The sequence below is a fragment of the Thunnus thynnus genome, chromosome 7 (assembly GCF_963924715.1).
Source record: "Thunnus thynnus chromosome 7, fThuThy2.1, whole genome shotgun sequence".
Lineage (NCBI taxonomy): Eukaryota > Metazoa > Chordata > Actinopteri > Scombriformes > Scombridae > Thunnus > Thunnus thynnus.
Window position 1 is genome coordinate 12,459,432 of NC_089523.1, and position 63,218 is coordinate 12,522,649.

Below are 63,218 nucleotides of genomic sequence, written 5' to 3' on the forward strand. Positions count from 1 at the left end.
ACAACAAACAAAACCCTGCAGTCCGTTTCACTCGGTGATTGATAGTATTCATGTTGTTCGCCACCAGCCAACTCCACCAATCCAATCGTCTCCACATCTAAACCAGAAGGCCAGTAAAGGTCACCATCATAGAGAGCTCCCTTGTTCGCGCTCTGCCGATGCACTTAAACCACACCTTAAGGGAAATGTTTCCTCGGTCTTCGGGGAAACCCTCAGACTGTAAATGTTCATTCCCATGCTCGATGAGGTTTGAACGAGATAAAGGCGGGTGTAAAATGAATCAGTGAGTGGATGTGTGTTTGGGAGCTCTTGGGAATGTTTTTAGGAACAGTAGTGAGTACTACGTAACTCATTTTACAGTGAGAGCATTCATTAATGACTGGTGCACCCTGAAACACCAGCGAGTAGCGGTTAACTTCTGAATATTTGTAGTATATCGATTTGATTCAACTCTAAGCTCATTTTTGAGGTTGTGGTTTGTGATGTTTCATTGGAATGCTTTGAAATGCAAAGAAAATCAGTCAATTTTCACTCAATTTATTCTCTTTTAATCTTTAACCATGTCTTGTTATGTTTTATAAATAGTATTATTTAGTCTAGTGGCGCTATTACTGGTTTGGAGTTCAAACGCACATTCGAACAGCATCCTTTTTTAGACTGTAACTTCTTTGTAGCTGCTGCCCTGCTCGTCTACGTTCTGTCCCCCGGAGAGAGGGTGTGTGTGTGTGGGTGTGTGTGTTTGTTTGTGTGTGTGTGTGGTGTGGCCTGAATTGAGCTGTGCTAAGAGTAACATGGCCTCATCTTTGGCACTACTGAGAAGGTACAGAGTCTCCAATGAGTAGAATAACGACTCCTTAATCTCATGTAGCCAAACATCCATCTGATCAAGCTCAGAGAGGCCAGGAGGAATTCAAGCAGTCATCTTAAATATCAAGCTTTGTGATGATATTTAATGACTTTAGAAATACATACACACATCAGCAGTCTTATGATGTGAAATACTGAGCATTAAACATCATCTTGTAAAGAACCGGCCAGGGTAATGTCTGTTAATAGCTCACTGATTGCAGTGTGTAATAGCTGATAGTGACACATTTTTTGAGTTGAACACGTTAATTTCCAACCTTTGACTGGTTGACAACTGGGAAAACCAGTTTAGCATGGATCAGATGACATTACTTCTACTTCGCTACGCAGCACATTGTGCAAAAACAGCAGATTGTGCAACAGGAACTTCAGCAAATTAAGTCGCAACTAACTATGTAAGATGCCACTGAATGGAATAAAGTGTTGCAGCACCTAACCCGTGTATAGCAGGACAGACATTGACATAAAACACATACACATCTTGCAAATACAAGACAACTTAAAGAGCAGTAAATTGGAAAAAGCTCTGTATAGCAAAGATAGAAGAACTGTGCAAACAGTTAGAGCAGTTATTTGTTTAACAAAACCTATTTATTAGAAGGTCCGACTGTAGAACAGAGCTTGTAGTTTTCTATCAAATGAAAAGAGAAAGAAATTTTCTACCTTTTCAGCTAAAAATGGATCTTTTTTAAGTGACAGCCAAGCTATTTAGTAAATATGTTTGAATTGAATACTTCACCAACACATCTCTGTAACATAGTAAGTGAATATAATCTTACCATATGCCACAGCTTCAGTTATCCATTACGTTTTTACACTTTTATACCAAGTCTCTGTCTCACTCTTGTTTTCTTGACTGTCTTTGTCCCTGCAGTCTCTCTCGGTGTGTCCGTCTATCTTCGCCCTATTTGTGCTCATCTTCGCTCTCTTTGTTTTGCTGATTCTCTGTGCCTACTCCTGCTTCTCTCTCATATCCTGCTCTCCTTTTCACTTTTGTTGTTCTCATGACATTAGTTAAAGATTGTATAGCTAAAAAATGTATCCTGGAATCTGTTGAGTTGGCGCTGAACAAAAATAGCCACATCATCAGTTTGACTGCCCAGTGCCCCGAAGGCAGGAGAGTAAAGAAAGAACTAGTTAGAGAGTGGAGGAAGAGATGACTTGTTATTCACAGACCTGGTTGTTCTTTATTTTATAAAGAACTGAGTCAGAGGCTCACCAGGACGACGGCAGGTTAGGTTGAATTTGTCCATATCCTCATTTTGAAGTATTGAATAAAAGTAAAAGATTTGTTGAAAAAAATGAAATAAGGTTGATGGCAAAGAGCATGTTTATTGCCAAAGTGTTGACAGGATGGAGTTTTATTGCTGTCACTTCTTTATATGTGAAGAATTATTATCAAAACAATAAAATAATAAAAAAACAAAAGTTATTAGTCAATTAACTCATAAATCATGTGGCCATAAAACTTAATTCTCCCTAATTAGTGCATAAATTGCCTACAATACTGAGCTATATAAAGCTTGACAGCTTGAACAGAGCTCACACTGTTGAGAAGATGTCCAGCATATTGCATTGTAGTAAGACTATTTGTAGAGGTTATATTTTAATTAGACCCTAACTGCTTCCCCCTACCATAGATCAAGCATATTTGAGATCTCACGCATTTGGTAACTATAATAGTTCACAAGTGTCTGTTTAAATGTGAATAACTATATTATGTACATTTTTTAAGTACTTGATAATTGTACAAAGTAGATTTACGCCTTTTGATGTTTATGAAAACCCTGTTATCACTCAAAAGCATTCAAAGATCCACAAGGATAAACATAAATCAAGATTATGAGGAAATAACTGCTAGAGCTTGTGAAAGTCAAAAGCCAGGGCATCCGTCTGCTCTCAACACTTTTTTTGCAATATAACCTCTTCCTTCCCCTTGTGATGACATCAGATCGTTCTCGCATGCCCACAAACAGCTGTCTGTTGGTAGCCTTTGATGCTAAGTTTGTTCATGTCGTCCGCTCGCATATTTTGGATCTCCCAGAAGCTGACCAATCAGAACAGAGTGGGCTCATCAGGAGGGGGGCCTTAAAGAGACAGGAGATAAAACAACCTGTTTCAGACAAACTAAAGGGTTGCATAAAGGGCCAGTATAAGATTTTTTTTTTTTTTAGTTTTTGAACTGTAAATCATGAAAAGATATTCCAGCAGAGCCCCAGAATATAAATTTAGACCTGGAAATGTGCATGACATGTCCCCATAGGTACTGAATGAAGTGGGCGATCAAAATGTAGCTGTATCAATACATTGGTCTTTATATTGGACATTGACTTTACCTGGACAGAACAAAACAGGGCATAACACGACAGAGGTGGTCACATATGCCAGTGTCTCCACTACCATTGCCTCGGAGGGGCGGCCCAACCCACCAACGGGACCCCCTGCCCCTCCTGAAAGAAACAAAGAAAAACAAATGTAACTTATACTACACACGCATAGCATTCAAGTACCATGATTTTGCGTACAAGCTGCAGTCGGGTTGTTCACACCAAAAGCGTATTTCTCCACACTGACCAGCGGCTCTCCTGCTCTACAAGAGAACCCTGTGGAAACAGCTGAAGACTGCTTGTGCTCCAATAGCTACCAGTTTCCTGTAGAAACAATGTTGACAGCTCGCTGTATCTTTCTCCATCAGGGATAAACATAACATCTTCCATTTTCTTCATTTCTCCCTTTCTTCACAAACTCTCATATCAAAGCAGTCACATTTATTTGTTTGTTTTCTCTGCAAGAGTCATGACTTGTGATCAGGCAATAATTAGGAAAGCCTATGGGACCTAATTGTCTCTTTCTCTGTCTCTCTCTGTGTCTCTCTCTCTCTCTTTAAATAATGACAGGCCTAAATCTTAATAGCCTATAAATAAACAAATCTAAACACGTGTCCTAGTTTACTTTTGTGACAATAAACCCTATTTCCAAAAGGCAAGTATTCAACACCAGCTAGGTCATCATCACAATGTGTTGTTGTTAAAACTTGCACCAGTGTAGCTGACCATAATCACCAACAACAGTGAAGACCCTCTGGCATTTAAAGTAATGCTTCTGTTTTGATATAATGGAGATATGACCATCTGCAGTGTGTTCCTGTGGTGTTTCCTGTGAAATGTGCTACCCCTACCAGGAGGCCCTTGAAATGTTTTACAGGAAAACTAGATATATCAAGTGCAATGTGCGATGTGCCATTGAACCATTGGCTTTGTCAGAGGGGAAAGTTCATGTAAACAGTTATATGAGGGTTGTATTTTTTATTCGGATCCCCATCAGTTGTTAACAAGGCAACAGCTACTCTTCCTGGGGTCCTGTGTAGTTTGCATGTGCCTCCAAGTATTGTAAATAGTTCATATTAAATTCTCGTATCTCGTATCATTTCAGGTCTTACTGTGTGCGTCCTAGGAGAAACACTGGATGCATATCTACAACAGAGCTGTGTCGTAATCCTGTATAGTGATCAGATTAAAATGAAGATGTGTCTGTTTTGAGTAGAAACAGCTAAAATGCAAATCTGGGGTAGTAGTTAGTTGTGGCCTGATGTGCGTCTCAGAAAAGTCAAACCCACTGAAGAAAAGTAAATCTGAATCAGTAAAAAGTTATTTGAATGAAAGTTCATGTTTAAGTTAATTCAATATTATTTTAAACAGTGATTGTGATCAAACAGTGATTCAGGTTTTAATTTTGTTGAGTTTGAGGAAGTCATATTTAGATGTTTAAATGTGATGTCATCCAAAGTGCTTTTGCTCTTCTTCTTTCTTTTCTTCCTCTTTTGGCATTTTTTGGTGGTTGTTACTTGCTCTTGCTTCCATTCTGACAGAATGTGTACACACACACACACACACACACACACACACACACACACACACACACACACACACACAGCCTCAACAGTCTATTTTTACTGATTGCTCAAGCTCACGGGTCTCTCTGGATACCTCAAGATCATCAGGGCTTCATGGGAACCAACGATGGGTAGAGCACGTGACAGAAAAGAACAAAAACAACGTGTATCTTGCAAACCTGCCATTTCTTACTCATTATCTCAATTTTGTTTTAATCTTCAATCTAATGAAGGTGAAAGATGGAAAGAGGAGTCTGAGAAAGAGAGAGAGAGAGTGTGTGGAGTTTAGAGGAGGGCAGCTAGAGAGATTAGAAGTGAATCTCAGAGCTAAAGCAGGATCTCAATAGTGCCCATAAAGAGATATACAAGAACTTTTGAAGGAGCTTCAGGGACTATTTTACTAAGAATTATGTTCAAATAATTTACCATACACAGAAAGTTGTTAATAAAGGTGAAGCATACTTGTTCTACATTTCAAAAACTCTCCTGTAATCATCACCTATACTTCCTCATGCCTCTATCTTTCTATTGCTTTTGGCACACACCACCCACTAGGAACATACAGTAAGCAGCCTGAACTAGAAGTATTTGTAAATACCTTCGGACCACCAGTCTTGTGAGGAATGCTGCAGCTGTCTGCTGATTGAGGAGCTGTCATTTCCCGAGATCACAGCCTACCGTAGTTGAATAAATATCATGTTTAGCTTATATGTCGGCTATAAAAATGCACATCCTCTCTGTCTGCCTTTTATAAAAAATGAATGTTGAAGCGTTTGTGAGTTCATGTTTTCTGCAGCGTACATATTTATATTACAGCAGTCTTTCTGTTTAGTTTACCTTCCACCTGGTCCCAAGAGAGTTCAAACCGCTCACTAACCCTCTGTGTTCTCTCTCTCTCTCTCTGTCACCATCCCTCAATTTATCCCCTCTCCTTCCCTCTTTCCATCTGCGCTTTATATGTTCAGTGGTGTATGAGCATCGCTCCAGGTTGGAGAAGTCTCTTCAGAAGGAGAGGTTAGAGCACAAAAAGGCCAAAGAAGGTGAGAAAACTAACATGTACGTTCAATTTCTGCATTCAGAGGAGCTTCGGGAAATTTTGTATCTCATACTGACACAGGGACCCCAATGTCTGGGGGGAAAAGAAAATATTAGTTATGCAACAACAGATGTACTGTACATCTGAGTTAAAGGGACATCTGTATGAACCCTAAGTTATTGTCATGGTGTTGCACTTTTTCTTAATAAAAAACAATACATTTCCTAAGTTTACTATAATTTTCATTTATTTAATTTGGGGAATTATCTTCATTTTGTAAAAAAAATAAATAAGATTTATCTGTGTGGTCTCTGTTTTATAGATTATCTGGTTTATAAACTGGAAGCACAACAGTCACTGAACAAGGAGAAGGTATGTTTGTTTCACATAACTCACTATGACTCTACTGTGATTAAGAATCATCTTTCAAATATGTACTTTATATAACATTATTTTATAGATTGTTTAATCTGTCCCTTATCAAATTATCTGTTTGCATTACTTTTTTAAATGTTTGAGAAGTACTTTGTGGCGTTACCTTTGTTGAGTTCTGGAAAGTACTGTGCAAATACTGCTGCTACCAGCTGTAATTAATCTGTTCACTAGTATCTGTTGTCACAATAACAGTAAGCCTGGACAACAAAGACATCAGCTTTTAGGTGCCTTTGTAACCTTTGTTTTTATGCCCACACAGCAAGACTCCAACAGCAGATTCAACTCTTTACAAGTGCAGCATCAGATGCTAAAGGTATGAATCAGTTTAATCCCGACACATGCAGACACACACTCGAGCTTATCCTGTAGGTTTTTAGTTGTTGTTTGATAATCATTTTTATACAAAGACAAAACAAAGCAAACCATACGATGGCAGCAGTCTTTCTTCTCTTTCAGAACCAGCATGAGGACCTGAAGAAGCAGTATTACGAGTTGCACGAACAGCATCAAGCCCAGGGCGAGGATCACAACCGGCTCCTGAATGAACACAGAGATCGCTTCGATAAAATGCAGCGAGCCAAAGACGTGGAAGTCTCCCAGCTCAAAGGTACGAACACATTTACATTTATGACGAGTATTTATTTTGCAGCAGATATCTTTTTCAGCTTTTTCCACTCTATGGATAAATGAAGACATGCATACATGCACAGTTTGTACTGTGTTTAAGCACCACTCGATTACACACATATACATAGTATATTAATACAGTTTATAGCTTTATGTAGTGTGAACACTGTTACTTTGTCTCCATCTTCTGACTTCATAAAATACTGCATGTCTGAAGGCTAAGAACTTTATGTGCAGATTTTTACATCTACTAGAAAATAGTTTTGTTATATTTCATCATTCATTATGTGGTTGAAACTGACCTGTAATACAAGCATTTTGTCTTAATTTTGCTGATTCAAGACCTACACATCAAAATCAACTTTACAGAAATGAACAGACATCATAAAATGAGAAAAAGGAAAAAGTCTAAGGTGTAAAAAAATTAAATAATGGTTGTCCATTCAACATTAAGACAAAGAAAGGAATTCATTGAATGTTCCTGCCTGACCCACATCCTCTGGTATTCACCTAACCTGTTGTCTAAGCTATGTGCCATTTTTTCCATCTTAATTTGCTTTATAGCCTCATTAACCCGATTCTGAATGGATGGCACATTACTTTCAACTCATGTTTTGAGTCTTACTTTTTCTGTAATAAAACTCAAAATGAGAAACAACAGCCGGAGAGATCTAACCTGATGCACCAGATGGTTTGTTACACAGCACCATCTGAGAAGTCGTCCTTGGAGAGTGTTTGGAAAAGGGCAGGCACTTTCAAAAAAAAATACTTGGCAGGTGATTGAATGAACCATCTGTCCATCACCGTCTATCACCGCCGTACCTTGTGAGGCAGTTTGGATTCACAAGATCACACGAGAATCCTCATTGGACGACACAAGTGCATAACTTGAAGCCTGTCAAGATGAATCTCGTCGCGTGGTCTTGTGATGGCGTGATCTTGCGAATCCAGCTGCCTCGCAAGGTAAAGAGAGATCATAATTATAATAATAATAATAAGATCTCCCAGGATGCATGTAACCGGGTTTGAGGGCACTTTATACTCAGATAATTAAGAATATCCTGTAATACTAAATTCCAAAGCCTACGTATCTTCTCACAATCCCACACTAAGTGAACAGTGTTCCTATTTTCTTCAAGCATGTTTGTTCATCTTCAGTATTTTTTCAGGTGTACAATACAGTCTAGTAAGGATTTTATATTGCGTCAACTTATTATCTACTGATCTGAATGGACCTTTTCTATTGTACCAAATAGAATTCCAGTCCAGTTCATCTGCACATACCTGTTAATCCAATACCCACTGATCTGCATGTTTGTTAAAAGCATTATGTTTTTCTTTTTTTATTCTTTTCCTTATTATCATTCATATCGCACCACATTCAAATATTTGTTTTCTAAGATTATTAAAAGGAGTAGATTTCTTAATGTTTTGAAGACTTGCATAATTCAGGAATTCCTTTTTAGACAAATCTCCTGCCGTATATCCTCCCATCCTTCATTATGTCTTTTATATGTTCAATTTCCGCTTGTTTCCATATCTCCCAATTTAATGTTTTGTCATTTACTTTGTATGTGGGATTAAGCCACATAGGCAAAGGTTTAAAAGAGAGTAACTTATCATATATTTGTATGATTTTAAATGAAGTTATCACTGGTGATTCCAGATCCATCTTTGGACATGAGACAGTATGAAGTCATTTTTTTAGGGACACGCCTAGACTACTCATTATATCCTGTTCAAAGACAACCCGATCTTTTTTCTTCATGCTAAACTAATCAATAATTTGAAGTGACCCAAATAGTAAATAATGAAAGTAGAAATTTAGCATATTAAAGCCCCCATTATTTACAAGCGCTTTAAGACTTTTAAAGGAACAGCGTGCTTTCTTCCCACCTCAGACAAATGCAGAAATCATTTTATGAAGCTTTTCAAAGCAACTCTTTGATATAGTTGCAGGTATCATTCTAAGCATGTAATTAACTTTTCATAAAATCATCATTTTTTACAATATTCATTCTCCCCCAAAGTGTTATCAGCAATTGATTCCACCTTGTAATATTAACCTCAAGCTGATTAATTAAATCTTTAAGATCGATGATGTCACGTTCAGTATTTTGAACAGAACCGACAAGTGGAACCACATAAAACATCATAAGGATAAAAAAGTAACTTAAAAATATTCATTACATTTAAAAACACTTAACAGAAGAGTAATCTTCTTGATTGATCTGGTTTCTGTTAATGTTCATGCTTTGTGTTAACCTGTATGCTGTTTGTAACTGCAGACAGTGTATATAACCTAAGAGAGGAGAACAAACAACTGAGGAAAGCCCACCATGACATTCACACACAGCTACAGGATGCACGGGTGAGAAGAGACCTTTTCTTTTCAATTATTTTTTCATTTCTGTGTCACACATGTCAGCCAAAAATTATGAGCTATCTAACAAGTGCATGCAAAAAAAAACCTGTCAGCAATGAATTTTTTAAATTGATCTTTTTATTGCGAATATATTTATATTGAAATATTTCTTATTATTGATTGATTGAATGATGAATGGCACTTTTTGTACAGTGGTCATTATCGACATTTAGAAATGACTTTAAATAAAATGTTCTGGGCAGTAACATAAACATACATAACAACATAAACGTGAACAGTTAATCACATATCTTTGGTTGCACTTGTGTGTTCAGGTTCAGCATCAGGACCTGAAGTCAACACACGACCAGCTCGTACTGACACTGGAAGACCACAAGAGTGCGCTGGCTGCAGCTCAGGTAGGACACCAGCATAGAGATGCAGTCCCACTCTGAACTGCATTCACTGAATACAACGGCTGATTGATGCTGAATTGCTGCATCACAGATCACAAATGGCCACAATTTTTTTTTTCAAGCATTGAAAAATGTATTTCCTGGAGTATTGAAAGGCTTTAGGATAGAATTTGACTTCTAGTTGATGGAGAGACTAGAGATTTACAGACACTAGGATGGTATTAATTGGAGAGAATGGACCAGGTGATCAGGAGGTTCTGGTTTTTCTATCACTATCACTATGTATCACTAATCTGAATGAATACACCTTTATTTGTCAAAACTGATAAGTAATTAATGGGCTACCGAAAGACATCATATAGATTATATTAAAGTTAACTCCTAATGTTTTCTCTGCAGTAATGTAAATGCTGCAGTTAAGATGCTAAAGTCTTTACTTTAACCTGCCCAATAAAGAAGTAAAACTGTTTATTCCAGACTGTATAATCCCTACTAGAGGAGAAACAAAGATGCCTGAGGTGTTGCTTGCTTTTTGGATAATTAGATCAGACGTTGTTGTTTCTCCTTGAGAGTGACCTTTGAAATGTCTGAATGGTTTATTGAATATACAGTACTCTGCTGATTTGTTTGAAACGCTTCGCTTCTGTTCGTCTGCACTGATGGATATTCTCTCTCTCTCCCTCTCTCTCTTTCTGTCTGTCTGCATTTGCTAATTTGTTTTAAAGCCTGCCTTGCTTTCCATCAGTGTTTCTGGTTGAATGACACACACACACACACACACACACACACACACTCTTTCCTTCACTCCAGGGGGTTTGGTTTAGTCAGGGCTGTCAGAGCAGTACATCTAAAGCACATTGCAGCCAATCATCCAGAAAGATATAATGGAGGGACTGGAGTGAGACAAAAAGAGAGGAATTTAACCCCCTGGTCTGATTAGAAAATATGTTTGTGTGTTATCATTTGATGGTTTACTGGCCAGTTTGTAAAAAAAAAAGTGTCTTTGTCATCTCAGGAAATAGGCAAGTGTTAAGATTTTCTGCTAAATAAATCGTGTCCTTTCAAATGCAGTTGAATTAGTGAAGATTTAAGATCTAGCTGTATAGTAGTTTGTAATAATTGCTGTGTCACTTCCTAATGCAGGCTGAATAATAACAGTGGCGTAATAGTTGTCTCACCACACATTAGAAGACATTTTAATTGGCATTTTCTCACATTTAATAACATGTGTTCATCTATTGCTAGGGCTGGGTATGGAACATTTGTAGTAACGATTGAAATGTCCAGCACCCTTTGAACAGGTTTTTTGGATGTGTGGCACTCAGACCCAAGCCTTTTAGTTTTTACTGAAGATGTAAATCTTTTAAAACAAGTCAAGAACATATGTTTAATTTGAGGGAATTGTTGTTTTTCACAAACATCACTCAAACAGGAGTGAATAGTGTATTTTTTGGGGGGACTTCTTGCCACAGAAATTGATGTTCTAGTGAATTATTTGCTGGAGCAGGACGGTGCATGTGGGACTGACTGAAAATAAACTACAGTGCCATAGCGTGGCTCACTGATTTGTTTTTAATTTTCAACAAAAGCGGAGCTCTATAGCAGTTAATGATAGCAATTTATTGTTGGTTTTGGTCTTTTTATTGGATTTGAAGAAAATTATAGAATATCGCCAGCCTTATCCTTTCAATGACTGAAATGTGTGTGTGTGGCGGAGAGGGTCAAAAACTGTCAAGTGCATATCCAGCATCACACATGACAATATTCATATGATCTTCCATCTTAGCCCTTCTGTAATTGTGTGTATGTCCTCATAGGTGCAGGTGGATGAGTACAAACAGCTCAGGGACTCCCTGAACAGGGCGCCTAACCTGAGAGAGCCTGCGCAAAACCCCGGCCCCCAGCACCCACAACACGGTGCGTCCCATATCCATGAAACCCAGCAGGCCATAGTATTGGAGCAGCCACACAAAGACGAGCCCGCCCATGAGGAAGCTCACCAGGACACCGAGTCCAGGGTAACGTGGGAGCTTGTTGTTTCAGCAGTTAGCATGAATAAACTAATCCATTTCCACCTCAGATGAGACCGTTGTTTTCTTCTCAGTTGGGCCACCAAAAGAAGGAGGCGCACGCTCAGTCTGATGTCCACTCTCACCCCACCGTATCCCAGCACACCTTGTCTGAGAAAGAGGAGGACGGAGAGGGAGAGGCAGAGAGGAGGAGGGAGCTGGCGGAGGAGGAGATGGCCCAAGCAGGACAGCCTCAGAAGCTGGAGGAGGACCCGGACCAACCGCAGGATGAGCAGCAGCAGGAGGAGGAGGATGACGAAGGGGAACAGCCGGATGAAAACGCCTTGGACAACCACATACATCAGCCGCAATCGGTCAGAAGTAGTTCAGGTTTTACTCTAAGCAGTCTCGTCAGGACAGTGTCAGAACTTGAATCTTGTTCGACTAGTCGTAGATTAAAACATTGGTGTCAGCAAATTGTTTCAGAATAGCTGCATTTATTCCTCGTCATCAAACAAATATTCTGTCCTTTTCAATACCTGAGACAAAGCTACTGCACAAATTGAAGTGCTAATCATTTAGTTTTAATCCCAGAGGAAAAAGGAATAAATTACAACCTTTCCTCAGTGATTAATTCTTTGATTAATGGCAGCTTGTTCATGATGTTATGTTTTACGCTGCCATTTCAATCTATTAAACTTCCCCACAGGGAAATATACCTACCTCTACGTTTATGTCTCAAATTAGCAACTCGGCGCATTTGATTTGCTCTAATTTCTCATCCTCGCTCAACACGTCTTTCCTTTCGCATCCATTTGTCTTCTGAAAGGGTCCCCATCCGGAGCTGCATCAGGAGGCCCACGGCCAGGTGGAACGCGTGAAGTCGCCCTACGAGCAGCAGCGGGAGCAGCAGCGCCTGGAGGCTCAGAGGGCCGAGGAGCGCAGGCAGATCCAGATGCGACAGGACGCCCTGCAGGCCCAGAGGGAGAGGGTGCTGAAGGAGAGGGAGCAGAGGATGAAGGAGGAGAAGGAGAGAGAGGAGCAGCAGCACAGGGAGGCCGACAGACGGGAGCAGCTGATGAGAGAGGAGCACCAAAGGTCAGATTTACAGGAAATCAGAGGAAATCAAGTGCACAAAGCGTTGGCCTTGGTTAAATGACACATCAGGTCAACCACACTGCCATTATACATTATACAGCTGAAGAACTGTTCCCATTTAAAATGCATATAAAGGCAGACCTGGAAAGAGGTGATGAGCAAAGAAGGATGAATTACGTAAGATGTGTTTTAATGACAGATGTGCAACCTACAACCAGTAGAAATGAACAGACCTGAAACTAGTTCAATAGCCACATGCAGCCACTGACTTAATGAGACTGGCATTGCATTGATTAACACTAGCAAATTAAAACCCCCTCATGCAAACTACAAACAGCAATTCACTCAACAAATGAATTATTCTCAAAGATCCTGGCAGTAACACACATCCATAATCCAGCAGAAAACCATCATGCTTTAATTAAATTTTTACAGGGAGGAAAGCAGCATTAAAGGGAAAATTCTGCGGGTCCGTGTATACAAATGTGTCCACTTAGGGATAAACTAGAATATTATTAACATATTTTTACAGCCTGTGCCCTTCTAACTGCCGTGTACTCTCATTGTGGTTATTAGGAAGAGGACAGAGTATGAAAATATTGACAATGATATTGTCCAAGGAGAAGAGGAGCGTCACACTGATGATGAAGAAGGTGAGACAGAAACACAGAGAATTCCAGATCAAATCATTACACTGTAAAATCTTTTCTGAATTAATGTTTCTCTTATGCCTTTAGAGGAGTTTGCAGTAGTAGTTGCTTCATAGTGTGTGTGTTTGTTTTTGTTTTGTTAGATCCTCATATGTTACATGAGGAAGAGGAGAAACAAGTGGATCAAAGAGTGCCACCGCATCAGCAGGTGACCGTCTCTCCATCCATCCTTTCCCGCTCACTCCATCTGTCGACTCATGCGTCCTCATCATCCGTCTGTCCTTTCAGCTCATTCGCTCACTTAACATTCACATGTCATACATCCATTCAGCCGTCCGTCCAGGAATCGATTCTTTCCATCCGCCTGTTAATTCTTTTGAATGTTATCAACTGACTCTTCTGTCAGTGTTACAAACCCAGATGTCGGATCTCTTTCTCTTCTCCCGCAGGGTGCTGTCGAGGGTGAGCTGGACCCCGAGGACGACCCCAACAACCAGGGAGAAGATGAGTTTGAGGAGGCTGAGGACGAGCGGCCGCAACACAGGGTCGCCGGGGAGGAAGAGGACGGGGTAGAGGAGGGAGAGGAGCCGGCAGCGCCAGCCCAGCACGTAGACACGCACCCGGGCCGTGAACAACCTGCTGTGGAGGAGGAACTGGTGGTGAGCATGAGGCCGGGGAAGAATGAGAGAGCAGTGAGAGGAGAAAGACAGGTGAAACAAAGTAGTGTGAACACAAACCAAATGCAGAGATTACAGTGGGAGGAAGAAATGGAGGAAAATGATAGAGGTTACAGTGGAAAGATGTGAACAGGGAAGAGGAAGAAGCAAACACACAACCTGCAACTGACAGAATAAACAGAAATAATCTGTAGGTTGTATTTTAACTTGTTCTTTGTGTGTGTTTAGATGGCTGGAAATCCCGATCAACAGGAAGACAATCTGGATGATCAGTACCAGGAGGAAACAGAGGATGAGGTGTGTGACACATGTGTTTAGACACACGCACTACATACTGAGTGCAATAATGCAAAAGATGACAGAGAGAAAATGGCAGGCAGGAAAGGCTGCAGTAGATACACACTGAAGACTTGACAAATATGTATATTTATTGTACATTTGGATTTCTTTCTGATCTAATTTGTAATACGATAACGACAAATAACTTCTTTTATCATGATTTTATTTCAAAAAATCAGTCTGTTATGTAATTCTCTCTCGTTGTCGGCATGAAGGCCCAGGAGGATATAGCTGGTGGGCAGAAGAGAGAGGAGGATGTGGAGGAGGAAGGAGAGGATCCATATAATGAGGAGAACATAGAGCAGGTGGGTTCTGAGGGAAACCAGAGGCAGAGGTTGAACATGGAGGTTAATTCTTGACCAAAGGAACACACATAATGTGACACAAATTCCAAACTCCAGGTTAATTTACTCAGCTATTCCTGAAGCTTTCAGCCGTATCCCACTGGCCATAATACGAAGGACTCCAATTTTTTAATTTGAGCCACCAAGTCAAGTGGTATTATCAAAAAAAGACACTGGTACGATGACACACACAGCACAGATCTGAGCCAGCGACCATGAGATTTTCCAGAATTTTCCTACAAACAAAAACTTGTGTGTTATGATTCCTCACATGGTGGCTTTATTGGAACAGTAACTTTGAGAAATGCCACCGAGTCAGACTAACCAGCAGAAGTCAAGTACCTATTAAATCATAACCATATGTTTTCCAGTCTCCACAATATATTTGGTTTATATTTGGAAGCAGCATTAGCATTGCAGTTACATTAGTAAGTTTCAACATTCAGCTGTGGTGGTTGCAGGTTGAAACAGTATAACCAATAATAGTTGATGCTAATTTCTTCAACATAACTGGGGAATTAATTGCTTTTGTCTGGGACTTTTTTTTTATTCCTGACTTAATATCCCAGCTCCTGAGTAACATCACACCCTGACACAGTTCCTGCAGAGGACACCTGTTGTACATGGTAGAATGTTTTGGTATCATATCCGGAAAGTAATATTCACAGTACCGATGTATCAGCTACATAAGGAGTCAGTTGTGTTAGAGTGTGTGTGTGTGTGTGTGTGTGTGTGTGCCTGTGTTTCGTCCCTGTAACTTGAACTGGTCAGTGTGTATCCTGATAAATGAGGGAGATCAGGTGTTGAGTCTCTCGGACCGTCAGGTCACCACCTGGACTCGCTCTGTTTAATTCATCTTAAAGGAATTCTGTTTGAATTTTGAATGAAGTTCACACATATTTTGTAACGCTATAAAACATCAAAACTAATACAGTATATTCGTTACTCCTCTTTACACAATGATCAAAATGGGTCATGTCCATTGGGTTGGTTTTGATATTTCTAATAAGTTTTTTAATATAAGTTTATATATATATAAGTTTTTTTCAAGAGGTGATATGAAGTGACATCCAGCCCTGCTGAAGTGAACTTTAGCAGCACACTTGACTCCCTGCTAGTTTTAGGAGTACTGTTCTGTAGATGACCCTGACTTCTGTCCTCAGAGAGCAACAATCATTTATTTATAATCCCTAGTTATTGCCAGGACCTCTTTACTTTTAACTTAAAATAATTTATCTATACAATCATTTTGTTGCAGGGTTCTGGTTTGTGGTTATTACAACAGATTTTCTAAACTCAGATGAGTTTAACATAATTTCATTCACTCAATGTTGACATTTCCCTATTTAATATCTGAATAAATGTCTCTGCTCCCATTTACTTCGAATAGCATAAAGATCTTAAGTGTGTTATCATCCTGTAAACACTGTTTCCCTGCCACATATTCACAAACTGAAGATTTCTTTGGTAATGCAACTCCAACACTTTTTTCCATGTTTTTTTACATTGTGTAGTGATGCCAGTTATGTTATTGTTAAGCCTACATAGTTGGCTGTTTCTACTCTGAATCTGTGTCATTAATGTGTACCTGAAAATGTCTGAAATTGTCATCTATATTGGGAAGAAAAATGTCAGAACGATAATGGCCATTAACCAACATTGTGTTGTTGTGATTTTCTCCAGGATGAAGCAAAAAACCAGGAGGGACCACGGAAAGACGAGGATCGTCGAAACCAGGGGGAGAATAATGAGGATGAGAATTACGAAGAGGAGGAAGATGAAGTAGAGGACGACAGGGCTGGTCGAGACAAGGGAGCCAATCGGAGGGCGGAGATGTAAGACGGACGCAGACATTGACCAGTTACAGTGCCTTTTTCGGCTGCCCGTAGAGCCTATCAGGTCCCTCTTTTCCCTTGTTTCCTAAAGGAATAAAACCAGCCATCCACTCACAATTCCAAGTAGGAAAATTTGGGATATTACGCCTGGAGATAGGAAGCAAACACTGGGGTTGGAACTGATCAGCTTACACTGTGGAAACGGACAGAATTTGTAGGGTGGAGATGGGATATATACTGTATATTTTTTTATTCAACTGCCTCTCTGTCTACTTGCACGTCTGCCTGATGGCCTGTCTGGTTCTGTTTTTACTAAAAGCAGACAAGCAGAGAATGTATTTTTATCATGTGCTGTCTTTGAGTTTGTGTAAAGAAAGCAAAGATAAATTATGTTATTCAAATGTCCTCATGTTCAGGCCTTTATATATGTATGTTTTATGCAAACAGCTGTATTCTTTGTAGTGCTCAAATTTTAATTTACATCTTGCATTCCAATCGATCAAGTCGTTTTCTGTTATTTATTGCTAATTGTAACTCTGACAATCGTAAAAAAGGTGCAACATTTCCATTTTTTTTTTTTTTTTTTGCCCTGACTGAACTAGTTTGTCTCATAATGGCTTTTACCAGCTTTCTTGGAAGCGGATCTACAGGAGCATTCTCACCGGATATTTCTGCAAATGCCAATCAAAAAGACATTTCTGGTGAAGCTATTCTGTGCTGGAAGTGTCACACTGACACGCGCCTTTCCATTCCTGGAAACCTCTTCTAGGTCTTCATTTTACATTTGGAAATGCATTTCAATAGGAAAGATAAGAGCATGCCAGTTAGTGCTGAAACTCTAGCATATTGCTTCGGCAGAGCCTTAAATAGAGGGCTGTTACAGGTCAACTGCTGGTGTGAATTAAATTCACAAAGCTAATGCAATTTTCTGCCAACATTTCAGTCTGCTGTACAGTGTACAGTAAAGTAAATGCTGTCAAATTTGTACATTTTTCACCATATTTTAGACAAAAAAAGTGGGGTTTTGATTGTATAGAAGCATGATTTTCACCTGAATGGTGCATGTGGAATAAAGACATTGAAGGATTTCAGGTCATTTTCTTTGTTTTGTCTAATTCTGTACTTTCAGCTTTTTGAAGCCACAAAAAGTGTTCTGTAGAGTTTTTGCACAGCTCAGAAAATCCAAAATATGGATGCAGCAGCAGTATAATAATATTTTGATTCAAAGCCTGTAGGTCATTGTAGGATGTTAGATGCCGTTTAGTCTTTAGGAAGTTCTTTCTTTACCTGTCCATCTTGCCTGTGGGAGAAACCTGAGATGCAAAAATAAAACTTGCCACAGATGAGCAACAATAATGTGACACCTGACTATGAGTGCAGGGCTGCAAAACAACTGACATAGAGGTTGTAGAAAAACTTGAAATGCCTTGAATCTGCAGGTATAGTCAAAAAGTCTTTGCATAGAAGAGTTCTGAACAAACAGTGAATGTGTCAACAGCAGGAGGAAGCACTGCGTGGTTCTGATGGCTCATGCGACAGGTGCTCTTTAGTAGGGCAGGTGAAAACACAAAAAACAAAATCCAGGAAGTCTTGCTGAATATTTGTCCTTAAGTGGTGTAGACAACCATGGAAAAAAGGGTCCCTGATGAAGACTTAGAGTCGATACGCATTGGTTTGTTTGATTGCCTGTGCTCAAAGAATAAGTTCATTATATCATTGCACCTGAAGACAGAGTGCCCTAGTTTTCTCCATGGTTGTCTGCACCACTTAAGGACAAACTGAATTTGTGTCAGCCATTATTAAAGCTGGGCAAATTTTCCTCAAGCCAAGGAAAGGTGCTTCCTCACTTCATTTTCTCCTTTAGCCCTGTGATAAAAGGGATAATCCTTTTGTGAAAGAAAATAGCCTTTCTACAATTTCTTGCTCCAGCAAAATCTTAAAGCTCCCCTGCACTCATTAATGTTTCTCATCTTGTTTCTTCAGTCGGATGTTTGAGCTTCACTGTGCAGGATGATGTATGTGCAGAGTTTGACACTAGAAGACTGTTTTCACATTCATCTTCTGAAGGAGGGAAGTTTTTCTACGCTCACTGAAAATCAGATTTTGTCGCAAAGGGGCGAGACTATGAGCATGATTTGTGACATCACAACTGGTTTGGAAGCCAATCTTGTTCCAGAACTCAATTTACACAAGCGTGATGTGGAAACTTGAAGCCTCCTGTGCACAAACACTGAGATTGACCTTTACAGTGAGGTAGGAGACATCTTGTGTCCAGCTGTTAAACTTCTGAAATGAAATATATTTATAGATTCTGAAATTTTTAATGAAGGAGAAGAAGATAATTAACAGTAATTAACATTGTAATTATACTTTTTTTGTGGAAAAAAACATATCACACACATTATTAATTAAACATTATTAATACATGTCTGGAAGGAATCTTTGACTACACAAATCAGGTGTTTCTCACTTTTGCTTTAATGTCGATGAAGCTGAGTGAAGCTTCAGGTTGATTCTCTTAACAGTGTGGTTGTTCAATTTCTGATGTCTGATGGTCTCTCCATCACTTTTTTTTGTTTTTATGTTCCGTCAAGGTCAGAACATGATGTTAGGAGAGGGAAAAGGACATGAGTTTACTATTCACATAAACTCTGTATTTCACTGTTAGGGCTATCTAACCAACAAGTAATCCTGCAGCCTGCGCTGAAAAGTATGATTAACCTTCATTTCAGGCTCCTGCACTAAACCGCTGATAAGGATAATGCATCTGTAAGCACTTAGTGATCCTATGGAGGAAGAGTAAAATGATGAGACATGTTGACACCTGTGGTCGTGCTGTTGCCTGACACTGCAAATAAAATGGATAGATGGATGTATTCTTGACTGGCAGCAGGCTCAGAGCTTGACTTATAAGCTGTATGCAATTCCTCAGCCAAGTCTGTTTTAAAATAGAAACAAGATAATCATAAATATGTATCAAGCAGAAGGGAAAAAATCATAAATATTCATTGTTGAGTTTACATATCATGGCTTGTTTGCGTCAGGACTGCAAGCCACAAATGTTCCCAAGTATAAATCCTGCCAACTCTGTTCCTTATCTACCCTTTGTGGTCCTGAGCGCAGAGGTGAGAGAATTGTGTGTGAACTCGCTCACATGGGAAATGAACCGACAAATCAGGATGAAATGAAAATCAAACGAGAGGGGGTTGACTGAGAAAGGCAATTACATCTAATGAACAACATTTGTCCCCAGCACACAGCTTCAATCAAATCAGCCCTCCTCCTCCCATCATCCTCTATTTCTGCTCACCCTCTCAGGTCGTCATCATTCCTGTGCTTTCTCCCCATCTCTTTTCTCCCTCTCTCTCCTCCCTCTTTATTTCTATCTCCCCCCTTCCCACCCCAACCTCTCTCCCTCTTCCTGTCATCATCCTTCTGCTGTTGTGAGATTGTTGATCTCCCCAGAGGGACTATGGGATGCTGGAGCAGTACGAGAGTGTGTCTCATTACTGTGCTAATAGCAGGCCACAGGGAGACGTGCACACGCACACACACAGTTTTACAATGACAAGCAATGGCGGCGATGATAACTCCTCCGCATTCCTCACATTCTCACGCTCTCTCAGTCATCATTTCATGGGTGAATTACCAGGCATGAATACTTTTTAACGTGTCGATCACCTAGAGCCGGGGTCTATCTTAAGATGCGTGTCCACACGACTGCCAGAAATTCTCAAACCTTCCATCTAACACCAGTGCAAGATTTACTGGAACGCTAAAGCTCCAAGCTATGAAAATATGTTGGGGGTTTTTTTCACCCACTATTTTTGGAAAATCAACTCAAACTACTCTCCTATTTTACACCCATATTGGGAGCAATAGTATCAAAATGAGCTGCACAGATAACTGTTAACATTATAAAACCATCACTCAGAGATAGTAGCTTCACTTCTTGACCTGGATCCTGTTTGCAGCACATAAGGATCCAGTGAGCTCATTATGCCGCTTCTCTGCAGCAGTAATGATCTCTCATTCATCAGCTGGAGACTATCTCCACACACGCACACACACGTGCACACACACGCGCGCAAACACACAACACGCAATTGCACAAACAATCTGCCACACTTAAATGAATCCCAATGAGGCATGTAACCGGTAGTTTGTGCCTGGCTGTATGCTTGTTAGAGAGATATCAGCTGCTTCAATTGTGTTTCTCCGCATTACTGCGAGGGAGGAGAAGGCACGCGCTGTATGTTTGTGCCCTATACTTGATACATATGTGTATGCATGGGTGCTTGTTTGGATACTGGCAGGGTGCACACGGCGTTAGGCTATTCATACTGCACTATCAGATAACAAAGTGTGTTTATGTTTCAGGTGCAGGCTGAAAATGAAACCATTATTAAAGGAGAATACACAGCTGCAATGTATGAATAAATCAACTCCAGCTCACAGGAGGGGACAATGTCTCTGCGTAACCCCTGCAACACTACTTTATATACAACAGCATGTGAACCATTTGTTTTATTCTTTCATCCGAAGCACTTTACAGCAGCAAGAGTGCACACACTTTTAGTGGGTATTAAAATCTATAACCCTTGCAGTGTGCAGTGTGAGTGCTTTGCAAGCTAGCAAGGATTACTCTTTGTGGACATGGTTTGTGTGTGTGTGTGTGTGTCTGTGTGACCTGCCACATGAGGCCCACGGGTCATTACCCAGTCAGTCAGAGGACACAAGAAGCCGTTATCCTGGGGAGTCTGGACACTAAATGTTTGATAAGCCTCGAAAGCGGACGTCCTGTTTCTCTTCTCGTATAATACAGATGTACATTAAAGACCCAGCTGCTAAAAACATAGAAATGTACACGTATAAAGGAAGCTACAGTTTAGTTGACTGGGAGTAAAAATCTACTATGTGTGTCTGGTGCAGTCTGTAGCAGACTGAAGGAGTGTGAATGTGTTGGCTCAGCAAGGTCCTGAGAGATGTGGAGTTGATAGAGATGAGTCATGTAGCAATCTGATTAGGCTTCTCTCTCTTTCCCTCCATCATAACCATTCAATTTATTTCTGTACTGCAGATTTAAAAACTAAATACAACTAAAATAATGTATGGAGTTTAAATTTATTATCCAAGTTTCTATATACAAATAAATCTCTTTAAAAAAAATAGGATTAATATATTGTATTATATAAAAAGCATTCTACATGGCCATGGAACACATTATAACACATTATCATAACAATGTCTGTGACTGTATTTTCAGTGTGGCCTTAAAAAGTGTTTTTCGGCAACAGTTGTGACACAGTTTGTATAAATAATTGAACACCAGTTGGCTTTCCTCTGAAAAGATCCGCTGTGTAAAAACCTTCAGTGCGACTTCAAAGTGTGGAGTACTTTGCTAAAGCTTTGCCATTAGCTTTGGTAACAGATGCAAACAGGATTGGGAGATCTGAGTCAGTACACATCACATCCGTGGAACAGTCTCACAAAATGTTGCACGTCCTGGTGGTTTCTGGGAACTGTAGTCTGGTGGGCAATAAGTCTTCTGGCAGCCTGGGGATTCCATCCAGGACCTCTAGTTTTGGCAAACAGGAGAAAACACTGCACAGACAAAAGCAGAGACATAGAGAATGAGAGAAGAAGTCTTTGTCACCTCCTTTCATGAACTTTCTCCTTTTACCATTTTTGTCTTCTCACCGTGCACGGTAGTCCTGAGTGAAAGTCACTGGGTTGCGGGTCAGGTTCAGGGAGCGCAGTGGGCTGTTCCCCAGAGCTCCCAGTCCCCCCAGGGAGCCAATGGCGTTCTCAGACAGACAAAGATGCTCCACTGCTGGGAGCTTTGGCAGCTGACGCAGACACACCAGGTGGTTACGGTGCAGGTTTAGGATCCTGCACCTGCCCAAAGGAGGCACAAATACTGCTCAGTTTTCTTCTATGATTGTTATTGTCGTCTATTATATTGGGTGAGGGAGGCATAAAAGTACCAAAATAGACGCTTTTATCGGGAAAAGATTCCATTTGTGGTACCACATAAACAATGCAGTTATGGTAATGGTACTTCTTTCTGAATACGGGCAGATACAGTGGTGGACAAAATAACAGAAAAACATCACATGAACAAATAAATCTAATTCAGAAATAAAACAAAGAAAACACAAGTTAGCACGCAAATATATCATCATGTCATGTGGCAAGGTAAATTGTACAAAATCAGGACAAAATATACCAAACACAGAATAGCGTCATCTTTAAAAGGAACAGCTCACACATTTGAATTCAGCAGGGATATTTGGGAGTTATTAACAAGAGAGCTTCTCAAAGGCACTTCACTATAATCTTGAATTTGACCTCCAAATTAAACTATTTATAAACAGTTTGATGTTAGTTTCAAAAAGCTGGTATCGTTGGAAGGGCTTCCATTTGGAAAAATGCTTATATCAAAGTTGAGCACACAGAGTCTAGTGTAAGGAGCACAAAAACTGGATTCATGAGCAACTTAAAAGCATAGTATTGCAGGACATGACATTTTTCACCCTTCTAACTGCATCTGTATTAGCATGCGTCTGGAGCCTCATACACACTGCTGAACAAATTTAATAGAGGTATCACAAACACCAGAACAATGTCAAGAAGATGTATGGATTTCTATATCATAGAAATCATTGGAGGCTTTCCTTCTGGAAAGATTTATTCACACAGTCTGGGTAGCGTAGTACATACAGTACCTTGGCAGACGTACAGAACTCAGGTTAGTGAGAGAGTTGTCAACCAGTTGTAGTTTTTCCACACGGATCAACCGGCGGAGGATCCTGATGAAATTCTCTTGTTGGAAGGGATCACCCAAGTCCTGGTAGGACAGATTTAACTCCTGAGAAGAGAGGGTTAGGATATTCATCTCTCTGCCTTTTTATCTCTTTCCACTTTCTTCTTCACTTCCTACCACTGCTCCCCTCCCATCTCTTCTTCTGTATATCTCTAACATCACACAAACACACAGAAGCTTACTGACTTACCTGACAGTTTTCCCAATTCTCTTGTAGTCTCTCCTCCCAACTTTGCCCTTCCTCCTCCTCCCTCCTCGTCCTCCTCCATCTCTCCAAACAGACTTCATCCCCCTCTCTTTGAAACAGCTCCTCTTCAGATGGACCTTTTGATGACATTGTCAAAACAAAAAGACTATAAGAATCTTCATATCATTACAATCTGACAAACAAATAAAAAAGATCCTAATCATCATCTTTCTTTCCTGCAGTTTTAACAGTTATTGGTATAAAGTACAACTACTTTTACTAAATTAAATGAAACTCTCAAAAAACAAAAACAACAACAGTGAGATTTTAAAAAATGTTCAAGTCTATTAAATTTAAGTAACAGCATTTGCAGAACTTCATTTAAAATTCAACATTAATAGTGCAGGTCATTGCAGCATGACACAAAAGCCCACTCTCAAAGAACTTCTTGTTTCTTTTCAGCCCTACAGGAAAGTAATGAATGAATTCTCTGGATAAATTCTCTCAAAATGAGATGGCACATTTTAGCAGCGCATGATTCAGAGTACACCAGATCACATTTCCCTTCCTTCAGTTTGATTTCATCATACTGCAGCAAATAGTGCATAAAATCATAGTACAAAAGTCACAGTGGTGGTTTTCACATATCGATCCAGACCTTCTCTGACCCTGGGGCAGGTCAGCTGGTCACCTGTGACATCACACTGCTCCAGGCGATGCCACGACACAAACCGGAACCGACTGGATGGAAGCTTAATTGAAGAAAGAGGAGAACAGGACCATTCAGTGTAATGCTGAAGACACCAGAGATGAGTCACATCCCTCCCCTGAATGTAATCAAAATTCCCTCATTGTTAGTCAAATTCATTTCAGCCGAAACAGTCAAATAAATGTCAGAATGGTGGATAAAAAGAGAGGAGAACAGGAGACATACTAAAGTTTAATCTACCATGGCTCCCCATTAGTGCAACATAAACTCTATTAACTGGCATGCAGTTTAGTATGTAGCCAAAATCAATGGGTCATATTTTTTAGACCATTAAACAGTATTGCTACATGTGTTAACAAGGTGGAACCAATCAGTTATTACTCAAACTCCCTCAGATTGGCTGATGGTCGACAAGAATAATTATTGCTTCATCTTCTGCTAACTGAGGAATTACCAAACTCTGCAGACACCCAATATACTTATCATGGACTAACCTCCCCTGAGACGCTAACACCCTCCTCCTATTTCAGTCCATACCTCTCTTTCCTTCATACATGTTATTTTTGCCAGATCTTTCCACCAACTACATTATTTCATGTATCACATTACACAACACACCATCATTTTCTTCCTGCAATTCTCAAGTCCACACTAAGAAAATATCACATTCTTCATTAAAAATGCCACGGAAAATTGCAATTTATACTGTTCTGTGTCTTTGTTACTCCAGTGTGATGCGGCAGTGAATATGTTACAAATTTTTCTCCCTACTTGACCTTGCACCCACCTTGTTCACCCTTACTTTGTCTATGTAACTCTATACCCCTCTCTTTTACTTTAGACATAGGAATAACCTCACTCCTCTTGACTACTGCTCCTCACTGACACTCACAAAATAGCCCCAGGCCACCTGTTTAAATCATATGAAAATCATTTAGACCTACAACTAATGATTATTTAATTTCATATTGATTAATCTGTCGATTCTTTGCTTGATTAATTAGTTGTTTGGTCTATAATGTATAGCTGTTGCCAAACAACTCACTGCTGTCTTGACTGCACACAACATTTTAGATAAATTCCAATCTGGTTTCTGTCAGAGGCATTCCACTGAAACCGCACTTCTCAGGGTCTCAAATGACATAATGATGTCTTCTGATGTGGATGAATGCTCTGTCTTGGTGCTGCTGGATCTTAGTGCAGCTTTTGATACTGTAGATCACAGCATCCTGACTGAAAGGCTTAGGCAGTGGGTAGGTGTCTCTGGGAGCATCCTGGACCAGTTCTCCTACTACCTCTTGGATAGGAGTTTCTCTGTGTCGCTTGGTCCCTACATGTCTGAAACTGCTGCTCTTTCCTGTGGTGTGCCCCAGGGTTCTGTCTTGGGTCCTATACTATTTGCTTTGTATATGCTTCCCTTAAGTCATATTATTAGTAAATTTAACAGTATCTCTTATCACAGTTATGCTGATGATATTCAGCTTTATGTCTCCTTTAAACCTGATGAGACTGATAAACTATCTGTTTTGCACAATTGTCTGACTGTCATAAAGGACTGGATGGTTTACAACTTTTTACAACTAAACGCAGATAAGACTGAGGTCCTTATCATTGCTTCAGATAACATAGCTTCCAAAGTTGCTTGTTTGTTTTCTTTCTTCACTGCTTTTTGTTCTTATTTTTAATAATTTTACTCTTGAGAAGTACAATGTGACTTTGCTCTGTGAAAGATTCAATACTAAATAAACTTTACGTACTTACTTACTTTACTAAAATGTCAGAAAATGGTGACACATGTCAATCACTGTTTTCCAAAGCCAAAAGTGATATCCTCAAATGTTTTGTTTTGTCCACAACTCAAAGATATTCAGTTTACTATCATAGAAGACTTAAGACACCAGAAAATCTTCACATTTGAGAAGCTGGAGTCAGAGAATTTGGATTTTTTCCCCCTAAAAATGCCTCCAAATGATTAATCAGTTATCAAAATAGTTGCTGATTAATTTAATAGTTGACAACTAATCGATTAATCGACTAACTGTTGCAGCTCTAAATACATTGTTGATTAAAATAAAGCAAATAATAAAGGAACAGCTTGAAAGAATAAGGCAATCTAAATGTTTTGGTATTTTAAGTCGAATCAAGTCCATTAAGTCAAATATACAGTTGACTGAGATGATGATAGGCTGCAAATGATTAAAAATGAAGTGTGGATGAGTCTATTACACACTTTGACTCGGTTTGATTTAATGGATATATGAAGCAATGTCTTAAATATGCTACAATTTTTACATTCTAATTATGTGCTAGCACTTAAAGAATGAATGTCTAAATAAATTAATGAATAAATCAATGCATTGAATGAATTTATATTACATCTCAGGATGAGATGCATAGGTTCAGTACTAAAACAGAAGCATCCATCATGTACACAAGCAATAAGAATAACCCAAAATAAGCATGCTTTTTTCCACTTTGGAATTAAATTCTTTAGAGAGGCCATTTTGCAGTAGGATTTTTGGCACCATGCAAAATCATGAGTACATACACAGACTATTTTTCACCCGTAAATGGAGAACTCTGCGTGGAACATAGGGAGAACTGGGTAAGAAGCCATTTTTCATCTTTCTTTATTCAAAAAGTCAAGAGGGTGATCCTGCATAACAGACTAGGCGGAAGGCCAGTGGCCTGAGGATAATATAGAGAGTGCAAAGAAGAGAGTATAAGAGAGAATATTAGGCTCAGTTCAGAGAGGGGTAAAGTGGAGAGGGAGGAAGACACAAGATGAAAGGATGAGGAGAGGAGAAAAGGGGAGGACACAAAGGAGGTGTGAAGATGGAAGGGTCAGAGCTATAGACATGAAGGGAGGGGAAGGAGCACAAATACCTCTGAGTGATAACTGGCATGTTGTGTATGCGTGCCACTTACAGGTGTAGATACTAGTCCAGAATCAGGACTCTGGTCCACAGAGAGAGATGTGTGAGTGACGCCGAGGTCAGAGTACTGGGATGAGTGGGATTTGGGAAAGCTGCCACTGAGAGTGTTCACACCTGAAGAACTGAGAGACAACAAAGGGGGAAAAAAGAGAGATATGGTCATCTTGTACCTTATCTTTGGCCCCTGTTTAAACTGGAGCTGTCTTGTCTGTAATGGAAGCCCTGGTGTGTGCTGAAACCCTGACCACCGGCCGAGTGGTTAGAGTTACAGTGAACTGGGTCTGACAATGCAGATAAGGGTCTGTTGCCATAGCAGCAGGGGACACCTGAGCAGGTTCCATTAGTTTATAATAGTCGCTGTATGCAGGCGATAGCTGGACACCGGTGCCTCTATAATTGATACTGCCCGTTCTGTAATAGTTTGCTATGCTAACAAAGAGTTTGATATACAATAATGTAATTTTAAATGTATCATTTTAAGCTTGAGCCCTAGTCTGACTTTAATTTAGCTTCAGTTATGGAAGATATAAAGTTACTTGAGATAATGTAATTAAATTGGCATCTTCTCAAACTGAACACCATACCTTAACTAATTCATGCAAACACACACTGTTGGTTCTGGCTTACCTTTCTGACATGTCCCAATCTTCTTCTGGTAAATTCTCCTGGCCTTTAACGCATTGTGAGCGGCTCGGTTTAGCCCTATAAACCTGCAGCTGTTACCCATGGAGGCTGGTGGTTCTGTTAGTGTTCAGTGAGATAAAGTTTAGCGCCCTGTCTGCTGACTCGGGAGACTGACACCAGTGTGGGCCCTCTGCTGTAGGTGAGACACTCCTGAACTGCAGGACACAGACTGATCACTCAGCTGCTTGTTGCCTGGCAGCAGCAGTGTTCAGGTGTGTCACACAAGAGAGGTAGAAACAGGGGCTCTCAACCTCTACAGACTGAAAGTTAATACTCAGGTTTTAAATTAATTGCGTCAGCTTACCTGAAAATAACAACGCCCGAGACATTTTCAAAAGCTCAGGCTTTCTGTCTTTCACAAAGAGAGTGCTTATCTCTTTAACTCACAACACAAAAATCTTAGAACAAAACCTGACCCAATGGCGCACAAAAAATACAATATGGTGTGTTTTATTTGATCAGAAATCAAAATGTCACTGTCTTTCTTCTGCTTGCTGAATAATGTCCTTTGTTTCTCCTGCTGGAATTTTATTCAAGTCTTGTATTTTTTGTAAAACACTAAAAGGGGCCTGAAAATATATCATACTGAACATAACGTCATTAAACTTGGCATGTGTGCAGTAAATGTCTGTAAAAATAGAAAAAGAGACATAAAAACAACAACAATTTAACATTATTTAATTAAACATAAGAATGACCCAAAATGAGCTCAGGACTGAAGTCTCTTGGAGGTCATGGTCACTGGATGCAAGCTTTACTGAAAGTGGTGGAAGTATCCTTAGAGCTACATCTTTCACTTCTAAGCAGTATTTAATTTTGTGTCTTGTCTAAGTGGTGTGTAATAATTACTTTATAGTGTTAGGTATGTTCATGCAATACGTCATATTTTGTGAGCTTACATATTTTGTGGAATCTTTGTCTGAAAAGTAACCAACTGCAGCTGTCAGGTGAACGTCATGGAGTAAAACCATAAAGTGTCACAAAACTGAAATACTACAGGTTCTCAAAATTAAACTTAGACAGTCTCTGAGTAAAAGTACTGTATATAGTCATTAGGAGAGTTTGTTGTTTCTGTGGTTTTGGATGTTGTCATGGGTAGGAGGAGAAATAAGGTTGCTTTAGATTTTCAGTGGTGCACATTGAAGACATAAGGCACAGCTCTCATACCAGCTGGTAAATGCAATTTAGATTAAAAATAACTTTCCACACTCATGGGGATGTTGTTCCTCAGCAATGCCGCTCGTTGTGTTTGAGATATTGCAGCACTAAAAAACACGCTGTGCGCTCTGAAGAGATAACAAACTATTAGATACTTCATAGAGGTAAATGAAAACCTTGCTGCTGCAGTGGTCTGTGGAAATCATTCCCTCTGACTTTATACTGTACAGAACACCAACTTCTGTTTGGCAGATTTATTGCGTTTTCTGATTATATATACAAGACTGAGACATCATTTGCAGAAATCAACTATATGCTGCTAATGCTTTTTATTATTCAAATGGTTTCACTTGTTTTGTTCTTTGTTTCATCATGTGTGAAAATCACATCACACATAATTGGTATTCCATCTAAGGATGACATTTGTCTCATCAAAGTGTCTTTTTGTGCCATTTTTGTTGTTGTTGTTATCTTTATGTTTATCACACTGTACAACTGATCATTAATGGCAGGGAACATCTGTTGGGAATGTAATTATCAAGGTTTATTCCCTGATCTATTGTTATCAGTGCCAGCTAGTTGTGATGGGAATGTTTGATCAATTTTGGTGCAGCATATGTTCCCTTCATGGGATGACTCTTTAATGTTAAAGACTTGTTTTGCTGAGTAATGCCGGCTCAGATTCAGCATCTAATCCTAATGTTACCTCGTCACTGCTACAGCCACTATTATTATGAGAATCTGATTCTAAATCATAGCACAGGCAGTTAGTATAGGATCACTGTGTATACTGTGCTTTTTAAACATACAAATTCATAAAATGTACTTTATTAAAGAAGTAGTTAAAAGATCATATTCATATCTGGACCCTCCCAATAGATATATAACCCCATTTTGGATCCTACCCATTAGTTTAAGTTTGCTTTTGGGTTTATTAAACCCACTAACTGAAGTTATTGCATATTTGTTCTCCATAATCTTTTATTACCACTGAGATACACATGATCAGAACATTTCTTTATTAGAAAGAGCTAAATGTTGGTACTTCACAAACATACTGACTCTTATTAATGAATAAATTCCTCATGAATTGACATTTATCAGAGTCAACATGTTTGTCTCATTTGTCCTTGGTCACAGTAAATCCTTGCCTTGACCAGTGATAGGATCTGTTTCCTTCTGTGTGTGTGTGTGTGTGTGTGTGTGTGTGTGTGTGTGTGTGTGTGTGTGTTTGTGTGTGTGTGTGCGTGCGGTAGCTAGGTGATGCCACAGGTCTGAAACTACTCCAAGATGCTTTGGCAAGACATTGCCTGCTCTGGGAAGCTGAGTAACAGCAGAACAGCCAACGTCTGACTTGCCCCTGTCTTGTATTATTCAGGCACTGAATTCATAAAAGACTTTTATCAAAAGGCTTCAAAACTCCCGAAGCGTTGCATGTTCATCAGTCGCACCAAATCCTTCATTTAAAAAACCCAAAAGCTGTGTTAACTGTTAGATTAATATTAGATTAATGATATCCTAAATCCTTTGCTCCACATAAGCTGTTCTGCCCTTGAAAATACAGCTTACATCTAAAAATACCTTTGACAGATAAAAACAACCTCCGTGCACAGACAACAACTCAACTTTTTTTTTTTTAATGGGAACACATTCATGTTTTTATTGAGTAAAAGACTGAATACAGCTGGTGTTACTGTTTCTCCCTGTATGTACATCCAAAACGGTGCAGCAGATCTTTTTCAGTGCTCCTGCATGCTCCAGTCCGTCTCTATAGCAACCCGCCTTAGTTACACAGTCCCCTTTGCTCACCTGTGATATGCTCAGCTGGGCTTAATCAACCACTCAGATGTGATAAGGCATATTAGTTCATCAGCAGTTTAGCCATGTGCCTACAGTGTAAAAAATGACTAGAATACTGTCAGGTAGAGATATATTACTAAGATCCATTGTATAAGGACAAAATGTTTGCACATGTTTATTCTGCAATAAATACTGAGCTTATATATGTAATATATAGAACACAATTTCAAATGTACAGGGGGATAATTAAAGTGTGAAACTTACAGTGTGCACATAGTTTGAGTAAGAAAGAGCAAATATTTGTGAAGAAGAAGAAGAGAGAAAACTGTTTTTGTGCATCGTGTGAGTGGGCCAAGTGAAGCTGCTGAACTTAAAGGGGTTGTGCGTGGATTACATATCATGTGTTCTTCTCACTCATATACAAACCACACCTTTACTAGATAATATTTACAACTTCCTCCTTCTGCATGTCTGTATCCAAGTGTTTAAAGCTTCCAGTATCAAAACACAGTCACATTTTATGTCGTATGTCATATTTCAATATATAATATATCATATAATATTCGGTTTGTATCTTTTTTTTTCCCCATAAAGAGTATAAAACACAGCTGAAGATGGCGAAAGAGGATAGGTAGCGTTTATGACGTCAGGGTCTGATTGGCTGAGAGTGAGTGACCTGACATCACGGTTACATGGAGTCAAAGTCGTGGTCGTTGGGCTCGATGACTTCAGGGGTCATGACCCTGCCCATGAAGAGGATGGACCCTGGAAGGAGAAGAGACAGACAGACGTGCATGACGGTACACTTTTATGAAAGTTTATCATTAATACAAGGCTGCTTGATGCAGGCATTTGAAGCTGCTGCGTACACCCATAACCCTTAAAATACTTGTGAATTCACATTTATCACACACACACCTGTCCTTCGGTTTCTGATGACAAAGAAGAACGGGTGATCGGCCATGACCTGTGGGTACAGCACCAGAGTCCTGGTCAGGGCGATCATTCCTGAGAGAGAGATAAAGAGAGAAGGGAGAATCACTTACGTTATTCACTGACAGACGGGGACAAAGTTTAGTGAAAAAAACATATGGGAGCCTCTCATTCAAAGAAACCGCAGTAATGACCATTTTATGACCAGGAATTATCATGATGCGTAAGACGATGATGAAGATTTAGTCTACCTGATCCAACGGCTCCCTCTGCTCCCTCCTCGGTCACCTCCAGGTAGGCCTTCTGCACGGCCTTCCCGATGTACAGGTCCTTACCATCTGGAATAGATACACATACACACAAATGAGTCAGTGTGAGATGATGGAGATGTGAAGACGGTGTGATGTTGAGTCTAATTTGAGAATGACACTGCATGAGAAAACTGAGAAAACTGTATGCGCAGCTGTATGCTGGTATAGAGTACACTCACTTATTAGTCAAACCAAAGCATGTTGTCCCTACAATTAAGATACAAATACACCATTACTGGTAAAATCATAAATGATTTTTATGATGTAACTCTCAAGACTTTTTGACAACTTGACAATAAACTTTTTTTAATTTCTCCAAACATTTTAAGATAACCTCTCTCATCTACACACTCGCCACAATTACATTATGTCCTCTGAGAACAAGCTGAGCTGAGGACACGATAGCTAGTACTGTACAAGATGTGCTGATTTCCAGTACACCCTGCAGATTGTGTTTCACAATGTAATACCAGCACCAGCTGATCAATAAGAACAAACTGTTTCGGACGAGGTTGTCAGAGATCATGAGGAGTGTTGAGCTGTTAAGGATGTTGTGTGTTTATCAAGATGTGTTGAGGTCAAAGATAATTTTTACTTCACTTCTCTTTACTGTTATCTCATTTTGTAAGCTTGCTTCTGTGTGTGTAACTGATTGCTTTCAATGCAAATTATCCCAGCATATTCACATGTATATTTCTCTGTCTCTACGTATACAGTATATCTGTCTCTTTCTCTGGATCTATTTTTACCAGATGATATGACAGCTCTGACCTGCCCACTCGATGCCAGTTACCTTGGTTACCTTAAAAAGTACCATTGGCAACTTCGCTGCAGCCAAGGAGTACAAATATTGAATCAACTTTTATGCTGAACCCATCTTGGGTTTATTCATTTTGCCATTTGTGTCTATATCTATGTGTTTTATATAATAATCTAAGGCTGTGTCAGATTTCTGTGTTTTGCACTGTGCATGTTGTTTTATGCGTCACCTGTCATGGCGGAGAGATCAGCATCATTGGTGAAGATGTTCTTTATTCCCAGCTCCTGCAGAGTGCTCCTCAGGTCGATTTTCTGCTCCACTTTGAACCTGGACAGTGCAGTCAAAAAGGTCATCAGTCACGTAACAAAAAAAGAAAACAAACAAACCACAAATGATTGTGGTAAAGACCGCACACTCAACCCCTAAATACATCTATATATACTGTTTGTTTGGGTATGTTCTTACCTAGGCAGGTAGACTTCCACCTTCTGCCGTTTAACATTGTTAGCCCACTCCTCCAGCAGTGGCGCTTTGATGATGGGCTCCAGAGAAGCCAACGGTACCTCCTGCCGAGGCAGAACGATCATCATGGACATGTCCTCTCCCTCGTACGGCATCTCCAATACCTGGTACACACCGCCTGCTTCCTGGGAACCATCGCTGAACTCACCTGGTGGGGGAGTCATACATAAAGTAGGCATGAGAGAGAGTGAACACAACATAAGCTCCTGTAATGGGTTTGTGAATATACACAGATGTAAGCATGTTTAGGCGCACTGATCGACTGTATTGATTACAGTGTGTGTGGTCATTCCCCCGACGCACTAATTAAAAACCACTGACGCTTCACTTCAAAGGGTTTGGTTACACTTGGACTCAAATTGTATTACATGCACACCGTATGTCTCATTATGCTGATGGTGCTGTGTCGAAATCACCATCAAAACTGAATCAGCTTGTGTGTGTTTCACAGGGCAGAGGCCCTTTTACACAAACATGCACTCCACTGTCTTCAGACAGGAAATAAAACTGAATAAACCAATTTAGGATCCAGGAAAAAAAACAAAAAAACATCCTTGCATGTATATATACACACACATGCAAATGTACCCACCCACACACATTCAGACACAAATGCACACATGTGATTACACATGCAAACATCTGTAAAAGCTGATATCTCCTTTTACACACGCTACAGAGGATACAGAGTGATATCTTCATAGCCTTGAGGTGGATTTTTAAAAGACTTGTCCCTTGTATCTAATTAAACAAAACCCGTAGATAGAAATTCTAAGTAAGACAAGGCAAGCAACATTTACTTGAATTAAGTGAAACAGTATTTCTTCGTCAGAATGAGATAATCCTTTTATACTCAAAACAAGTCCAACTAGATTTTAAATCTAAATATAAGATTATCCCACTTAGGTTTTGCAGCGTTAGATTATAATGCAATTAACCCTGCCAGACTTTATCCCAATCTTTGCACATGATTTTTCTTTTGAAGCTGCTTAAAAGGAAAAAAAAATACAACAGAGAGACTTATCATCCTCTATTAATTTAGCATTCTCAGCTGCTGTTGCTGATGCAAAGTGAGGCAACATTGCAGCAGAGAATGGGGCGTGGCTTCCTAAAACATTTTACTTAACCAATATAATTGTGCTTCAAAATGAGAATGCAAACGTAGCTTTCTCCCTGAGGACCTGTCCCTGTTCTGCAGCTCTCAAGCACACACATCTACATATGCACACACTATGCTCCCCCCACACACACACAAACACACAAACATGCTCACATACATAGATTTCCTTGATCTCGAGCATGTGGGGATGACTATGTGTGCACCCTTTGATTGTAGGTGTATGCAATATCACTACGCACATACAGACTGCACCAAAATAGCTCAAATGCACCAACTTGAGTAGCAGTGCAGTAAGGATATGATGTAACTGTCTTTGGCAGCACATCAGACAAAAAAGGACAGACTCATTCAGATATCTCGGCATTACAGTCAACCTGCAGGAGTCTGCACTCTGCACAAGCAGCCTTGCACCTCACAGCGTTGCCGAAACACCAAATACCAAATACCAAGATCTGATACAAATGGTATGGCCAACTCAGAAGCACCACGTCATTGAAAAAGAGGTATATGATATAGAAAATAGAGCCAGACAGTGCGTTACAAGTAGGGTAATGCGCTGTAATGCAAGTTGATAGTTGTGCCAAAACAATTAACTGATTAGTTGTTCAACAGAAAATTAATTGACTTAAATTTGTGAAGATGAAAATGGCTTCTGGGTCTAGTTTTTCTCTGTTTATATCACTGTAAATTGAATATTTGGGGGTTTTGGACTGTTGGTCAAACAAAAGATGTCATCTTGAGCTATGGGAACTGGGATTTTTTACTATTTCCTGACATAATATAGACTAAAATCAGATAAATAATCAAATATATTAAAAATAGTTGCAGTATTTGCTTTACAAACAATGCATGCAGTGTTGCACATGCCATTCACATTCAAGTATTAAAGTAGAGATAAGTGAAAGGTTCCTTCAGAAAGATTTGAAAGTTGATGATTCAACTACTCCAAATTAATTGAAAATCAATATAACACTAAAATATGACATCCTATAATACAATTAGAAGCATAAATTAATAAAACAGCCCCCAATGATAAGGAAACGGGTAGATGTGTGAAGAAAAAAAAAACCAAAAATGCAATATCAACAAAAATGTGAGATTTCAATGGATTTCAAAGACTCAGTAGAAAGAAAGTGTTGTTTGTTCTACTTACTGTCATAGATTTACTTACATTACTTAACACAGACTGTCACAGTACTGCTAATATTGTATGACATGAACAAAATATACTATTAAATCAAACAGAGATACCAGAGGAGTTTGTATAAGTGAAGAAAATTTTAGTAGCAGAACTTGCTGAGCAAGAAAAGAGGAGCCTTTCCTGGGAATAACATTCCAAATATGAATATTTTAGATCTAAGATTAACATTTTAAATAACCTCAGGAAATATGAGTTGAAATTCAAGGGCGTCAGAAAAAAGAGCCACAAGTACAATTCTTCAGACATACGCACACACTGCTCTTCCCTACCATAGTAGAAGTCTCCCTGTTGGTACATCATAAGCGTCTGGACTTCAGAGCCGTCGTCTTTGCTGAAGGAGAAGGTTCTGGTGTTCTCTGGCCTGAACTGGTTTTTCCAGGAGCCTCTGAAGTAGACGGCGTTCACCAGGGTCAGGCGGGTCACGCTGCTGAAGTCCTCGGCAGACAGCAGCTCGCGGATCTTACCTATAGGGAGGGATTTACAGTGTATTAGTTTTCATTAGCCTAAAGACAGCGCTCCCGTCATCTTTAACCCTCCTCTTTCCCTTTCTTACTCACTCTCGGTATGATTCTCCACCCAGCTGTTGATCTGCTCTGCCACAGCTGCCGATTCACTGAAGTCTACGGTCTCCACATCGGCTCGGAAATACTTCTTCATCAGATGCAGGAACTCTGGGTTAAAGGTGACGCCTTCTTGCAGGAAGAGGCTGTTGGCGAATCGGATCACGTAGTGGGCGTCATCGTCCGACAGAGCTGTCGTCAGGTTCTGGAGCAAGGAGAACTCCACACCTGAAGAACAGGAGGAGACACACACACACACACACACACACACACACACACACAACAATTTTTAGAATTCATTATTTCGGTCAATTTTTAAGGTAAATGTTAGAATGTGTGTTTTTCTTTATCATATATGACATTTAAATGGAATCAGTTGTTGGACTGTTGGTTGGACATAACAAGACATTTGAAGACATCATCACAGGCTCTGAGAAACTGTGATGGGCATTATTTTTCAAACAAAGAAATGAATCAAGAAAACAGTCATGTAAAAATTCTAGTTACATCAACTTCATTATTCTAGTTTTCGCACATAAAATCCAAATAGATGAGAAGTTGTAAGCAAGTGAGCGTGCCCCATGTTTAAACAGAGTGTAACTGTGTCATTAACAAATATTGATCTACATTTATCACACGCTGTTCAGCTCTAAGACTCTGGTTGAGAAATATTCATGTACCATTTAAACTTAAAGTAATTCTGTCAAAATAACAGATAACATCAAAATGGGATAACCATATATTCATGACATGTTTTTAAAGATTTATGTCCTCAGTAGGAACCAGTAGGCTTTGGGCTGAGAGCAAAAAAGAGTCTAGGAAAGTCATAAACTAGTTGGTGTTGGACTAATGCAATTCTGTTTTTAGTCTTTTCATGGGATTTGTTAACAATAACAAAAATATAGAATATCCTTTAAATTAATTAAGTCTTGTAGATGCCTTGCCTTTTCATACAAAGGATTTCATTTTCATAATTTAGATCCAACTCCATTTCCTTGACCAGCCACTGACCTTGATGCTAGTAAGCGTGTGTTGATGAATGTGTTTCTTACCTGGCAGCATGTGGCTGAATCCTACAGTCTGTCGTATCTCCTCCAGTGAAGCTCCCTTGGCTCCCAGCTCCACCATACCCAGGGCAATGGCCACGCTCAGTGGGGAGAAAATGATGTTGTCCTGACCCCCCGCTGCCTGCAGCTGGTGGTACAGTCTGACCGAGAACTCTGATGTGGTGTCCTCCGGTATGTCCGCCGCCCGGCAACCGTAGCCCGGCAACAGGATGGAGAGGAGGAGGAGGAGGAGCGGGGACAAAACGTCCAGGATCAACATCGCAGCACAGACCACAGATAACTGAGTGAAAAAGGGGTGTATGAGGAGGAAAGGTGTGGATGGAAAGAAAAATATGAGAAAAATGATGTAATGATGGAAAAAAAGAGAGGATGGGAAGTGACAGTGGGAAAGAGTGAGGAAAAGGGTGTTTGGAAGAAATAGGAAGATGGATGGATGGGCGGAAAATGATTAAGGAACAGGGAATGAGTGGATTGGAGAGAGAGGAAAGGAGGGTGAGCAGCCAAAGAGGTGAGGAAGGAAGGAGGATGAGGATGGAGGGAGGACAAGATGAAAGAGCAAAAATGATTTAGGGAGGGATTGTAGGGAGGTAGAGAGAAAAGGAGAGCATGAGAGTGAGAGAGAGATAAAGGTAGAGAGAAGATTATTGCGTAAGAGAGAACAAGAGATGAAGGACAAGAGGATTTTGGAAGGGAGGGAGTCAGAGATGAAAGTAGAGAGAGAAGGGATGTAGGATGATGAAAAAAGAGAACAGGGGGCCAGAGAGAGACGGAAAACATCTGTCAGTCAATCATTCTCCCAGTATTAAACTGTGTTTATGAAGACAAAGCAGAAAAACACTACATCCTACTTGTTAGCCGAAGTGAAAGTGTATGGGAAGATTACTTCTAATAAGGATACTGTTGAATACTGAGCTGAAAATGGAAAGAGAAGAGAGAGTTTAAAAAACATATGGATTCAAATGAATTTAAATGAAAGGGCAATGGGTCAGAGAAGAGATAAAAAAAGAACCAGGAAGAAAAAGGCAAATGCAAACTCAAATGTACAACCTAAGAGTTAAAACTAGTTGTGCACAGTTGCAGAAATACTAGAAGAAAGAGTTGCAGAGAGATAGATAAACAACCAGAATGTGCGGTAACTACAGCTGTACTGCTGACTGCAGTCAGTATTGCTGTTCAGAGCACATCTGCTAAATGAGCTCATACATAATTCATGGACATTCTTATCATCTTGAGTTAAATCAGCTTCTTTCCTTGGAAATCTGTGTGTTTCAGCCTTTGTATGTAAATGGTCGAATTTCTGTCTGTCTGTGCCGAATGACTGATTAGGACGAGGCCCGACGAGGCCTTTATCTCCCCCTCCACATACCCTCCATCCCTCCCTTTATCTTTCAATGCCATCACACTTCTTTTTCATCTCCCTCTTGTCCACATGTTCTCTGTCTTCTCCAGTCTTCTCCTCCCTCTCATCTCTATACTTTCCTACCTTTTCTGTCTCTTTCACTCTCCCTTTATACCTTTTCAAATGACACAGAATGTACACACACTGCACAATCTCTCTGGCACTGTTGTTGCCAGGCAACATTGTTTTCTGCTGCCCAAACAAAAAAAAAAAAAAAAAAAAAGATGGAAAGTCAATGATATAAAGCATAAAGAGAGAGAGAAAGAGATCGAGTAAAGAGACAGTAATCATGATCTGTTTTGTTGTTTGTCTCTCTGTTGTGCTGTTGTTGTTTCACAGTTTACATGGGTTCAATTAGCAGTCCCGGGCAGGGCTGGAATCTACTGGCTGCTACTGTATGTGTGGGACAGCAGGTGACAGTGGTCACAATGTACCTGAGTGTCAACAGCAATAACAATGGGCAGCAGCCAGAAAATTAGTGCCCCATCCTGTTGTGTACCGTTCTTTCCTCTCTTGTGCTCTGGCATGTGACAAAAAATGCTCCCCTCCAAAATACAGCAAACAACCTCTGAGACACACTGATGCCAATTCTTTATAATCATATATTTGTATTTTTATTATTGTCAACAAACCCCATGAGGAGACCAAAACCAATGAAATTATCCTAATAACAAAAATGATATGTGTAGCTAAAGCCTAATTATTAAGTCCTCTGACATTCATTTTTCAAAAGCTATTACAACATATAAATGGGTGAGGACATGTTCCTTCATTACAATGAACATGGGTACAGTAGTTCATTTTGAGTCAATCCCACATGCTGCCATACTCACTATGGTTCCCATTAAATATACATTTTTAATCCTGTTTGAGTAATGTTCATTAAAAACTACAGTGCTCAGCTGGTTTAAGAAATAATTTAGCCGTTCAGCATGGTAGTCTCAGTCTGTTGGTAGGCCACCCCACGGTTCACATTTGTGTTTTTGAGTTAAATGTCTCAACAACAATCAGATGGACTGCCATGGAAATTGTTACAGACATCTATGTGCCCCCCAGGATGAGTTATAATCACTTTAATTATAGTCACAACAAACTAAACTAAGATAGTAAACATTATACTTAGTGACAGAAGACTATAGTCTAGACCTGCGTTTAAAGATTTATGTCTTTGGGACTGAATGTCACACACAGGGTAGGAGAGTCAGAAGAGATGATCTAACACATTTTTGGTTTTGGTCTTGTCATGTCAAGCAATACTTCCTTGTTGAATAGGCAGAGTGGGCCAGTCTTGCTTGCTTTTGACAGTAAAATACATCATGTATATAAGATTTGAAGTATGAGTTCTCATTCTCTTGCAAACCACACATCACCACATGTCACTTCCACTCCATGTCTTTTTAAACTGACAGCAAAGATCTCATTTGGTTTGTTCCCCATCTATAAGTATTCTGACAAACTGTTTTTGACAAGCATGGCAATGACTAGACTGCCGACTGGATTATGGAAATTTATTTCAGTTTACAGAGTTTCTTCACATGGAACGGAGTCACACAGCACTTGCACTTGTTGTTCGTGTGCCCTAATATGTGCCTGATTACCTCATGATCAGATCTCCAATTGGTGGAGTTTTGTACCATATAAATACTATCTGGTCAACTTGGTCATATTTAAAGGATGAGGTCCTATTCTTCATTTTTTCTTATTTTCCAACTAAATCTGCGTCACCAAAAGGAATAATGAATTGACCCTACTAACAAGTATTGCCAGTGTAGCCAAACCCTGGAGGTCCTGTTGACCTCCACTGTTGTCCAAAAAACTATTTAAACATGTCAGTGGGCCACAGTGTTGCAGTGAGTGGCATATTCTTTTATTAACATGAACACATAGCTACAGTATTTTATTTTGACTCAATCTACATATATTGTCTTGCTGCAATAAAGACGGATCAAAAGAGTATTAATCCATTGCTGCCATTTGCTAAAAATAGTTTCCAATACATGCACCATTTCCTCTGGTTTAGTAACACTTTGTTTGTTTCAGCCTTTAAAAAAATGAAACTATATATTTGTGACCTTTTTTAAAAAAATGTTACATCTCAAGTGAGAACGAATGGGTGCCAGTACAGTGGCACTAGTTTTTTTTCATGTTATTTGTTGACAATAATGTAAATATAACTTATGCCAGCCATAATACGGCTGTTCATTATGTGCAAAAAGTGTAAAAGGGGTCAGAGTGGGATAAATTAAATTAACTCCTTTGATAGATAGTTGTAAGATATTTCATCTGTTGAATTAAGTTTTGACTCAGTAGCATAAATGTCCATGAAGTTGGTGAGTGCAGGAGTTGTAGTTAAAGCTTGGAAACAGCCTTTTTGCATTAATGTCCAAAATAGAAAAATCTAAACACACCCGAAGGCGCAAACTTGATGTACTGAAGATGATATATTGCTAGTCACGTGTGTTCACCTGCTCTCACATGTCGTCCTGTGAGTCAGACATTGCAGAGGGAGCGAGAGAGAGACTAAGAAAGGCTGGAGGGAAGGAGGGGGCGGCTGGCAGAGATGTAAATGGAGGTAATGTTCTTGACCTTCTGAGTGTGGGAGCTGAACTTTTCTGAGACAGACAGTCCAGCCTTCTGTAAGGAAAGAACCAGCCACGCAGTAAAGCCAGGGGAAAGTAGTGTGGAGCGTCATTGTGTGTGCACCTGTGTGTGTCTGTGTGCAAGTGTGCGTGTGTGTGTGTGGATAATAACACCATGGGTGGCTGGCTATCACTTGTAATGGTGACACCTTTAGGAGGACAGCGTTGTTTTGTTTTTGAATTCCACTGGACAAAATCTTTCTTTAATTCTACAAAGAGACAGAGAGGTGAGTGTCTCACAGAATGGGTCCTTTCATCTCTCACCGTCTCCCAGTGGGGGTGACAGGGAACGCTAACTATACCAAACCCTAAACCCTCAAAACTCTTTGATAGACAGATGGCTGGCAAGATAAAGAAGTAACAACGGGATGCAAAAGACATTAAATGCCTCCTTTGGTCAGATCAAAAGATAAAAAAGATTGTAAAACACATGGACTGGATCTTGTCTGAAGACAATCAATATTGCATGTTAAGAATATCATGCTGTGTAAGACTGCATGTATATTTTTATAGTGTATTCAACTGCGGGTTGTCTAACTCTGTGCACCATAAGCAGTATTAGTAATCACCTTAACATTCGACTAGTCATGACTGTCAATGATTGAATTATGCTTAAATAAGAGCTTATGTTAAACTATGTGTTTGCTGAATAGTTTATATGATGCACTGCTACATGCAATTTTATCACGATTATTTGACAATAGTGATGTTTGAAGTATGTGACTTATTGTGGGTAAAACTTCAATTGAAATCACTAGTCAGAAAGCATGAGCAACCATCTTAAGACAGAGGACACATGCTCCACCATCTTTGGTAGAAGTTCCAAACAAAGGAATTAATATTCATCAGAGGTTTCGGTGGAAGCGTTTTATCCACACGCAAAACTTTGCAAACTGATGTAAGCTCCTGGAGGGACTTTCCCTTCAGACTGGCCCTCAAACTCCAATCCACCAAGGAGCTCACTGCTTCAGTAATCTAAAGTTTCTCTTTTCTCTAGAGGTCTCCTTTATTCTTCTTTTGTTTTCTTGCCTCGAATATGCTTGTAGTTTTAAATTTTTTCTGTAACAAACCTCAGAGTACCTCAGTATCAACTGAAGAATTGTTTTCTTTTGTCATGTTATATTTTTGTACCACTGAGCCTCGTGTTATGTCCTTTTTGAAGTTTGTCATCCAGCCGGAATTACTCGAGCCTAACTAAAGAAGTTAGTTAGTGTAGCAAGATTCATTTTATTCGACATTCAGCCACAAAATCACAAGGAATCTGTGCTACCAGCCCACAGCTGACGGCCGGTCCACATCTGAGTGCCTCGGGAAAATAGCGCCAGTGGACGTCTGGCCTTCGGCAAGACTGCCAGACCAGCTAGGAGGCTCTGCTGTCAGGCCCACTGCTAAGCGACCAAACTGCATCCATGGGACTGCCTGAGAGTGTAGAGGCCCCGGAGGCCCCTTCACGGTGTAGCCTGGCAGGCAAACAGGCCTGCACCTCCCGGTAGGCCACCCCAACAGGCTCAGCACGGCACAACAACTTTGGGGAAATCAGCTAATGGATTAATCTTTACATGAGCCTCAACAAGTAGGCAAAACCCACAGCCTTTCTATGATACGAGCTGATGTTGAATAGAAATTAATTTCCTAAGAGAAGTTGATTATTTTCTTAGCGTCTCGCCATCATTTGATAATTCTGACTGACTTCACCTCACTATCACCCATTGAGTTGGGGTTCATCTTATCATTTAAAGATCTTTATTCCTTTGTGTGATTATTTTCTTCATCATGTATTCTTAAGACATTTAACTATAAATAAATGTCCTCATTTATCAGCAAGAAGTTGTCTGTTTGTGTTCTTTAGAAGCAGAAGACAGAGGTCCCTGTATTGAAAAGAATTCCAATTTCTGGTTATGAGACTGATTAATTAAACATATTTTCCCTTCAGTGGAAGGGAAATAAGCCCCAGACTTTAATGAGTGCAAGATTCAATTTCTAAAAGTAGTATTACTCACCACTACACACCATTCTGACCTTTTGAGTTGTGGCATGCTGTCTGCAAGAGGAGTTTGGCCATTGATGACTATGAGCCCAAATTTGGCTCCGAACCACTCAGTTGGGGTTCCCAACATGCCTCCCAGGTAGGAGAGGAGACCCAACACCCAGCTATAAAACGTTCTCTCGTGACTAACAGAACTGAATATGTCAGAAAATATCTCATGGTTTAAGTTGCTGGGGTTTAATCCTGACAACTTGATTAATTCCATGCAATTAAACTCACTGGCCTTTAAAAGCAGCCTTTAATGTCTCTGTGTAATCCTAATTCTCAGACAGAATAGATCGGCAGTTGACATTTCGACAATTAAAACGTGACGTCACCCAAATCCACACCACGTACGTTAATCCTTACTGCCATTTAAACCCAACACCTTGAGACGGCACGCTCCGCAGGTCCAGGGGAATTTATTAAACATGGACATCCTCATTCATGGTTCAAATCCACAGGTACACACACACACACATTTCAACATACGCTTCTAAGCCAAGGTTACCAAGGCAACTGCAAGTGATGGACATTTTTCGTTTTGCCAAGCTGACAGGAAGAAATTTTACCACTTGAAAGATATCTTCCCCTTCCATATAGGCAGATAAACTCTCTTTCCTTTTCACATACACACACACATACACACACACACACACACACACACACACACACACACACACACACACACACACACACACACACACACACACACACACACACAGGTTGATACTCAGCATTTTCTGTCTCACCTAACTCCTGTCAATGCAAGAACTCTTCACACCAGCTCCAGTTCTGTCACTTAATGCACTTACTGACATCGCCTGGTACAAAAACTCGCACACACACACACATACTCCCCAGTCGCACATGCAGTACACTCAGTGCACTCAGTAATTTTGCAAAAACAAGACAAGCTCCTGCTCCTCTTCTTTCCTCTAGAACTGCAGCAAAGTCCCCCTACAGTACCCCCCCCCCCCTCTCTCTCTCTTAAACACACTTCTCTGCTCCAGCTCAAATCACAGCGCATTGGTTCACTTGGGCTCTATAAGTACACTACCAAACTCCTGGAGCTCACAGGTGCTTTGACGAATTCTGTGAAAATGCTAACATCCTGTTCCATCAAGGCCGATCCCTCTGGGAATAAACTGCAAAGAATGATGTCTATGATTATCACTGCGACCCTTGAAAAACCTTGGATTTCTGTGATGGACTTCCTGTTACAAATGGCAGGGTAATCTGGCACAATTTTACCATGAAAGTGTCTAATTTATAAAGTGTTGTGCAGAACAGAGATAATGTAGTCTGACTATCATTCATGAGTTTCAAGTTTTTCCTCGGAGGCCCCATGGCGGCTACTTTCTACATACTGCACTGGTCTTGAACTTGAGCAAAATTGCAAGAATTATACACACACAGACACACTAAAAATGATTAAACTTACATGAAACCTACACCCTTAACCTCAAATCACCCATGTCCCTGTAAGTTTTTCAATTTCCCAGTTTGATTAGACACCCATCTCTGACCTATCGCTTGCCTGCTGATGTGGAGAAACCCAAGGAGGAGCAGCGACAGCTAGAAATTTACAGAGGGAGGCAGCACTAAAAGCCATCACTGTGCAGGGAGAAATGAAGTACTAAACTCCAAAGGCGGGGTGGGGACTTCCATTACTGTTCACAATAAAGTGGAGCCAATTCATCAATCAAGTTGTCTGTTCTGCTCACTCCCCTTATTTGCACCTTGCACGCCATTTGGCAGTGTAGCGCAAATAGCAGCTATGTTGCCAAATGGATGCTACTGTATCTCATCTGGAAGCATATTTTGGTAAATTTAACACAGCATTTTACTACTGCATAAGCTAAAACATTCCCACTACGACCAATTTAATTGCTGATCTACCTATTAAGGTGATTTACCTGTTTGATTCGCATTGAACAATCTTTAAGCACTCAGGAGGGCAATAACCCTGCTGTTTAGCTGTATGTTTTAAAAGACAATCCATTACAGTATACATTTTTGTGATGATAAAATCTTACAAGTATGGAATTTGGTCAAAGTTCTACTTATCTTATCTTTATCTTTAAGAAAATAATTATATTAAGTGTCCTCATTAAAAGAAGCCACAACTATGGCTTTTTAAAAGTAATATGCAAATTATTGTCTTGTCTTGTAACTGTGCATGTTGATCATTTGGACAAAAAATTCTACATTTAATATCTTCAGAGGTATGAAGCGGGTCTCCCATAGCAACAATTACAGCTATATTCACATAGGTGTTTCTGTTTTAAAGTCAAATATGCAAAGAGTCAGTGAACTTTTTATCGTCTGTCTTTGAAGCAGTTCCTGAACTGAGCAGTTCTTGAACAAAACTTTGTAGTTTCTATGACTGTTTTCAATATATCATATGCAATTTATTACAGCATATTAAAATTAAATGACCCTGTTTTCTTGCTTGCTTTATTTCTGTGAAATCTGTTATGCATGTTTATTCTACATCACACGCTTTTATCCAGTGGTCCGATGTGAGGGTGATTATCATTATCCTGCTTTTAAATTCTATCCCTGCAGATTATTGCGGTTCCAGTGGCAGACAGAATTACCCACCTACAGCCCATCCTCAGCTCAGAGCCTTAGCTCATTTAGCCCCCTTGTTAGAAAATGACAATGTGCTGTGGAACCTGCCTGAAGTCCCAGGATGCTCACTGTACACTCCACAGAGGGCAAACAGAGGTTAACAACCCTTTATTAATCCCTGCTAACAGAGACACCCAGAGGGAGAGACAGAGAGAGTGAGCTATAAAGACACTGAGAGAGAGAAGAAAGATACACAAGGAAGACATATGGGTAGAAAATTAGCAAAAAAGAGGAAGACATAAATAAAGCCAAGTAGACAGACAGATAGATGGAAACAGGAAGCGTGGAACTGATAGCGTGAATAGATGCAGCTTCCATACAGATACCGGCTTTGAATCTGAGGCAATGACATCTAACGACCCCTTGCATAGCATGGCAAGATGGTTGACTGCTGCCCTCACTCTACCAAGACACACTCAACAGTGTCTCTCTTCTCTCTCTATGTCAGAAACGCACACACACACACACACACACACACACACTAACATCTATGGTGCTGTGGGAGTGCAGTTAGGAGGTTTGAGCTGTAATTGGATCGGCCTCTATTTGGGGTCAGTGGTAAAAGTGAAAAGACTGGAGGCTTTTTCAAATGGACTAAAGACCAGGGAGACACCGGAGCACAGGAAAGGTCACTATCAACTAGTCCTGTGGGGGGAACGTGTTCGTGTGTGTGTGTTTGGGGGGGGGGTAATAGAGGCAAGAGAGGGAGACAAAGCGGTAGATGCTGAATAAGAAGTGAATAAGAAGTGATAGCCAGGTGAGCAGGCTGACATGGGTAAAGTAGAAAGAAGACGGGGTGATAAAGGCGTCTGAATCTCTGATTATTTTGCTCACTTCAGGGGGCACAGGAGCAGCCGGCTAACAGGTATGAAAATCAAGAAGAGATCGAGAGAGGCAATGGTGCTGACAAGCGAGACAATTAAGGAGCAAGATTCAAATTGATTTGGTATTTGAGTCATACAGTTTAAGTGAAGGGGAAACACAGGTATTACCAAATCAATTCAACCATTTTACTGTCCTCCATGCACAGATACAGTATTCTCTCTCTCTCTCTCTCTCTCTCTCATCGTCCATATTCTACAGCCCACCCACCCCTGGATGCCATCAATCAATCGACAGATCAATTCCAGGGTACTGGTGTGTGTATGTGTGTGTTAATGTGAGCTGGACAGACTGTGAAAGGTTGAAAGGACTGCAGGGAAATTTCCCTTAAATTTGTTGTGAAACTTAAAACATATATCCTCTGTTCAGTTCATCTTTTTCCAAATTATTATTACTTTTAAATGTTAAAAGATAACTCAATGCCATGGCTGACTTAAACAGATGATATCTTAGAGATTTCTTACCTGATTTTCTGCATGCTTCCTTTGTTTTCCCCCGAACAAGAATGCATTTAATTTTAGATATCAACTATTCACAGTCTTACTCATTAATTCAAATATACAGTTCATTTCCGTTTATTTTTCTTTTCATATAGGCTAGAAAAAGAACAGGTTTTACTAATAACATTAATGATGGCACTCTCTTATTCAAGTGTCCTAGTAAGCCATGACAGTGTTACACCCTGATATAACTCCTGACCTCTTTCTCTCCTCCCTCTCATCCTCCTATCTGGCCAGGTATGAACTAATCCCCCTGTGTGTTTGCTGCAGCAGAATGTACAGGGGACAAACCCGCTGCCTGAATGCATGCGTGTGCACTTGAGAGTTGGTTTATGCAAAAAGTGGGAAGGAAAAGAGGAAAGAATGGAAAGGAAAATCTGCTATTTATTCACCTTTTGCTGTGTTTTTAATTATATACTGAAAACTCATTATATAATTTAAGCTATGACATTACTTTCGATCTGTTTTTTATGTTTATGAATTTCATCTTTTATCAGAAAACAAAGCATATTTCATGCACATCACCGCCAGCCTTAGTTCTGCTGCATTTTCAGTAAATTTTAATTCAATAACCATCAGCATAAATGTATTTCAGGACAGATTAAAGTTGATTTTTTTCAAAATTTATACTGCAGCACATATCAGGTTTGATTCTAGCCTGAGAAGATGTACAATATGTTGTCTAGGACAACAAATGCAGTACTTAATGCAGATTTTCCCATTATTCTCGCAGCAAAATACAATATGGAACTGATAGAAATACATCAACACTCCTGCATACACACACACACACATATTTGGAAGGTTATGTTTGGCGCAAACACACACACGCACACACTTGGTGAGCAAACCCAGTCAGTTGCCTCTCCCTTTCCCCACTCGTTTCGTTTCGCAAGGCTGATTTGAAAGACATTTAATTATTCAAATGCAATTAATGCAACACTCGGTAGGAACAGGCAGGACACACACACACCTACACACACACACACACGGAGGAAACAGCAGGCAATATATCAGCAGAGATTAACCAGTGATTCAGATGCATATGGGATTAATACATTGAGATTATGACCGAAAGGGATCTTGTTTTTCTGAATATGGAGCTGCCAGAACTATGAGCCTAAATGAGGATTTAGGAGGTCATTATCTAAGTTGCAGAGATAAAGAGATGAGAGGTGGATTTAGAGAGTGAGACATGAGAAATAGGGAAATCGATTGAGTGAGAAAAGATTTCATTGTTTATTAATATTGATGTTTTAGTATTACCGATATTATAACATTCATACGTCTTTTGTCAACAGACAACTTTGTATATTCTTATAAGTTTTCATGGTATGTCTGCAGTGCAAAGATATCTCATCTCTCTGATATTAATGGTAAATCTTACTGGCATTATTGTTGATTATTTGGTATTTTCAAGGTATTTATTGATTACTGGAATGTTGAACTGGCATTTCCATTTTGTTTTTTGTTTTTTTCATTAACAAGGTATCACTCTAAGATTCCTATCATTAAGCCTGTTGTGCACCTTTTACATAAATACATAATAATATTACAGTTTTTAATATAATCTGTGTTCTCATAAAACTAAATATGTATGTTCTGTCAAAACATGAATTTTCACCCACACCACCATGACCAACGCACACATGCAGACCTGCACGAAGGAATAACAAGTGGTGTGTGTGTGTGTGTGTGTGTGTGTGTGTGTGTGTGTGTGTGTGTGTGTGTGTGTGAGTGAGGGGTGGGGATAGGGTAGAACCAGGCTACTACAATCTGCCTCGTTAATTCACACACACATGCACTCACTGCGCCTTTGCCTGCATTTCAAGGACAAGAATCACAATGCAATACCTAAGCTTGGTTTCAGTAGGGGGTAAAAAACAACGACACAATACAATCGTAGACCACCGACAACATTAAATAGCCTTGGGTGGTGGACACACGGGTACCGTCTTAAATCAATAGGCTGGAAGAAATAGGTTTTGCTCCAATGTGCGTCTCCACCCGCCCCCTTATTATAACCCCACACATGTTGATTATAGAATCAAAAATTCCATTGTACGATTCCTTAAAATTGGCAATTACATCTTCACATTCCTCCACCTTCATATAAATTAATTCTATGAAATACTCAGAAATAATTCTTTTCACACCGGAAGATCTTGCAAAAGCGGAGAAGTTCTTTTTTTCTGTCCTAACAGGTTGTTCAGATAAATCACAACAGGCTCTGTGAGTGAATCAGTGGCAGGTTATTGCGTAAAACTGCTCTTACCGATAAACGGTGATGAATTGGGATGGATGGATGGATGTGTGCGATCTCTCTCTGCTGCTCTCCTCCAGCGCCGCAGCTCACTGCCTGTTCATTTGCCGCAGACCCCGCCCCCTACACACCGATTGGTCCAATGAACGTCGACCAAAGAGTATCCACGTGAAACGAAATAAGTCCCTCTTTGCTGTTCCGTCTTTGGACTTATGAGTTTTTTTTTTAGCTCACCTTTATCATGTAAAATGTTTTCGACCCTTCTCATAGTGGTGTGGTGTTTAGTAGTAAGGGCACTGAAAGTGTGAAACAAAATGTTACCGACATTTTATGATTTAAGCTAATGTTTTCTAGTTAACGTAATTTAAGGTTTAGGCTGTGCCCTTCAGCTTTATAAGGTACCTTTAATTGACCTGCTAAAAAATTTGGTAGGGTTTCTGCTCAGCAAATAAGCAGTTCGGTAGCGGGCTACATGAAGCAAAGGCAGCCCGAGATAAGTTACTGGTGTTTACGTGAAGACGACAACGGTTGCGAACTGGTGGTGAACTATCTTGACCTACAGTGCAGCCGTTAATTTCATGTTCTGCTGATAATTGGCCTGTTGTTTGTTGTTATTTTGTCCTACTGTTTTATCTTTTGTATGTAACTAAAGACACACATTTTATTTTGTGTGTTGTATATAAGTGGAAAGGAGAAAAAATGCTCATATTCGGCTCCGTCAACGAAAGTATCGGAAGAGTTAAAAAATATTTCACCTGTTCCTGTTTGGGATTTGAAGTCTATTCTGACGGCCAATGCGATAACAAAGCATTGAGCAGACACGCCGAAAGAACTACAAACAGCCTCTCTGCGATACTAACGGACAGCACTCAACACCGCCCACACCGGCTCTCTCGGCTACAGTTTTGTCAGGCAGCAAACTTCCTGAATGAGACACAAACCCACAACAAGAAAGGCAGAGTATCCTGTATAAGCAAATATCTACCTGCTGTCGTCTTATCTTTTATTTTACCGCTTATTTATCACCGGATAATTAGCGATATAGCCGCGCTTGTTCGCTAAGGACGGACTTGTTCACCTGCTCTAAGCGGCTAATCTGATGTTAGCAGGCTAAACGTTACCTAAGTTAGATATTGGTCGCTTTTCAACATTACCCATCTCCGTCACAGCGGCTTGTCTTCTCTTCCGTGACAACATCTCACCGCAGGTTCGTGTCAAACTCTTATTCATTGGTATTATAGCCTACTGTCAGTCAGTTAGCGCTAAGTGACAAACTTGTTGGGACGCTGGGGTTCATGTCGACACCATCTCACATCACTGTCAGCTGTCTACTGCTGCAAAGACTTGTGTATTAATGAAGATGGAAAAGGAGCCACAGCTTATGATGTGGTTGACCCAGTTGTCAAATAGGAAACTGAAGTCAGTGACCTTGCTCACACTTATCTTAGTGTCCTGCCAAAGAGCGCACCATAAAATGTAAAGAAGAGGCTCGATAATTTGGTTCAAAGATTAACACCACAGCAAAATTATGGTGCTCTGCCAGTAAATGTGCTCTCATACTGGGTTATGGCAGTATTCTTTTTAGTGTAATTTACTTCATGTTGATGCAAGGGCCCCTGTTACAGAGCTCTAAGAGACCTGATGGTTTTAATGAGCCAGACACAGAAATTCAAAACTGCCATTTGACATTGTGGCTGGTCAGTGCTTTTTCAAAAACTTTTGCAGCCTACTTTGTCCAGAAAGAATTTTAATGGTCTGCACAAATGATTCAAGAGGTAGATTACCACACCTTTGTACTGACATAAAAAGCAGGAAAAGCTTGTTATATAAAATTACCGTTCAGGTGTGTCATTAAGGTTTACCGGTAAGCCAGCATACACAAGACCATAAACCAGGCACACATCACCACATCTAAATATAGTGGAGAAATCATGATTTTTTTTCATGATGTCCACCATGGGAAAGTCCATTATCTATACTTAGATGCTTAGTTAGGAGATCTGGGTCATATACGCAGAAAGTTAATACCCCTGCCCTCCACTTTACTGTCTTCACAGTTGCTCCATCTATAGACGAAACCTTGGCCTATCTTAAACAGATCTTTAGACATTAGTGTAATTTATTGAAGATTGACTAAACCCTAATTGATCCATAATGGTTTTGACACAAGCCTAATTGACTTCATGTGCTGGAGTTACCAAAAATAGCACTAATTGACTCTCCATGCTTATCACCAGTTGTCCCTTATTCAGAATCTGGAGGACAATTTTGTTTTTCTCTGCACAGGAAATATCTTTGCTAAATGTTATTGCTCATTTCTCCACTTTTTTGATTGCTGAGGCAAAAACCCTGTCTCAATTGAATATAAATTCGAGGACCTTCACCTATGTAGACCATTTGAGTCGGGTTGCTAGGAAACACCGTAGGTCTGTTTATTTTTGTCGACTTTCTAGGATTATGAAACCAGTAGAGGACACTATCCCAAAAGTAATGAAGCACTGTCTGACTGCCACTGAACCTGACTGTGTTTAAATTAACGGTGTTGTTTTGCCATTGTTTCCAACATTATACTATTGGTCTCTGATGTGATTGTATATTGCATCTTTGTGGCTATAAAAGGAATGTAATTATGTCAGTTGTTGTCTCCTAGTCGTAGCTGTTTTCAAATGCTTGCACCTGTATGAAGACATTGACCTCTAATAATCCTAGTTAGCTATTAATACAAGAAATCGCTTCCACACTGGACCTATTTATAACTTATGCTTTACAATAGTGGGTATCAAAGGGCAAATGAAGCTTTTAATGAACTAAAAGGCCAATGAACTTCAAGTCAGTGTCAGGTGATTCACTGGAATCCTGAAAATAAATAGCACATGAACAATGAATTGGTATGTAAATAAGTGTCCCTGCCCTTGATGAATTAATCTGTTGCATCTGATGAGCGGAGTGGAGAATGACGACACAGCAAACAATGTCTGAGGAAGAACTGGTCTTGGAGGTGTCAGATGCAGATGGGTGTGTGTGACAAGAAATGACAGACACACACAGGCCAGTGAAAGAGATCCTCTCTATTTTTAAGCAGCAGGATTCACAAGCTTGCTGCTTATGATGCAAATGAGGTGAAGAATCACTGAATATGTATGCCAAGGTGCTTTATTTATCACACTGATATTTTCACTGCAGCAGTAATATTGGAGAGGGTGTTCCTTATTCAGGTATGAGTCATGCCGGTTTTGTCACCATTGCACCCAGCGGAATAGTAAAGAACGTGCTTTGGTGATGTTATGTGATTATTATGTGTGCTGACAGATAGGTTTTCTGGGAAGTCATACACATGGGATTTTATGACATTTAATGGGAAGGAATAGAGCCGGTGCATTGTTGGAATCATTATACAAATGTATTTTATGAATTTATTCCATCTTTTATTAACCACATTTTCCTCTCTTTTCAATACAAGAACATTTGAACATCACATTGAAATGGTTAAACTGACACCTCATTGCAGCCACGGTGCAATTTTACATTACCTTTTTGTGAATTCCCAACTCAGTTATTTCCATTCACCACCATCTATCTCTCCCTGCTTGTTCACCTGTCCTGCCTTCTTCTTCTTTTTCTTTTTCTTCTTCTTCTTCTTCCTCTCCTTCTTCTTCTTCAGGTCCTTGTCTGCTCCCATTCTGTCAGTCTCCTTGAGTGATTGAATGCAGTGAAACTGGCATCAGTGGACAAGCGCACACGTAACGGGCCATTGATTGGTCAAGGATGACCATGGAGGACATGAAGAATGAAGCAGACACTTCCTCAAGAGTCTCTATGGCTCTCTACACCGTGATGTATCCTGTCTTTAACCAGGTAAAGAATACAGAATATCAGTTGAAGTAAAAAAAAAAAAAACAGGAACTGAATAAACAAGGGTAATACGGATGACACTGAAAGTAAATATTCAGGTCAAGCAGACAAAGGTTGTAATGTGGCTTTAGTGATAATGTTTGATGGACAGTGCTTAAGATTTTGTGCAAGGTTCAGAGAAGGTTTATGATATACCAGAAAAGGAACAAGGAAAGAGTAGAAGGATAATTTTGAATTCACAAGGAAGAAGGACTAAAAAGAAGAAGAGTGATATATACAGTAGTTTAATAGCAATATGAGGTGATCAGAGTATAATTAAGTGATAAACATGTTATTCTGTGTAACTGCTAATATGTGGAGGGTATATATGTCTACAGTATGATGTATCTGTATTTATATGTGACTGTGTGCTCCAATGTTATGTTTGTTCTGCAGTCCTGATGAGATACATGTTGTGTGCAGTTGATCTTTATCCTTCATGTATGTTCATTTCATTTACACATCCCAGTATATTCACCAGTACTTAAAAGAAAAAGTTTTTTGGTGACAGAAATGTACAAATACAAAAAAAATGACATGACAAAGAAAATCAATAGAGGATACTTTTGAAAACAACACAGTGGGCCTCATTTATCAAATCAACACACACACACACACAAAACATTACACATCAGTTTGTACTGTTCAGTTTAACACCTTCATCTGTGCTCTTTATGTTTATGGAAAGTATGACTTACAGAGTACAGGAACATGGTTTGAAAGTCTGACAAACACTATAAATTTGACACCTATGAAAACAATTTTCATAGGTGTCATGGGTTTGGGGTGGTGACTGTATAACCGCAGCGTCACTCCCCATCCCTCTCTCCCTTCATTTCTTGTCTGTCTCTACTGTCCACTCCAATAAAGAAGCAAAATGCCAAAAAGTGTTTAAATGCAATTTCCACAAACTATAGCCAAAGGCCTTTTACTTCTGACTAATCTTATTTTTGTTTTTTTTACTGTATGTTATATTCCTTCTGTGAACCTTAATAGGAAAGAAACTTTAATTCAAACCAACACATGTGAGTGCATGGTGTGCAAACTAGCAGGCAGAACTATGAGGCAGAGGTAATTACACACTGTAATACCAGAATATCAGCTCAGAGGAATACAGGAACACAGATGGGTGGACTCAACACAGCTTTCACAGTACAATAACACAATGTCCTCCTTTGATATCGCAGGATGTCTGACTTGTATGTACTGTCTGCAGAATTACATTTCAGGGCGGAAGAGAGGCCACGATAAGAGCTAAGCCGTGTGTGTGTGTGTGTGTGTGTGTGTGTGTGTGTGTTTGTGTTTGTGTTATAACTTGCAGTTGGAGGAAGTCAACTTATCAGCAGCGCAGACATTGAGGGCAGCCTTTATAAAGGTACAAAAAAAAAGTTTCTTTTGTTAGTTTGTTTACATTTTATGAAATGAGCTGCCATCTTTCTTGTAAAAACTGCCCAAACCTTTACTTTTTAAATCATTTGGACTAGCAACCCTCTATCGATGTGTAGATAAGAACACAGAGGCGGACTGTGATTACTATCAGTGCAATTGTATGTTTTTGTGGCTCAAGGCAGAAAAGGAGAACCCAGGGCTGACCCAGGACATTGTTATGAAAATACTGGAGAAGAAGAATTTAAATATCAACTATTATGAGTCTCTTCTCCGCATGGCCGCAGAAGACGTGGAAGGTAGGATGATGTATACCACCAACTAAGTCAATAACCAAAAAAAAAAAGTATATGCCAACATTACATTTTTGGAAGTTCACCCTTTTACTTGCTGTCTTCTGGAAGCAGGACAGGGACTGTGTTGTTCAAGGACACTTTAACATACTGGATGTTTACCAACTTCTCTTGGCTCTGGTTCCTGTGATGCCACAGCCTGTGTTTTGGTCATATTACATGAGTCCAATTATCCACTAGGGGGAGCTGTTTCTCCACAAATCAACTCTTGTTCCTGTTCTCAAATGTTCTTTCGTTTCTGTCTGTAATTGAATTCCTTGTGCCGTGTACAGTGATTGATGGTAGTAATGAATTCACACAGGCATACACACACACACACACTCACTCTAAGATGAATTTTAACTTTACCTCCTGCATGGCTCATGCACCTTCACCAAACAAACTTAACACTGTCACTGAAATGGGTGTGTACCCACATGCATACTTGATCCTGTATCCATTTTATACATCCACACTGTACACATGCATTTTATCACACATGCTCCCATTATGAAATGCTTCTTGTCAGTGTCCCCTGTAGCTATTTGCATGTGCATTGATGTGCCTGTCGCTGAGGAGTTAAGAGATCTGTATTTTTCTCTTCGTCTTGGTGTTTTTTCAGAGTTCATGATTGACAGGCGAGAGCCGGAGTTCCAGGAGCTGAATGAGAGGGCCCGAGCTCTGAAACACATCCTCAGCACCATACCAGATGAGATCAATGACAGAGTAGGCTTCCTACAGACCATCAAGTAAGACAGCTCCGTGTGTGTGTGTGTGTGTGTGTGTGTGTGTGTGTGTGTGTGTGTGTGTGTGTGTGTGTGTGTGTGTGTGTGTGTGTAATGTACACCAGGTTTAATTCTACATTAAAGTTTTAGTGAAACTTCTTGCACTCATTTTGAATACATTGCCAGAAAACATCTCAGCCAGTTATTCCAGTGGGTGATAAACTCTTTTTCTGTAATTGTTAATTGTTTGATGCAATGTGTGTTTATGATACAGACACTCATTATATCAAACAAACAATTTTGGTTCATTTCTGGGCTCAAGTAACTGTGTTTATATGCAATATGTGTGCAAAATGGTAAAAAACTGTAATTGCTGTTGATAATTATGCTTTTTAAAAGGGATGCTTGATTATATATATCCAGAATGTGTTTGACAGTCAGTGCACTTTTTCTCCCAATGGGTCAGCTATGTTTATAAAATCAGTGTTTATGGTGAATGGGACATTTTCCAAGTTATATTTTAAATAGCAACACAGGATAAAGTGCAGTCAAGTGTCAAAAGTATGTGTTACAAATTATTCTTAACTCAAAGGTCCACTTGCTAGCTTTTTCAGGGCTTTCAACTGCACCTCCCATTCTTCATCAACCATTGGAACTGGCTCAGGTGTCATGTGACCTACCATAAATGTATATATCAAATCATTAAAACATGCGACAAACATTCATACAGTAAATGCTGATTTAGGCATTTTCTTGTATGTCATTGAATAGTCATTGCAAGACTGTTTACATAAACACACAATCACACTGAAGAGAGAAAAACAAAGACGTTTCATTCTCTTGGCCCACTTTGCCATTATTTTGATCAAATTCAATACTCTTAGTGAGTCACTGCTTAAGTTACTTACCCAGCGGAGGGCTTAGAAATGAAATCTATTCAAAGGGAATGCTGAAAAATTAAATTTACAAAGCGGCAGATTTCAAGTGCATACGAGGGGAGAAAAAGCTGAAGGTGAAATCCGTGTTTGTGGGAAAAAGGGAACGAGCAGGATCAAAGAACTTTTAGTTTCAGGGTATCACTGTCTGATGAAAACCGACAGATTTTGAAATATATTGTTTTTTTAACATGCTGTTATTTGTGTGCGTCATACACAGAGACATTGCCAGTGCCATAAAGGAGCTGCTAGACACAGTTAATACAGTCTTCAGGAAATACCAGTATCAGAATAAACGGGTAAGTAGATAGATGAAGAAGAAAAAAAAAACACACATACACACAAACACAGTTCCTTTGAAATAAGTGGAGCTGAAAAGCTGTCTGTATTTATTGGTTAGGCACTGGAACAGCAGAAGAAAGAGTTTGTGAAATACTCCAAGAGCTTCAGCGACACTCTCAAAATTTTCTTCAAAGATGGAAAGTATGACACTTTTTCTAGTTTATTCTCTGTTTTAGGAGTTTTCTCTGTTTGTTTTTCCTTTTTATTTTCCTCTGTAGCTTCCTTTTCTGTCTCCTCACTCACTTGTTCAATGTAACCTCTTCATTTTTACATGCACGCACAGTTATCAACACATTTTATAGCTGTACATGCACATGCCAGCACACACACACACACACACACACACACTGTCACCACCATGTAAACGGTTGTCGTTTGATCACAGGCCCGCTTCTATCAAATCCACCATTGCTGAATAATTCCCTTGACCCATTTCCTGTGAATTCATGCTGGCTTGTTTTCTCTGAAGCCTGACATTCTCCATTCCAGCCAGATCAAAGTGTTTCCTGGATCAATCCTGATATTGTTGCCATGGTTTCTTTGCTGTATGATTGACATGTGTGTCCTTGTGTCTCTGTCACGGTTGTTTCCAGAGTGATAAAAGTGTTTGTCAGCGCCAACCAGCTCATCCACCAAACCAACATGATACTGCAGGCCTTCAAGACTGTGGTGTAGAAGCCAGAGAAGATGACGCACAGAGACAAGACGTCTTTATTAGAGAATACATGAAATGAGGCTTTGTAATTTGCAAAGACATTTTTATTATTTTGGGCTGTATAATTTATAATTCTGTGGCTTTGAGGGGAGATCAGGTGGTTTGAGGTTCAAAGCAAATCAGGTTGACAGTAATTGCCAGGGATTTTTAACTCTCTTTAATGTTGTTCTTTTTATCAGATTCTTAAGTCGATATTTCTTCATTCCTTTATATATTTCTCCTTCTCTGTTCATTTCTGTGAAGGTCTGAAGAAATATTCAGAAAATGTGATTATTTCCCATGTCCTTAAAAGTTCCGTGATTGCAAAAGTCTTAAAAAAATACAATGATGAAGAAGTTCCAAACACATTTTCTGTACTTCCAGTCTCATTTTGATGTTATTTCTTGATGTAAAACATATTGATTTATACAGTGGTATCATCTACTTGGCAGCGTATCAGTGAATCTCACACTAAACTTTGATCTGATCTAATCTGAAATCAAGGTCTGAAGAAAGTTTGGAAATTTGAAATGGGGGTAGTCTGTCTACTTTCTTTGTCCTTTGCCCTTTCTTGTCTTAATCTACTGTTTCATACTGTAAAACTCGAGCCATCCGGGTGAGCATGAACTCACCAGCTTTGTTGATTTTCTTTTTACTTTAGTCTTAAACCTGCAGTGCGGAACTGTTACAGATAAACGAGCGTCCGTTATATTCAAGCCCTTGCCAAACGAGTTCACACAATGCTGATTAAGCCTGTCAGCGCCAGATAACTCTCTCTGTATTTCACACTATACAGAGTTTTTAAATCTTGTGTCGGTGGTGACATTCCCACGCTGGCCAGATGAATGCATACTGTACATGTTCTATGGACAGAGCAAGCACACCAGAGGCTTACTTTGGCTGAGCAGCTAACTTCCGATTAGCCCTCTGCTAGTTTGAATGATGATCAAACCATTTAATCGTACGGCTCCTCTAGACTTTGCAAATATTATCGGACCGAATGGATCAAATTCTGATAGTGAAATGAGTCATTTCGGGGGGTTGTGTGATGCTCAAAACATTTTATCCACCGTTTCACAGCCACAACAGTAGCAACAGAGTAGGCTACGGCGGAGCTTATGACATTAGCATGTGTCGACAGTGTTTTTGTAATTACCCTCACTGCCAGAAGGAGGAGACCTGCACTCCAGCTTTAACATTAGAAAATCTGCTATACAAAAGAACACGCTGCTTTTTATTATATGCGATTATCAAGTAGGCTAACGAAATGTTCAGTTAATGGTCTGATCCAAAATGACTTATAACGATAATATGTACTGTGTATGTGTGTGTCAAGTTTTTTTTGCCTGCGTTTGTAGTTCCCAAACTTTTTTGGCTCATGACTCCTTAAAATGAAGCAATATCTACTTGTGACTTGTGAATGTTGAATAGTTCAACCAAAGAGGTTTCTTTTTATTATCTGACTGTTTAATTTGAAGGATTTTTATAGGAAAAAGGGAAAAAATATATATGTATTTACATTGATTTATGTATTTACACTGCACTGTACTCACAGAAGATCCGCTTTTATTTCATTATTTGTGGGTGGATTTTTTTTTTTCTTTTTCCCATGTAAAAGTAGCATAGATGAGCACTGATGGTATGACATCACACTGATACATACATGTACTGTATATTTACAGCAAAGCTTTTGTGGTTTTTGATCAGAAAGTATTGTTCAGAAATCCTGCAGTGTCAACAATAAAAAAGATCAGGTTTTGATGTCTGTCACTCTGTGTCAATGAGAAGTCTGTCATAGGCTCCGGTTTGTAACACTGTCTCACACAGGCGAGTGATGGGGCACAGCTGCAATCGTAGACCCACCCAAGTCTTCAAAAACAAGTTGGCTTAAAGAGTACCTTCAAACCACATTTGTATGTGGTTGAAAGTCTGACAATGAAGGAAATCGCAAACAAGTAGACTGACTAGGTGAGTATAACGGTACTTCATCACAGTGAGTACAGTGCTGACCATCTCTAACATTCAAGGGTCTCTAAGAGTGGATATTTTTTTGTAAGTGCTACCCTAGCAGACATGAATACAGGACAATACAATCTTAAACTGATGTTTAGCAACTTATTTTAAAGTTTACCCAGACTAGAAGAACTTTTAAGCAGCAAAAGTTTAAATTTAGATGAGTTTACACAAATTTGACTGTGAATCTGAAAGTTTGACTGCAATGGACATGACAACTTTCCTTCAACCAAATGTAAAATAATGGGAATTGAAACTCCTCTAGAAGTCTTAAACAAGAGTCGGGAAGAGTTTGAAAAAGATTTTCAAAAGTGGGTCTCTTCAGATTTGCTTTGTTGTATGAATGTTTCATTTCCACTTAGTTGCCCTTCCATTCTCTTTCTTCGACTGCATCTCTTTCCTCCCAGTATGATCCGCACCAGTTTTTTTCCCATTCCAGCAACTTCATTCTTCTCCCTGTATAATAGTGGATTTTCCATGGTGGATTTGTGGTGGACTATTTTGGGCTCTGTGCTGGCTCCTACATGCACCGCTGTAATCCAATTGTGATAGTGTTAATTTTTAAAGCTTTATTATTGAAATTGCTGAGACCTAATTTTCTGATCCTGTCACCGTTGACGACCGCTGTAATCAGCTAATTCAGGTTATTCCAGGCCATTAAGTCACACACAGGGATTGGTCGTGGTCACTGAAGCAGCAGCAGGGAGGGAAGAAAGAGATAATATCTGTGTTGAATGTACAGCTTTTGTGTGCGTTCATGCTTACAATAATACAGGTGATACATTTGTTTTAGTTTAACAAATCCCTAACAGACTTTTTCCTCTTTTGCTGTGTGTGTGTACCTACAAGTGACCCACAGGATCTCCTCTCAAAGGCATTTGAATGGTACTATAAAGCCCTAGCAATGTGTGTTTTATTTTTGTTCTGGTCCAGGTTCACACCAGTTTTTTTTTTTGTTTCAATGCATGAACACTTTTATGAGTGGCAGTGGAATACTAATGTTCTTGTGAATTGTGTTGCTGTAGCTATGGTGTGTTTTGTGTGCTTTCACAGGTTGTATATCTGTGTAGGGGGTAATTGTACCTCTCACAGATTATCTTCTCTCCAGTGCCTAATCTGTGAATAGAAGAAACACACACATTGTGTTACATACAGGCGATAGGGCCAGGACTCACAAACACAACTCTTTTTGACTACTTGGTTGCCAGGAAACTTAGCCTGAGTCTTTGAGAGTGAGGCATAATAAAAGAAAAGAATTGTGCTTTTGTGTGTGTGTGTGTGTGGCTTCTGCCACTGTCTGGGCTTCTGGGGGCAGTTAGTTAACTCTCAGTGGGTGTGTGTGGTGCAGCCAGGGCTGTTAGCGTTGATTGCTTCTCAGACATTGCTGGCTTACAGAAACCTCTGGACACAAAGCTCGGACTCCTGCAATCAGCTGAATCTCCCACTGACAAGACCCGGCCAAGGCCAAGGCGGACTAACCCAAGGTTGAGGATTGTTTGAAATGTCATACATTTAAAAAAGAAGTAGTGTGTTTCACCACCTCGAGGCATGGGGAGTCTGGGACAGTTTGCTGTGTACGCCTATTGTGGGCTGAGGAGATGAAATTGGATGTCTTGGTAAGTCTGAATTTGTCATTAACTGTGTGTCTAGCTCTACTATTTGGACTCCATGATTAAAACTAGCTTGACTGAAGTGTGTGTGTGTATGTGTGTGTACAGTCCTGGCAACTTAGAGCTAACTTGACAGTGATGTTGCCAAGCCTAGAGCCTGTCATTAGGCAGCTATAACTTGGTGCTGAGATGTTTTTTTGGGCAGTTTGACAGCAGTGGATGATCTGTACAACTCTAATAAATCTCAAACTGAAATCCAGCAGTGACAGTTTTAAGAGGGTTTACTGAAGACCTGAAGGGGCCATCAAGGAAGAAGAGAGGCAACACTGGTAAGTGGGTTTTGTTTGACAACAGATATGACAGCACTGAACTGCATGTTTTATAGTTCAATTCATTATATAACAGTCTTATACATTTTTACTCACAGTAAAACTGCAGAAGAGGTTGCAATCAAGCTAACAGATGTTATATTGAAGGTCACATCCTGGCTTAAGCAATGTTGATTACAGTTGAACATGTTGAAAACCTTGGCTTCAAAACCCACATAAAAAGGGTCGGTAATAAAGTAAAGTTTGGTTTGGCAAATTTCAGGTTTACCAGAAACTTCCAATCAACTGAGGCAGCTAAGATATACTTCTACTCAATGCTTTCCTCCCACATCACCTCTTGTCTGATAAGTTGGTCTAACACACTCTACCGCTTTAAAACCACTGGAATCTTTATACAAACAAGCACTTAAAACTTTAGACAAGATGCCATTCAGTTTTCATCATTGTCATATTCTAAAGAAGTATAATCTGCTTAGCTGGGAAAACATCATCAAATACAAAAATGTCTGCCTAGTTTGTAAGGTTATGCATGGTTTAGCTCCTCCTCCTCCTCTGTCTGGCTTCATCAACTTCAAATCTACTCCAAACAGAACTACTAGAGGTGCAGGGGGGCTGCACAACCCCTCTCAGAAAATCTGCATTTAGCCAAGCTGTCTTTTCCTTCAGAGCACCACATCAATGGAATTCAGTGCCACAATCAATTAGAGAGTCTCCATCTTATTATTCATTTGAGTGTAATGTTAAGAAATGTCAACACTGATGCTGTTTTTATCCACCTTTAACATGATTGTAGTCACGTTTTACCCGTATCATCTGCTATTGGATTGTTTAACTGTATTGTATATGCTCTTAATCACAGTGTAGTATGTTTTTAACTGTTGTACATATTGTATTTATTGTATTATTTATATTATTCTAGGATGTGTAACAACATCAGGCAAAGGGACTGACTTTTGGCTAACTCATGTATGTTTACATTTGTTTGAATGTTGATTAATGTACACGGTCCCTTTTCAATAAAAAATAAATTAATTTAAGAATAAATTAAATTAAAAGTCAATCTTAGATATATTCTACTTTTGCTCAAACAGCAGTGTGTGTGGATAAGCTCAAAATACTGTTTGTGTGAATTTTATAAAACTGCACTTGTGTAATCTCATAAAGACTGACGCCAGCTGCTTGCCACAAAACAAGTCAGGATGTAGTTGATTAAAAGGGATCACGCCATTAAAAAAACAAAACATGAACAAT

The 63,218-nt window shown here is 39.7% G+C and overlaps 3 protein-coding genes across 5 annotated transcripts in view; 2 read left to right on the forward strand and 1 right to left on the reverse strand.

Annotated features, from left to right (window-relative positions):
* The window catches only part of golim4a (golgi integral membrane protein 4a), a 22,840-nt gene extending 5,159 nt beyond the window's left edge, over nucleotides 1–17,681 (forward strand). Inside the window, exons 2-16 of one of the 3 annotated variants that reach the window (XM_067594418.1) lie at nucleotides 5,725–5,799; nucleotides 6,118–6,167; nucleotides 6,490–6,543; nucleotides 6,687–6,837; nucleotides 9,146–9,228; nucleotides 9,558–9,641; nucleotides 11,456–11,656; nucleotides 11,743–12,021; nucleotides 12,477–12,745; nucleotides 13,322–13,398; nucleotides 13,539–13,603; nucleotides 13,845–14,054; nucleotides 14,301–14,369; nucleotides 14,627–14,716; nucleotides 16,439–17,681. In XM_067594418.1, coding sequence (XP_067450519.1) covers nucleotides 5,725–5,799; nucleotides 6,118–6,167; nucleotides 6,490–6,543; nucleotides 6,687–6,837; nucleotides 9,146–9,228; nucleotides 9,558–9,641; nucleotides 11,456–11,656; nucleotides 11,743–12,021; nucleotides 12,477–12,745; nucleotides 13,322–13,398; nucleotides 13,539–13,603; nucleotides 13,845–14,054; nucleotides 14,301–14,369; nucleotides 14,627–14,716; nucleotides 16,439–16,594 — 1,913 coding nt within the window. In that variant the 3' untranslated portion in view covers nucleotides 16,595–17,681. The remainder of the gene's footprint in view (nucleotides 1–5,724; nucleotides 5,800–6,117; nucleotides 6,168–6,489; nucleotides 6,544–6,686; nucleotides 6,838–9,145; nucleotides 9,229–9,557; nucleotides 9,642–11,455; nucleotides 11,657–11,742; nucleotides 12,022–12,476; nucleotides 12,746–13,321; nucleotides 13,399–13,538; nucleotides 13,604–13,844; nucleotides 14,055–14,300; nucleotides 14,370–14,626; nucleotides 14,717–16,438) is intronic. The other 2 variants (XM_067594419.1, XM_067594420.1) reach the window with 2 other exon arrangements.
* A 13,020-nt stretch (nucleotides 17,682–30,701) lies between these two features.
* On the reverse strand, nucleotides 30,702–50,491 carry serpini1 (serpin peptidase inhibitor, clade I (neuroserpin), member 1). The gene is made up of 9 exons (XM_067594421.1): nucleotides 49,723–50,491; nucleotides 37,350–37,644; nucleotides 36,295–36,525; nucleotides 36,007–36,201; nucleotides 33,360–33,564; nucleotides 33,124–33,221; nucleotides 32,075–32,161; nucleotides 31,809–31,898; nucleotides 30,702–31,655 (listed from the first exon to the last, which is right to left on the reverse strand). The coding sequence occupies exons 2-9, from the start codon at nucleotides 37,621–37,623 to the stop codon at nucleotides 31,579–31,581; spliced, it is 1,257 nt and encodes a 418-aa protein (XP_067450522.1). The 5' UTR covers nucleotides 37,624–37,644; nucleotides 49,723–50,491; the 3' UTR covers nucleotides 30,702–31,578.
* Nucleotides 50,492–50,611: 120 nt separating this feature from the next.
* Nucleotides 50,612–59,785, forward strand: pdcd10a (programmed cell death 10a). Its single transcript, XM_067594422.1, has 8 exons — nucleotides 50,612–50,917; nucleotides 53,372–53,565; nucleotides 54,923–54,976; nucleotides 55,169–55,286; nucleotides 55,942–56,068; nucleotides 57,200–57,278; nucleotides 57,380–57,462; nucleotides 57,915–59,785. Exons 2-8 carry the CDS (start codon nucleotides 53,476–53,478, stop codon nucleotides 57,994–57,996), a joined length of 633 nt encoding a protein of 210 aa, XP_067450523.1. The 5' UTR covers nucleotides 50,612–50,917; nucleotides 53,372–53,475; the 3' UTR covers nucleotides 57,997–59,785.
* The last annotated feature ends 3,433 nt before the right edge of the window (nucleotides 59,786–63,218 follow it).

What these genes read in the sequence shown, in the direction of transcription:
- serpini1 (XM_067594421.1), bottom strand. Translation starts at nt 37,623, where the DNA reads ATGTTGATCCTGGACGTTTTGTCCCCGCTCCTCCTCCTCCTCCTCTCC. An exon ending in GGTGGAGAATCATACCGAGA is followed by an intron (nt 36,202 to 36,294) that starts GTGAGTAAGAAA and finishes CCCTCCCTATAG; the next exon opens with GTAAGATCCGCGAGCTGCTG. An exon ending in CATCAGAAACCGAAGGACAG is followed by an intron (nt 31,656 to 31,808) that starts GTGTGTGTGTGA and finishes TTCTCCTTCCAG; the next exon opens with GGTCCATCCTCTTCATGGGC.
- pdcd10a (XM_067594422.1), top strand. Translation starts at nt 53,476, where the DNA reads ATGACCATGGAGGACATGAAGAATGAAGCAGACACTTCCTCAAGAGTC. An exon ending in TGAGGGCAGCCTTTATAAAG is followed by an intron (nt 54,977 to 55,168) that starts GTACAAAAAAAA and finishes TTGTGGCTCAAG; the next exon opens with GCAGAAAAGGAGAACCCAGG. An exon ending in ACCAGTATCAGAATAAACGG is followed by an intron (nt 57,279 to 57,379) that starts GTAAGTAGATAG and finishes TTTATTGGTTAG; the next exon opens with GCACTGGAACAGCAGAAGAA.